Here is a 71,106-nt window from a genome sequence, read left to right as displayed (position 1 = left end):
TAGAGACAATGCCAATGAGGTTTGTAGAAGGATTATACTAGGACTACGTAAGGATGCTCCTTTAGAGGAGATCATAAGACGCTGTGCCACAATGGGCACAAATACCTTTTATAGCCAGGCTATGATGCAGACTTCCCAAGATCCCAACATGGGGAGACAGGATCCCTTTTGGCAAGGGGCTTCCAGAGAGACTCGTCAATGCTTTCAATGCAGTAAAGTAGGCCATTTGAAAGCTCAATATTGGCATAGAGACAGAGTGAGAAGACAGGCTGGGAGAACAAGACCCAAAACCCCATGTCCAAAATGCAACAGAGGACTCCATTGGGCCTCAGAGTGTAGACTGATTCAGGGAAACGGGATGAGGGGCCCAGCTCCAGGGCCCCAGGCAAAAAGCACTTGGGGCATGATGGAAGCCGATGCCACACCCAGAGAGTGCCTCCAAGTCCAATACTCAGACATGTTTAATCAGCCAGGAAGCCATCTGAGGGGAGAAAGGGATTACACAATCAGTCAGCCAGGAAGCAACATGATGGGAGAAAGGGACTACAATTAGGGAGGATAGAGTTGTATGCAGCTGGGACAACTGAGATACCCCCTGGAGAGGTAAAATCTGTTCCTCTCCAACCTATGGATCCCTTGCCTCCAGGGACAGTAGGCTTGACCATTTCCCCTCCTGAGAGTACTTACAAGACAGTGTTAATTCATACACTGATGTGGGAAACTGGGGAATGTGTAGATAATATCCCAGTCACTAACACAGGGAGACAATGTGTGACTTATCAACCAGGGGAAGTAGTAGCATCGGGTTTATTCATACAGACCCCTAATAAGCAACCTGGTGACAGTCACCCATGTTCGGACTCCAAACAGAAAAAACCAGGAATATACTGGACAGCAGCTGTGACAGCTGACCGACCTATGCTCACCATCTATATAAATGGCATAGCATTAGAAGGACTGGTGGACACAGGTGCAGATCGCACAGTCATTAGAGGTGCCAACTGGCCCAGTCACTGGCCAAAGAAAAAGGCAGACACCTACATGTCTGGGGTAGGAGGATCAATAATAGCAGCTGAAATTAGTGCTACCCCTTTAAGATGGATATTTGAAGGTGAAACAGGAGTTTTTACTCCTTTTATAGTTGAAAAAATCCCCATCAATCTATGGGGAAGGGACATTTTACAACAATTAGGGTTAAAAATGAGTACTTCGTTTTTTTTGGCAGGGCTGCTGTTGAAGGCCTGCCAACACTTTCACCTGTTCCTAACCAATGGAAAACTGATACACCAGTGTGGATAGAACAGTGGCCCTTAGGTAGCGATAAAATTCAGGCCTTACTAGACACAGTACAGGAACAACTTGACCAAGGACACTTACAACCTTCTCTAAGTCCTTGGAATTCCCCAGTATTTGTTGTAAAAAAGAAATCTGGAAAATGGAGGATGTTGACTGATTTAAGAAAGGTAAATGAACAGATGGAAACTATGGGAACTCTTCAACCTGGACTTCCATCTCCTACTCAATTGCCTAGAGAATGGGCTCTGTGGGTTATAGACATTAAGGATTGTTTCTATTCTATCCCTCTAGATAAGGAGGATATGAAAAGATTTGCCTTTTCAGTGCCCAGCGTTAGCTGAGCCTTATAAAAGATATGAATGGACAGTTTTGCCACAGGGAATGAAAAACAGCCCTACTATGTGTCAAATGTATGTTGCTGCTGCTCTTACTCCAATAAGAAAAGCATTTCCAAAAGTAATGTTATTACATTACATGGATGATATATTGGGATGTGCACCTGAGGAACAAATGTTAGAAGCATGTCTACAAAAAAGCATAGGAACACTAAGGAATTATAAATTGCACATAGCTTCAGAAAAGATTCAAAGACATGCTCCTTTTCAATATTTAGGATATGAAGTATATCCTAAGGTGCTTACAGTATAAAAACTCTCCTTAAGAACAGAGAAGCTAAACACCTTAAATGAGTTCCAGAAATTGATAGGAGATATCCAATGGATGTGTCCCGTGCTAGGCTTGACTACATGCCAATTGCAACCATTATATGACATTTGAAGGGGAGACAGCGCTTTAAATTCAACATGCCAGCTTACAAAAGAAGCTCAAGAGGCTTTGAGACAAGTTGAACTGGCTTTATCCAATGTGGTTGAAAGAGTCACTCAAAAACCCTTGGAAATATCAGTTTTTGCTACACAAGAGGCACCCACAGCAGTCCTTCATCAAGGAGACAGTGTGATAGAGTGGGTGAACCTCCCAGCACAACCAGAACAAAGCCTTATTCTTTACCCAGTGCTTGTGCTAGGATTTTATTAAAGGCCATTAAACGAGCAGTACAATTATCTGGGATAAGACCTGACAAGATATATACCTTTTATACTAATGCACAAAGTTAATGTGTGCTGTGAAACCATCCCAGAGTGGCAAAATTTATTAACCATGGCTCCAAATTTTACACACAGGTCTCCATTAAAGATAACCAGACTGTTACATAATTGGCGATGGATTCTTGAAGAAAAGGTTTCTAAAGTTCCTCTTAAAGGACCAACAATCTTTACAGATACATGCAAACATAATATTTGTGCTGTATATTCTCGTGACTTAACTATAAAGAGAGTAATCAGAACTCCTTTTCAGTCCACTCAGCAGGATGAATTATATGCAATCATTCTAGCTCTTGCTAGACATAAGTATAATATCTGATTCGGCCTATTCAGTAGGTGTGGTACAAAGAATTGCCACAGCCCAAATAAAATTTGTAGCCTCCAATATATATCAGCTCTTTAAGGAACTTCAAGAGCGAGTGACAAAGCATCCAGGTAAGAGTTATATTTTGCATGTCCACTCCCATAGTGGACTTCCAGGTCCTATTTTTGATGGAAATTCAAAGGCAGATAGCCTTCTAACCATGCTGGCCAGTACTCCTTTATTTCAAGAAGCACAAGAATCTCATTCTAAATATCATCAGGCTGCCCGAGCTTTACATTTACAATTTGGAATAACAAGAGAAGAAGTTAGGAGCATAGTAAAAGCCTGTTCAGCTTGCCTTCCTTTCCATGCTCCTACATTCCCTCCAGGGAAGAACCCTAGTGGTTTGAGACCTAATGAAATTTGGCAAATGGTTGTGAGCCATTATAAATCTCTTGGTCGTCTATCTTTTATCCATATTATGGTAGACATCTTTTTAGGATTTACAATGCCAGCAGCAAAAGAGACAGCCCTAGTGGTCACTGAATTCCTTATACAAGCATTTACAATTATGGGTGTGCCACAAGCAATAAAAACAGACAATGGACCTGCATATATTCTAAACATTTTACACACTTTTGTACACAGTATAAGATTTTACATACCATGGCAACCTCAAGGGCAGGAAATAATAGAGAGAAGAAACAGAGATATTAAGACATTCCTCCAAAAACAAAAGAAAAGGGGAATCATGGGTAACCCTAGAGATCTTCTAAATTTAGTTCTCTATACCATTAATTTTTAATTTTTGACAAAGATGCACTGGCTCCGGCAGACAGGTTTTATAACCCACAGGAAGGGCAGTGTCCAGTGCAAGCAGCTCCACTGTCTTTAAGATAATCACCAGGTGATGTGGAGAGATCCAGAAAGTGGTGAATGGAAGGGACCAGATAGGTTAACTGCTTGGGGGAGAGGGTTTGCTTGTATCTCCACAGATGGAGAAGGAATCAGATGGATGCCAATGAGCTATCTTTGCCTTGTCCATTGGAGAGAGATGGAGCAGACCCTTGAAACGAAGGAGAAGACCCAAGAAACATTGGTTGGTTCCATTGCTGACTGTGCCCACCACTGAAAGAACCTGGCAGTTATGGCGTTTGACTCATGGACATCAAAAACTGCTGGACTTGAAAATCCTCAGGAATCATTGGATTCTCTGAGACATCATAAGACTATTGTAGGACTTGAAAGTCCTCAGGAATCATTGGATTCTCTGAGGCATCATAAGACTGTTGCAGGACTTCAAAACCTGTAGGGATCATTGGATTCCCTAACATATAAAAAGACTGATGTGGGATTTCAAAAACTTGTGGGGATCATTGGATTCCCTAACATGTGAAGCAATGGGACAATAGATTGGTTTTGGACTATCTCTTGGTTGCTGAAGAAGGCGTGTATGTGTGACTGATGTTTACATACCCTCCTTCTAGGACTTCTTGAAATCTCTTACAATAACATGTTGATTTATATTGTTTGTTATATCACTACTTGCATGTACAATTCCTGTTTGTTACACCATATCGAGTCTGCACTGACTGTGGGGAGAGTCATCACTAATAGCCTGTGTTATTGCTATGTGCTTGTGTAATAACTCCCATGCTGATGGGTTTGTGCATACTTGTCTCTAATAAGGCCCTTCAACCCAGAAACCCACTAGCAAATCCCCACTTCCCTTTGGTGCTTTTCATCTCCCTTCCTGAGAAGTCGGGGGGTGTGGGGTGTGATCACCTCCTTTTTGGGGTTCTCACCTCCCTGAAAAGTCAGGGATGGTGCGACCTCCTGTGGTCTAAAACAAAAGAAAGCAGGAGATGTAAAGGGCTAGAACTGAGCAATGCACTTGGATAATGGAGCGCGTGAGACTAATTGCCAATTGGACAGTTCCCTATTAACTTGTTTGAAGGTTGACCCTCCCCAGCTGTTCTGTGCTGACTTGATTGGTGGGACAAAGAGGGTTAGGGTTAGGGTTAGGGTTAGTGTGTGGGAGGAGTAGGAGGAGGAAGAGAAAGTGAGATGCAGAAGCTGACTCAGTTTCTCCTGGTGTTTGAGGGAGGAAGGTGTGTGTGAGGTAGCTAGGCCTAACCCCCTGAACTTGACTGTAAAAGATCAAGAATAAAGACGTTTAGTGATCCTGACTCCAGCTGATTTCTGGGAGGACAGAGTTCCAGCAGTTGATCATCACACATTGCTATTACTGTGCACAATTTTCTCTTGGTTCTTCTCATTTCACTCAGCTTCAGCTCATGTATGTCTTCCCAGGGTTTTCTAAAATCTACCAACTCACCATTTATAATAAAACAATAATATTCCATTATATTCATATACAACAACTTGTTCTTCCATTCCTCAACTGATAGGCATTTCCTCAATTTTCACTTCCTTGCTACCATAAAAAAAGAGTTGCTACAAATATTTTTGTACATGTGCATCCTTTTCTTTTTCTTTTTAATGATCTGTTTGGGAATCAGACCCAGTAGAGACATTGCTGGTTCAAAGAGTATGCAGGATTTTATAGCCCTTTGAACAGAGTTAGTTCACAACTCGACCTTGAGCTCATTAGTGTCCCAATTGTCCCATGTCCCTTCCAATATTTATCATGTTTTTTTCTGTCATCTTACCCAATCTGATGGCACTTCAGACTTGATCTAAATTGCATTTCTTTAATCAATAATGATTTAGAGGTTTTTTTTTTTCATATGAGTATAGATAGCTTTAATTATTTCATCTGAAAACCTACTTATGTCCTGTTTCAACTTATTATTATTAGTATTAATTGAGGAATGACTTGAATTCTTATCAATTTGACTTAGTTCTCGATTTTTAAAATGAGGCTTTTATCAGAAACACTGGTTGTAAAAATTGTTTCCCCATTTTCTGTTTCCCTTTTAATTTTAGTTATCAAAAAAAATTAGTTTGATATAATCAAAATTATCCATGTTATATTTCCTAATGTTCTCTATCTCTTCTTTAGTCATAACTTTCTCCCTTCTCCAAAGATCTGATAGGTGAACAATTCTTTGTCTTCCTAATTTACTTTGAATAACATCTTTTATGTCTAAATCAGGAATCTATTTTGACCTTTTCTTGTATGGGATATGATTTTCAGGTCCATGCCCTAGTTTCTGCAATACCATTTTAGACTTTTCCCATCTGTTTTCGCCAAATAGTGAGCTATTAACCAAGAAGCTGGAGTTTGAAAGATTTATCAAAGAGAAGATTCCTATAAATAGTGACTTACTTATTTCACTGATCCACTACTCTTAATACCAAATGGTACCTTGCTGAACATTTTTTTTTTCATTAATTTCTTTGATATTCTTGATCTTTTGTTCTTCCAATGGATTACTTTATTATTTTTCCTAGTTCTATAAAATAATTCTTGGCAGTTTGATTCATATGGAACTGAATAAACAGACCAGATAGAATGATCACTTTTACTATATTAGTTCAGCCTATCTTGAACAATTTGTATTTTTCCAATTACTTATATCTGACTTTGTGTGGAAAGTGTTTTATAACTTTTCTCTAAATTATAATTGTTCTCTGTGAGCAGATTTCTTGGGGAGCTTCTGAAGGCAGCTTTTGTTTCAGTTCAGTTCAATAATCCCAAATGCAGCCAGGAGTTAGAGTCCAGATCCTTTATTGTGTCCCTCAAAGTCCTGAATCTTTTCCTGGGTCTGGTTAGCTTTAATAGAGGCCTATCTCTCTCCTTGGTTCCAAGAACTCTTTCAGAATCTCTCCAGCCAGCTTCAGCCTCTTGTCCTCCCAATGTCTCCAGCCAGCACAAAGGTGGAAGATGGAATGAATCTTGACTCTGAAGTCCTTTCCTGAAGTTCTACCTGAAGTTCTCCTTGGCCCTGAGAGCTTCCTGCTTATATGTTGCCCACTGAGTACACACTAATCATTTCATCACTAGGAAACCATTATTTGCTGTAGGATTAAATCAATGCTGAACTAGATTTAACCATTGTCTCCTCAATTCCACTCAGTACCTTGTTTCAAGTTCTGGCCCATAACATGTCCTTGTAGGGTCAAATCAATCATACTGAACCATGCTCAATTACATAATTATTGTCTCTATTCATTCCAGTGACTTAGCACCTTGTAAGAATCCTAACAAATCTGTGTGCATATAGTTTCTGGCTTTGTCTTGGCAGATAGATTCCCAAATATTTTATATTGTTTATAGTTATCTTAAGTGAAATTTGTCTTTTTATCTCTTGCTGCTTGGGTTTGTTGGTTATATATAGAAATGTCAATGATTTTATGGAGTTATTTTATACCCTGCAACTTTGCTAAAATTGTTAATAATGTCAAGTAGTTTTTTAGTTGATTCTCCAGAATTCTCTAAAGATACCATCATATTCTGCAAAGAGTGATAGGTTTGTTTTCTGGTTGCTTATTCTCATTTCTTCCATTTTTTTTCTTCTTCTTGCTAAAGCTAATATTTCTAGTATAATATTGAATAATAGTAATGATAATGGGCATTCTTGTTCTGATCTTACTGGGAAGGCTTCTTGTTGGAGCACATTACATATAATACTTGCTGGTGGCTTTAGATAGATGATCCTTAATGTATTTAATTTTAAAATTTTCTTTATTTTTTTTTTACTGTTTTGTAACTATATTTGATACTTTTTTATTTTTACAAAAATTTTATGCATAGGGAATTTTCCAGCATTGACAATTGCAAAACTTTTTGTTTCAACTTTTCCCCTCCTTCCCCCACCCCTTCCCCCAGCAAAATGAAGTAATCAAAGCCACAAAAACAATATGCACAATGATGGCAACAATGTGAATGAAAAGAAGTGAACCAAAGAATCAAAAGCAAATGTAGCAAAATGAAATAGTCCCAGCCACAAAAACAATATACACAATGATGGCAACAATGTCAATGAAAAAAAAAGTGACAACAAAGAATCAAAAGCAAATGTGGTAAAATGATGGAGGTCCAGTGGGACCTGAATGAAGAGATATGGGAAGACATTCCTAGTCCACCCCTTCCTGGAGGTGTCCCTCCTTGCACATGTTCTCAGACAGTCTTAAGGTATTGATGAGTTGGGCTGGATATTTTTCACCTTTGTTAAAAAATTACCATTTGTCATATGAAATGGCTCTCAGGGAAGAGAAGGGGAATAGGGCGGTATATGTAAGATACTATGGTGATGTAAGAAACAAAAAACATCCACAAAAATTATTAAAAGGAAAAAGAAAAAGCAGCATAAAAAATGAAAAGTGTGGAGACTGGATGAGTTACTTCACATCCCACTTATCCTGTGACCTCCTAGATTTGTTTCTGTGACATTTCCTTGAATCCACATCAGATGAGCTGATATCCTTATCTCTTGTTCAATTACAAAAAAGCAGTCATTGTGTTTCCCCCACAAAAAAAATAAATGTAAAAGAATAAGATAGAAATTTATCCTCAGCTGGATTCTTTGTGAACCCTATCATAGAAGATGAGAACAAAGAAACAATCAAAATAAGAGTAATATTAACAGCAGCCTCAAACTTCAACTCCAAATCATTTTCCATATCAAGGTGGAGGAATGTGGGGAGAACTGAGAATGACAAAAGTGTTGAAGGTGACAGACAGGATGAGGAATTTATGTGGCCGAAGACAGCTTTGGTAACTGTGAAGCCAGAAATGCCAGTTCCTGGGTTCTGGAAATACCACCGATTGGATTACCAACCAGAACTAATGGGATACAACTGTTCCTCGGAATCTCGGAAAGTGAAGGGGTTCCCCAGACTCACCATACAAGCTGTCGTGATCATCAGTTTATCAGAGAGGACAAAAGAGCAGTGGATCTCTTTATGTTATGGTACCACAAGATGGCAAAGTCCTTTGGAACAAAACAAAAAGACAGACCATTGTCTGCAAAGTTTCCATGTAGATGGTCCTAATGTCCAAAGACATTAAAAATGCTTTCTTTGTTGAACCACTTCACATTTCTGCCAAGACTACATTAGTACCCCATTGTCCCATATCATCTCCCATATTTGTCATTTTTATTTTCTGTAATATTAGCCAATCAGATAGGTGGGAAGGGTTCCTCAGATTTGTTCTACAATACATTTCTCTATAGAATAGTTAGACCTTTTTTTTCACGTGACCAAGTCCATCACATATAATGCTTGCTGATGGTTTTAGAGAGAGACTCCTTAACATTTTAAAGGAAAGCTCCATTTATTTCTATGCTCTCTAGTGTTTTCAATAAAACTGAGTGCTATATTTTCTATAAAGGTTTTGCTGCATCGATTGAGATAATCATATGATTCCTGTTAGTTTGTGATTGAGTTGATTATATTGACAGTTTTCCTAATATTGACAAAATTCTGTTCTCTTGGTCTTATAGATCCCAACTGGTCTTGGTGTATTACTGTGGTGATAAATTCTTGTAATCTCTTTACTAATCCTTTACTTAAAATATTTACATCAGTATTCTTGGGGAAAATTGGTCTGTAATTTTCTTTTCTCTATTTTAGCTCGTCCTGGTTTAGGGATCAGGATCATAGTTGTGTCATAAAAGGAACTGGGTAGACTCCCATATTTTTCAAATAGTTTATTTAGAATTAATTGTTCTTTAATGTTTGGTGGAATTCCCTTGTAATACACCAAGCCCTAGAACATTTTCCTTAGGGAGCTCACTGATGACTTGTTCCATTTCTTGTCCTAAAATGGGGTGACTGAAGTATTTTGCTTCCTCTTCTGGTAATGTGGACAGCTGGTATTTTGGTCATTTCCATTCCATCCATTTCTATTACATTGTCACATATACTGGCAGAGTTGAGCAAAAGAGCTGCTAATTGTTGCTTTCCTCTTCTTTGGCTTCTTGAACTTTCAGACTTCCTGCTAGCCATCCCCGGGGAGAAATCCCTTTGGAGAAATGATCCATCATCTTCATTAGGACCCCAGCCCCCACCGCTCAGCAGCGCCCCCAAAAGGCAGACAGCCGGGTCGAGCAGTGGAGGGCCTACTTCTAGGTCACTCTTCACAGGTCTCCCCTAGGAGAGGAGCTCTCAGGGAGGACAGTGAGCCATCCTCAGCAGCTGTCAGCCAAGTGCCCCCCACAGCGCAGAGGAGACAATCTGGTTGGAGCAAGTAAGGCCCTTGGATGTTCTGGGCCAGAACTTGAAACAAGAAGTGGGACTGAGGAGACAGTGGTTAAACCCAGGTCAGCATTGATTTAATCCTACAACAAAGAATGGTTCCCAGGGGTGTCATGATTGTGGTGTGCTCAGTGTGGGGCACAGAAGGAGGAGCTCTCAGGCCTAGAAGAGACGAGAGCACCAGAAGCTCTTGGGGTGGGGAAAGATTCATCCCATCGTCCTCCTTGGTGGTGGCTGAGGCTGGAGCACAAACCTGTGGAGTCGGGGAGACTCAGAGGCAGAGAAGGAGGCGGGAGCTCAGGCTCTGGGACGGAGGAGAGAGAGAGGCCCCCAGGAAAGCTAACGGAGCCAGGAAAGGAGCTGAGACTTAGAGACAAGAAAGGATTTGGACGTTAACCCCCGGCTGCACTTGTGATTACTGAGCTGAAAGGAAGGCTGCTCCCAGTGACCCAAAGGAAACCTGAACAGAGAACTTTACATGTTAGAGAGAACACTACACTTGAAGGATCATGGGGGCCAAGATCACAACCCTGCTCACTCTCTGTCCTCAGACACTAAGGGACAACGGGCCAGGGCTTTGAACCCCAAGCGTGTTCCCAGTCTAAGGTCAAAAAGTAGCATGGTGTGAATAGAGCCCCTGCAGGCGCTTCACTCACAGCGTTGGAAAATCAAGAAAGGGGGGACTGGTCCCAACGAACGCAGCTCTGGGGAAGAGTTCTGACCCGGAAGTGACAGGAGTTTGTCACTATAAGTGGTGATGGGAAAGAGGGACACTCAGAGAGACAGAGACACACAGAGACACACAGAGACAGAGACAGACAGAGACAGAGGGAGGCAATAAGCTGCTGCTCCCTCAGGCTGCAGGGAGCATTCCAAGTGACCTGCAGCTGAAACCTTTCAGGAAAACGGGAGCCCCTTGAGAACCTGGCTGTCTGCGCTGCTCATTGGCCACCCTGGCCCTTAGCCTGGAGCCCCCACACTAAGCACGGCCTGTGTGTCCATCATTGTGCTACTCTGGCAGTGGGGGAGGGATAAAGGTGTCCTTAGGGGGTCTGTCCCACCGGACTCTCCCTGGTTGCCCTTGTGTCCCAAGTCTCCTTGCAGTCCTGTCACCACGACTGGGGGAACTGGGGACACGAACTCTCTGCCCGTGCCGAGGACATCCTGTCTTTGGAGAAAGTCCGGGAGAACCTGAGCAAAGAGGCTGAAAGGGCTGGAGCCAGAGAACAGGGGCCCATCCCTAGAGCTGGGCAGAGGCTCCAGGACAGATGTGGGGCCACAGGTCACAGGGACGGGTGAACACTGGCTCAGAGAGGGACAAGGGCCCGACTTGGCTCTGGCCAAACACGCTCAGAGGCAGCAGGACGGCTCCATTTTCTCCATTCATGAAAAGTGCTGGGTCAGGGGCAGCTGGTGGGTGTAGTGTGGCGCAGTGGGTAGAGCACCAGCCCCGAAGTTAGGAGGACCTGAGCTCAAATCTGGCTTCAGACACTTAACACGGCTGTGTGACCCCAATTACCTCAGCAAAAACCTCTCCCGGAGTATTACCCACCGACTGGAGCACTTGTGATAGAAGAGTGACGGAACACGCACACAAGGTTATCCTCCCATAGTCGCTGCCTAATCTCCCCCTTGTGGGACTGATGAGCATTCCCCAGAGTCTCTAGGTGGGGCCCCTGAGCTTTGCTTTGGGAGGGTGGGGGCAGGTGGTGTGTGGGAGTGAGACTTGAGGGACGTAGCCACTAGGGGGAGCTGTGGGACCGGCTTTGGGCAGACAAAGGAGGCAGGAGAAGCCTGAGGATCTCAGGGGGTTTGAGCCCCAGTGTCTGTGTCTGTGACTGCCTGAGCCCGGATCCCTCCTGGGTGACATCTCAGCTGGGCGGGGCAAGGGCTTCCATGGCTCCTCCCCTCCCCCCTAGGGACACGCCTTCCCCAGGGGACCTGTGACCCCACACTTAGGACTCAGGGTGTGGTTTTTAAAGCCCAGATTTGCATCCAGCCCCGCCCCCTCCCCAGCCCAGCCCAGGCTCCCAGGGGGAGGATAAGAGGGGCCTGGCAGAGCCGGACCCCGCCGGTTCTCTCTGGGCAGCAGAGCTCTCGGGTCCCCCGCACCATGGCCTGGCCTCTCGTCTGCCTCCTGCTGCTCAGCTTCTGCTCAGGTCAGGGCTGGCCCTGCTCCTCCTGCTCCCCCCTCCCTGTCCCGGGGGCTCCTGGGAGGGTCTCCAAGCCCCTCCCCCCTCTCCCCTGTGCTGAGACATTCATGTCTGTCTGTGTTTCCAGGTTCCTTCTCCCAGCTGACTCAGCCTCCCTCCCTGTCTGTGTCCCTGGGAGCCTCGGCCAGACTCTCCTGCACCCTCAGCAGTGCATACACAGGGAACACTATTGCATGGCACCAGCAGAGCCCGGGAAAGGCCCCTCGGTTCCTCATGTATGTCAGCAGCAGTGGAAGTGTGAGCAAGGGCGAGGGGGTCCCCGCCCGCTTCTCGGGCTCCGCCTCTGGGGCCGATCGCTACTTGTCCATCAGCAGCGTCCAGCCTGAGGATGAAGCCGATTATTACTGTCAGACATATAGTAGTGGCTATAGTTACCACAGCGCTACATTCAGTGGGGAAGTGGGACAAAAACCCCCCTGGCCGCCCCTCCCCCGCCCCACAGCTGCCCCGACCTCTGGCCCAGCCCCAGCTGCTGAAGGGCCCGGCTTGTGCTTCCTGTTTCTCTGTGTCAGGCTCAGAGCCCAATGTCCAGCACTCGCCCAAGAGCACGCTGGGAGTGAGTCCCAGAAATGGGGCCTTTGTCTCCCCGTGAGCAGCACTTTCCTCTTCCCAAGCGACTTCCCAGGACACGGACTCCAGGGCAGGGCTTTGGCTGAGCCTCAGGCTGTGGCTGGTGGAGGGGGTGAGGGGCCCTCGGTGCCACCCGTGCCAGGCTGCTCTCACAAGGAGAACCCTTGTTTGTCTAAGTCTGGGAGGATGAACCTCAGGCCCCAGGTAGTCTAAGGCCAGGGAAGTCTGCATAATCAACAGCAAGTCACAGGAACGGCCCCCTGCGGGACAGGGTTCTACTATAAACTGATAATCCAGTCCCACTGTGAATGATGGCCGGACAGAACCACAGTCTAAGGTGAGCTTTCGGCCCCTTGCCGGAGCTCGTGGCCACAAGCACCTTCAAGGTCGAAGCCTTGGAAATGGAAATGAGAACAAAGTCGGGGTCCCTGGCAAGAGCTGCTCACCTCTGGTAATCAGAGCCACCGCTCCAATGGGCCTTGCTTTTTTTTTTTGCTTTGGAAAAGTTTCCATAAAAAATGTTAACATGTAATGAGTTCATTACTAAATTTGAAGGAACTTAAATGAATTACTTTTAAACAAATAATTTTAAATGAATTGATTAAAATGTTATGTTTTAATTTCTAACATGGTAAATATCTTTTTAATTAAAGCTTTTTATGCATAGATAATTTTCAACATCGACCCTTGTAAAATCTTGTGTTCCAAACATTTTTCCCCTTCCCTCCCCCCTCCTCCCTTCCATAGATGGCAAGTAATCCAATATAGAGGATGGCAAATATCAATAGATGTGACTCAATAAACAAAAGCTCTTAGAGGTCCTCAATAACTTATAAGAGAGTAAAGAGATCCTAACAATAAAAAATTTAGAGAATCACTGAATTAAGATGAGAAAAGAATGTGGAGAAAGCTACATCAGAACACGACTGTGGTACTAAAAGCAGAAGGCATTAATACAAATTGGATAACTGAAAACGAATCAATTAGAACATGACAGTAAGTTACATAATACTAGAAGCAAATCATTTGGGGGGAGAAAGAGTTCATTAATTTTACGCAACTATATTATTGTCCAAGTTATTCAAGAACACCTCAAGAAGAAATTACATTTAAGTTTGGCCTTATGTTTATTGATTCCATTTGGTAATAAATTATACACACACACATAATTCAGCAATTTTATATGTATTTAAATATATTATAATTACTATCAAAGAGGATAATAATATTGAGTGAAATGGAGATTGACCCCTATTATTGAGACTATAACCTTATTAATGAGGAATAAATTATTCAATGGACTTCCTAGATTGGTATAGTGTCCAGAAGGATAAAAACCAAATATAAAACAATGATTCAAGTATAGAGGTTAATTGAGCTACTCCATAAATCCAATCAGAACCCAAAAGACCTTGATACATGTAGGAATCATATTCCTTCCTTTCCAAGCAATTACAGAGATAAGAATAAGATAAATGGCAGGATTGGGGAGTAGGGAGGGGACATTGTCCAGTAGGATGTGACTGATAATTTCTATGAGAACAAGATCAGTCAAGTGGTTTAGCAGATAAACTATTAAGCATTTAAAGAGTAAGTGGAAAGAACCAGAGATCCAGCCTGAGTAGAGAAATTTTTTCAAGTATTGTAGAAAAAGAGAGAGAGAAAAGTTTCAAATGCTAAGTGGAAAGAGCAAATAACAAGTGAAAAGATGATTAAGGTTGTTTTGGGGGAGACCATGTTTGTGAGCAGCTGCAAATGATCTCCTAGAGAGGAAAAAAATCATAATCATAACAGCTGACATTTATGCAGCTTATACATTCATGGCCTTTTAAAATTTGGAAAATGCTTTGACATATATTGTAGCTCATTTGACAATCACAACCACAATGTAAAATAAGTATCAGAAGCATTTTTATCTCAATTTCTGAAATGAGGAAACTGAAGTTGAGAGTTAAAAAAAATAGCATCTTGGTAGATGTTGGGAATATAATTTTACCTAAGATCTCCCAGATATCAAGTTCAGCACTCTATAGATTAAAGAAACATGATGGCACAAAAAGGGGATGGGGGTGAGGGGGAAGGCTTGGAACAAGAGAACAAGAAGATAAACTAATGAGATCATCACTGAAAAAAATGGAGCAAAGTTATCTGCTATAATTCTACACTTAAAAAAGAAGAAGCCGGCAACATGAGCAGACTGCAGAATAAGTGTTTTGGGAAATAAGATAATTATTGAATCTGGTCTCCATTAAGCTTGTAGTCTAAAATTTTCAGAAAAGTGTGTGACCAAACTCTTTTTTCCTTTCACTGTATTCACAAAGACTGTCTCCAGTGTGAATTCTCTGGTGGTAAGTAAGATGTGACCTTTGGCGGAAGGACTTGCCACATTCATGACATTCGTATGGCTTCTCTCCAGTGTGAATTCGCTGATGTTTAGTGAGTTGGGTCTTTTGGCAAAAGGCCTTCCCACATGCACTACATTCATAAGGTTTGTTTCCAGTATGAGTTCTCTGATGTCGGGTAAGTTGCGTTTTCCGGCTAAAGGCCTTCCCACATTCATTACATTTGTAAGGCTTCTCCCCCGTGTGAATTCTCTGATGTCCAATAAGTTGTATGCTCTGGGGAAAGGTCTTCCCACAGTCTTTACATTCATATGGTTTCTCTCCAGTGTGAATCCTGTGATGGTAAGTAAGGGAAGAGCTGTGTTTGAAGGCCTTCCCACACTCGTGACATTCATAGGGTTTCTCTCCTGTATGAACTCTGTGATGGGAATTAAGAGATGAGCTATGTCTAAATGTCTTCCCACAGTAATTACATTCGTAAGGTTTTTCTCCTGTGTGAATTCTCTGATGGCCAAGAAGCTGTATGCTCTGGGGAAAGGCCTTCCCACATTCGTGACACTCGTAAGGCTTTTCTCCAGTGTGAGTTCTCTGATGTAGGGTGAGGTAAGTGCCTCGGATGAAGGACTTCCCACACTCAGTACATTCAAAAGGCTTCTCTCCAGTGTGAATTCTCTGATGTTCAGTAAGATATGCACTTCGGCTGAAGGTCTTCCCACACTGATTGCATTCATAAGGTTTCTCCCCGGAATGACGCCTCTTGTGTCGAGCAAGATGTGTGCTCTTAGCAAAAGTCCTCCCACAGTCATGACATTCATAAGCTTTCTCTCCAGGATTAATCTTCTGATGTTTAATGACTTCACGCTTATCAGACTTAGTCAGTTTCTTTTGAGCATGATTTTTTTGCTTTGAAGTAATGGATGAACTGCAGCATGTGATATTTCCACATTCATTACAGTCACAAGTTTTTTCTCCCGTATGAATGCTATGATATTCTGTAAAATCAGAATTACAACTGAAGGCCTTCTCACATTCATCATAACTAGAATATGTCTTCTTTGAGCAGTTTCCATTGCATTTACTTAAGGCTGAATTTAGCCTGAAGCTCTTCTTGTGTCCATCACATGGATGGAGACTGTTCGCTATTGGTTCTCCCTGTTGAGAAGAGACTGGCCCCAGACTGAAGTCTCTGCCCCATTCATCACATTCATGGCCCCTCACTGAATTCAAAGAGTTCCTTTGGGCGACTTTTACTTGTTGAGCACATTTCCCCACATGGCTCTGCTGACTTTCTAATCTGGCATCACATTCAAAGGATTCTCCTGTCTTGGAGACCCTGGTGCAATCCCTTGGGAGTCTTTCCTGGGATGAGAGATCTGTGGAATGGCCCGGCTTTGGGGTTTTAGTCCTAGTCTTCTGGTCTGAAAGAAAGAAAACATGTCAAGATCCCCTGTACCCATTGCCACAGGAACGCATGAAGCCTTTGTTTAGCTTTGCTATGGATCAAGTAATGTGCTAAGTACAGAGTTCCCTTCTACACCCTGCAGAAAGCAGTCAAACTTCAAAAAGGCAGGATAACTGAGAATGCCCTTGATTTCAGAAGTGGAACTGCTCTTCACTTTCCCTGAAGCTCTGATTCTGGTCCTCACTCATCAGAGCCGCCTTCCAGAGGTTCAGGAATACAAAGGAGAAGCATGGGTCTGTCAGCCTTTCCCATACTGTCCCCAAGCCTAAAGCTGCCCTCCCCCAAGCCCACTAGAAGGGACCAGGCTCCTGAGCCCAATTCAGTGTGTGACAGGAATGGGTACACATTACTTCATAGGGCAGAGATTAAGAGTGAATGATTTCTCAATGATATAATGCAAGGGAACAGAGAAAGGGGGCAAGGCTTTGAAGATGGAATGAAGCTGAAAAGAAGGCACAAAGAATAAGGAAAATCTATATCAGAAGGAGGGAAGATAGAAAGGGAACAAAGGAATGGGGAAAGGGATAAGGCTGGGGGCAACGTCACACAATGGACCTGGCTGCTCTAATACCCCAACACTCCCAGCCAAAGCGCTCCTCCTCACTGGCACAAAATCATGCCCATTTTCATCACAGTCCCTGCCTTTCCTTCCATTCAGTCCCACAAGGGCGTTTCAATGGCTAATTTCCTTCTATAGCACCATCTCCGTTCCTTGCAGATTTCATTAAATGCTGCCTTCTCTTACGGGATGGAACACTGGGCTCGGAGTCAGGAAGGCCTGAGTATAAATCCAGTCTTAGACACTCACTAACAGTGAAACCCTGAGCAAGTCACTTAACTATCTGCCTCAGTTTCCTTATCTACGGAATGAGCTGGAAAAGGAAACAGAAGACGACTTCAGTATCTTTGCCAAGAAAATCCCAAATAGGTTCACTAAGAGTAAGACCTTACTGAAATGACTGAATAACAAAATCTTTCACTTGTCTAAGGAGTTGATCATAATTCTGGCCAAAAGCAGGTAGGGATCATCATTGGTGACTGTGGCTTTCTATGACTCGGTATGTCTCATGTTTTTATCTGGATTGCAAAACCCTAAGTCCCTCTCAAGAGCCTTTGGGAATCCTCCATAATTAGGAGGCAAAGAAAACAGATATGTCATAAAAATCAGTGGTTGACAGTTTTCTTGGAAGACAGGATTCACTTGGGAACTGCAATATCTTAGTTCTAAAATATAGCAAGAGAAGGCAGAGAATGAAGAAAAGTACCAGAAAGATTCAGAAGAAAAGTGTTTAAGCCTCTTAAAGAATGAGCACCATCTGGCATGCCTCCCAGAGTTCCCCGTAGCCACCAGGACATAAGATGACTGGGCTGAGGAGTGCTGAGTTGGATCGATTTTCTGCCACTTTTATTATTATTTTTTTTCCTGAGGCTGGGGTTAAGGGACTTGCCCAGGGTCACACAGCTAGGAAGTGTTAAGTGTCTGAGACCAGATTTGAACTTGGGTCCTCCTGAATTCAGGGCTCTATCCACTGCGCCACCTAGCTGCCTGCCCCTTCTGCCACTTTTTATACCCTACTTGTTCGATCATCAGTCTATTCTTTATTTTTTAATCCCACTAACCCTAATAATTTTTTATTCATTCCTTTTATCTTTGCCTCACTACAAATTTCCCAATGTATACTGACCCCACGAGAGAGATGACTGAGAACCTGTACTCAATAGTATTAGTCAGTTCCTCATGATTCTGTGAGATGTAATGATTACCAGCCATTATTTTGCTACACTCACCTAGTTACACGCATTTAGTCATATCATAACAGGGAGGTGGTGAAAGCAAAGTACTGACCCAAACTCTGTGTAAGTTACAGAGCTGTACGGGTTCTAACAGAGGGAGAGTGTAGCGTTCACTCCGTTTTCCAGCTGCGGAGCTTGCTTGTGCAGCCACGAGCTGCTGCCCCGGACCTCTCCATCCTGTTTAGCTCGATCTCCATGTCCAAACCAAGCTCAGGGGCCAGGGTACCGGATGTCTGCCCAACAGGTTCTGGGACCACATATGGAGCTCGGAGCCCCTCCTCTTGCCCAGCCCGAGGAGGAGACCGTCCAGTTGGGGACCATCTGGCCAGCGGAGATGCCCGGCCCTGCTCCATACGTTGACCACTGGATGCTGTGCTCTGTTGTGGCCTCCTCAGGATGTCCGGGTAAGAAGTCTGGCCTTATAAAGGGAAGGCACAGGCCGGAGGGGCGTCTCGGGGGCCCACTTCAGTAGAGGGGGCCAGGACCCTTAGTCAGGGCTCAGAGCTCTCCTCAGTTTCCTTTTTAGTCCTTTGGAGTGATTTTTGGAGCCAAGCCTTTAAAAAAAAAAAAAAAAAAAAGCACAAAAATGGGGGGAAAGCAGTTCAACGAGACAAATCACCATAACAACTGAATGTGCCCTAACACACGCTGTGGTGTCCCCAATGTCTGCACACCGCAGGGGGCCGCGCTAACTCACTCCGGGAAGTCACTGGGCTTTCCCTTGGCACTGCTGCAGCCAAGGTGAAGACTGTTTCCTGCTCCCGCCTACGTCACTTTTCCTGAATTCACTAGAAGTCTTCCCAAGATTTTTTGAATTGCTTATAGCTTCTTAGAGCCAAGTAATATTCTGTTATCTTCATGGACCAGAATGTCTTTAGTCATTCTTCAAACGCCGGGCATCTCTTTTCCTTAGCAAGCTTTGCTACCAGGAAGTAGAAATATTTTGGTCTGGGGACAGAATTTTCTGCTTTGCCTGTTAATGTACATGCTCAGGAATGGGATCTCTGAACAAAGGAACTGTTCGTCTCGGACACCGTTGTAGGGTACTCTCCACACGGGCTGGGTCAGTTCCCAGCTACACCAATACCTCTCAGCGTCTCCTGCCCCTCCAACGGGGGCTTCTGCTCTGGATCATCCCACGAGATCTCCTCGGAATCCTAGAATTTCAGTGTTAGATGAGACCTCACCACCCAAGCAGTTTTACTCAAAACCACAAAGGAGACCCCTTAGAACACATCCAGTTATAGTCATCCAGCTCCTTGGAGAGCTCCAAAGAGACCGACCATCTCCCCGGGAGGCCCCACCACCAGGACGTTCGGGTTTTTCCTGATCCCTCTGACTGAAGCACGCCAATACCATCTGTGGAGTTTTCTTGGAGAAGAAGCTGGAGCTCGGGGAATTTCCTTTCCTGCTGACGTGGCCCGTTCAGTCAGGACTCTTCCCGAGCCCGTTTGGGGGGCTTCTTGGCAAGGACCCCAGCACGGCTCCTCCTCTGGCTCCTTTACAAAGTGCCGAGGCAGACGGGGCTGAGACGGGCCCAGGCCCAGGGTCGGTTGGTATCTGAGGCTCCATCTGGACTCTGCAAAGCGAGTCTTTCAGATACTAGCCCCAGAGCTCTGACTGCCCGGCTGCCCTTCTTCAGCAGATTAAGGCATGTGAAAATTAAGGGGACAGAGTGACCCAGCCTGTGAGCGGGTGTGGCCGAGTCTGAGCCACTCTCTACCCGATCCGGAAGGTCTGAAAACAGCGGTGGCCAAGGGCTCCCAGCGGCTGACGGAGCAGCTCCCTTCTCCCAGGTGTCCTTCCCAGCTCAAACTGAAGCACAAAGTCTTTCTCATTTCTTTCCCTCGGACCCTTACGGCCATGAACACTGGCTCCTGGGCCATATTCTGCCTTTGTTGAGAAGACTAGTTCCCAGTCACTCCCCTCTGTCTAAGCCAATCCAACCCAGAGTCTGTGCTGGGGATTCTGCCTCATCCCTCCCAGGGCACCCTCCCATTCCCGGGGACATCACCTTCCTTTCCTTCAGCCCCTTATAGAGGTGCTCATGTCCTAACTCTAATTCTCTGGAATGCTGCTCCCTTCACAGCCTCAGCCCTGTAGTTCCCTCCCTGAGGATGACAAGCTCACTTTGCAGGCAGAAAACCCAGGGTTTGAAGGCAGAGGGATCAGAACCAAACCTTTGAGGCTTCTAGCTGTGTGACCAAGAAGCCACGTAAGCACTCAGGCCAGCTCCTCATCGGCGAACTGGAGATGATGAGAGGACTCGCCTCCCATGCTGTCGTGAAGGCGGAGCGAGATAATGGCTTGGCTAGCCCAAAGCACGGCTTCTAAGCCATCGAGCTACTTCTCTCTGCCTCAGTTCAACCCTAAATAGTTTTCATCCTCGCTACCTCTGCCCAGACCCTCCCTCCTTCTCCTCCGGCTTCAGAATCCCATCTCTCATGCTCTCAAATGGATCTCCACCAAAGACCATGGAGCCTTGGGCTCCTGGACCCAAGAAGGAGCTCAGTCATTAGCCTTGGCCAAGTCTCTTCCATTTCTGGATCTCCACCAAAGACCATGGAGCCTCGGGCTCCTGGACCCAAGAAGGAGCTCAGCCACGGCCAGAGCCTCCTCAGTCTCCACTCCACCCTGACTCCCTCAACTTCCAAGTCTTCCCTGTGGCCAACTCTGTTTTTGATTAGTTATACCCCAGCTAAGACAGTCAGCCTGGCATACAAAAGAGGCTTAATAAAGCCTTCCTGAATGGAATACCATGGGAAAGAGGGCATTTTGCTATTGGCTCAAGTTCTGATCTCACCAATGACCACACTGGATGTGTGACCTTGGTCACTTAACTTTCTGGGCCTCAGATTGCTCACCTACAAAATGGAAAAACAAGAGGACCAATCTCAGAGATGTTTTGACCGCCAAGTGACATCAAGCCTGTGATGAACCTTACAAGGACTGAAGTGCTCACAAATGCTGGTTATTAGTAGTGCTGCAAACGAAAGAGAGCTGGCAAAACCAAAACTTACTTATCGGCATAAAATAGGAACACAGGAAAACATGGTCTCGACTAGAAATCAATGTTCAAGATCTTTAAAGACTTGACAGGGATGTATAAAATGAACAAGCATTTTTCCAAAAAAGAGATGTTCAAATTCTAGTCATCCCAGAAACACCGCCTTGAACCCATTACATTTGCAAAGGTAAAGGCCAGGAAGGGAAGGCGGGGGAAGCTGTCGGCAACAGGACAATCCAGGCTGAGACGGGTAAGTTCCACCCCAGGACCAGGCTTCTAGGACTGTATCCGGGGGCACATGGACAGCAACCGAAGGCCTCCCCAGCAAAATCACTCCCAAAGGTCAGGGACAACGCTTGGGTCCAACTACTGGCCTCTGTGTTGTATTATTTCAGTCAGGTCCGACTCTTCACAACCCCAATTTGGGGGTTTCTTGGCAAAAATACTGGAGTCATACTGGATTTCCTTTTCCAGATTATTTTACACATTGAGGAAACTGCGCAAACAGGGCTCAGTGTCTTGAACAAATCACGCTTGCCTGCCGGTGTCCCTCACTCACCTGCATACCTGCATCTTGGGCCTCTTCCCTCGGGCGTCCAAGGTGCCTCCCCCTGCTCCAACTGGGAGATCACGTCTGGTTTGGACACGGCAAGTCCTGCTCATTGGAAACAGGAAAGCACAGGAGTCAGAGCTGGCACAATACCAGCTGACCCCACTTTATTCTGGAAACTTTAATCCTCCACCCAGAGGGCTCTACTCCCCCCTCTCTGGGAGCTGATCTTCCCTGCGTTCCTAACAGGGAAGTGGGGAAGAGGACACAGAGTGGGTTTGAGGTCCTGGGGCCCAATCCCCTCCAAGAGCATGGAGGCTTTTCTTGCCCTCATTTCTCTGTAGCACAGCACACAATCACTGTCCAACCCTGATAGCACTTCCCAGCAGAGCCGAAGGCAGAAAGCAGAGACCCTCCAGGGGCAGAGTCTGGCTCCCAGGCTCCTTACCCAGGCAGACCAGGTTCCTGTAGTTCTCCAGCATCACCTCCCGGTAAAGCTCCTTCTGAGAAGGGCCCAGACGCCCCCATTCCTCCCAGGAGAAGTCCACGGCCACGTCACGGAACGTTACCGATTCCTGAAACAGCACAGACACAGGCTTACCCAGACTGTCCCTCCCATTCCCTGGGAGGAGAGGGGTGCAGTGGGCACAAATCGTCAGGAGCGGACCCACACTTCCTGGATATCCCAGTTCATGTTCACTTTTGAATCACAGAACCAAACAACAATCCTCAATGTGCTCCAAAGGGCTGTGAGCTCAGTGGCCAAGCCGGGGATTCCTCTTAGCCAGGCAGATCACCAGCCACCAGCCTGTGTCCTCCCACAAGTCAGCCCAAATCCGTGCAGGACACCCAGCATGGACAGAGTTTTTAAACTTCTCCTGACCTTGGATCCATAGCAACAGGGCTTGAGGATGATCCTAGCGGTCTTAAGGGCCCCACTCAATCCCACTCCAGTTCTTTGACCACATTGCACTCTAATTTATTCTCACTTCCCATCCCTTCCCCTCCCTGTTCCCCCCCACCCCCCTCAATCTTGCCTAACCTTGGGCTCTAGTTTCTCTCCAGGGCTTTTCTTGACATCCCAGCCTCTGCTCCATAATCTGAGCTTTTTCATTAAGGGCTAATCCTGATGTCAGCTGCCTAACCCAGCAGCACCTCTGGTCCAATCCCTCAGTGCCCCAAGCACAAAAGAGTTATTAGAGAGAAAATCTAAGAATTTCTCCAAATTCTACCTATTTTCCATGATCAAATGGAAAAATCAATTGAAAGTCCCTAACAAATCATCATAAATATCAGTTAAGATCATAAACATCAGCAGAAAGACTGAAAGTCTAAACCCATTAACTGGCAGGAAACTGCTACATTGCCTCATATTGGGCAGGTCATCTCAGACTGAAAGGAACCATTTAGAAATCTCCATTGGTTGCTCTGTCCAGAACTGCACAAGTCTCTAGGGAGTGTGGGGGGAGCTCCAGGGGAACTGGGAGATGCTGGTGCCATACTTCTGGAGAAGCTCACTCCCACTGGAGATCCAATTTCTTTCTGGGAACTTGGCCAGTTTTTCCTGTTTCCTGGCTATGGGACTAGGAAAAGTCCCTGCCCCATTTATGGCCTTAGGTTCCTCTCCTGTAAAATGGGGGAGCTGGACTTTATGATCTTTACCCTTCTCTCTCTCTCCAAATCTAGAATAGCTTCTAAACCTCCATGTCTATACTCTAAGGCTCAGGCTAGTGTGGCCACTGCCCATGAGGAAAACTCACCTCCAGAGCCCCAGCTATCGAGATCACAGGAACCATTTTTCTTCTTCCTCTTAAGTTCTTCCTACTTTGGGGAAGGGGCAGAGCTGTGGAGATAAAGAGAAATATAAGACTCAATAAGTCTATCAGCACTTATTAAAGTCCCATTCTGTGCAGAGTACTGGGAATGCAAAACCCCAAATGGAATGGGCTCTCAAGGAACTTACACAATCCAAACACACATAGAAATTACATATAGACAAAATAAATAAATGCAAAGTAATTTCAGGGAGGAAATCACAACAGCAGAGGAGATTAGGAAAGGCCTCAAGAAACTTTGCAGGGCATTGGGGACTCTAAGAAATGGAGATGAAGATATATTTAGGAGAGGTTTTGTCATGTGTGAGCAAAGTGTGTAGGAAAAGGAAAAATGTATCACATGCTCAGCAATGTAATAAAGAGCCAGGTGGGGAGAAATGACGGACAAGTATCTGGAGCTTCTGGAACTGGGACATGACCTAGTCAAACCTGGCCCCTAGGTGTCTGATGTTGGCAGTTGGGTAGGGTCTGGTTAGGAGAGAAGGTAGTGGACGTGACTGTATCAGGTCAGTGTGATGTGATGAGGTCTCAACTGGAGGCCAGAAACAAAAGAGCTGGTGGAGGCAGAAGCACTCGACAAGATTATGTGGGGAGTGAGCAAAGGAAAACGGCTTGAGCTGAAATGGAAGCATTTAGGGATAAAACAAGAGGGAATTGTAGATTTTCAGGACTTTCTTTCAACCAAATCTGAACTCAATAGGAAATTTGAATTATTACAGTCCACATCAAAGGCCAATTTCAAGGAACTTTACATGGACAAATTGTTTTTTACATGGAAATGTATACCATATTTTTAAGAGAGATGACATCCACTGGGTAGCTCAAAAGAAAGACTAGGGCAGAATTAAGTATGATCTAACTCTAAAAAAGCAAAGTCACCTAAGAAAAGATGTAAATAATAATTAAGTTAAACACATGAGGTGCAGAGGAAGAATAAACAGAGGTATTAGAGGGAGAAGGAGGCCTCATAGTTCTGAAAACCTACTCACATAGAGAATGGTTTAAAAACACAACGCTACCTATACACCATGAAGAGCACAGAACTTCCAAAATCTATAAACAGATGGGGGGAGGGATGAGTAGATGGGGAAGCAAAGGGAGGGATCCATGAATGAAGGGAAGTTAAGTAATAGCAAGATAAGTTAAGGAACAAAATAAAGCAGAAAAGTTAGCAGAAATAGAAAAGAAGATAGCAGAGATAGAAAACACAACAACAAAGATCTGTTAATGGGCCAGAACTCTGAACTTGAAACAAAGGATTCTTAAAAGGTACAAAGTCAGACAATAGTTATCTTATTTAGCATGGTTCAGTATGATTGATTTAATCCTACAAGGAGAAGTTATGGGCCAGAACTTCAAACAAGGCACTAAGTGGAATTGAGGAGACAGTGGTTAAATCTAGTTTAGCTTTGATTTAATCCTACAACAAAGAATGGTTCCCAGTGATGTCATGATTGGGGTGTGCTCAGTGTGGGGCATATAAGGAGGAGCTCTCAGGCCCACAAGAGACCAGAAGCTCTCGGGGCTGAGACGGATTCATCCCATCATCCACCTTTGTGGTGGCTGAGGCTGAAGCACAAACCATTGGAGTCGGGGAGAATCAGAGGGCAGAGAAGGAGATGGGAGCTCAAGCTCTCGGGACCAAGGAGAGAAAGAGGCCCCCAAGAAAGCTAACGGGGCCCAGGAAAGAAGACAAGACTTGGAAAGAGACAATAAAAGATTTGGACTTTTAACCCCTAGATGCACTTGTGGTGATTACTGCTCTCAGAGACCCCAAGGAAACCAAAACAGAACATTACAAGGATCAGGACTAGAATTTATTAGAAAAAAAGTATGGCTAGCAATCATAAGTCTTAGACAAAGTCAAGATAACTTACCTATCAGATTCTTTGGAGAAGGGAGGAATTTATGGCCAAAGAACTAGAGAACATTATGAAATGCAAAATGGATAAATTTGAATAAGTTAAAAAGGGTTTGCAAAAACAAAACAGCTGAGATTAGAAGGGAAGCAGAAAGCTGAGAAAAATTTCTTATACCAGTATTTCTGTTAAAGACTTCATTTCTAAAATATATCGAGAACTGAGTCAAATGTATAATATATAAGGCATTCCTCAATTGGTAAATGGTCAAAGATTAGTTTTCAGATGATGAAATTAAAATCATCTACAGTCATATAAAAAATGCTCTAAATCACTATTGATTAGAGAAATACAAATGAAAACAATTCTAAGATACCATCTCACACCTCTCAGATTGTCTAAGATGACAGGAAAGATGTTGGAGGGGATGTGGGAAAACTGGGACACTAATGCATTGTTGGTAGATGATACAACCATTCTGAAGAGCAATTTGAAACTATGCCCAAAGGGCTACAAAACTGCATACCCTTTGACCCCACAATGCTATTACTAATTCTGTATTTCAAGGAAATCATAAAGGAGAATATCCTTTATCCAAAAATGTTTCTAGCAGCTCTTTTTGTGGTAGCAAAGAATTGGAAAATGAGTGGATGCCCATCACTTAGGGAATGGCTAAATAAATTATGGCATTTGAAAATTAAACATTATTGTTCTACAAAAAATGATGAACAAGACAATTTTAGAAAGGGATGGAAAGACTTACATGAACCGAAGTCGAGCAAAACAAGCTCAACTAGGACAATATTGTACACACATCAGCAAAAAGGTGCAATGATTAACTATGATAGATTTGTTTCTTTTCAGTTGAGTGACCCAAGGCAATCCCAATAAACTTGAGTGGAAAATGTTATTCACATCCACAGACAAAACTATGGAGACTGAATGTAAATTAACACATACGATATTCACTTCTTCCCCCCTATTTTTTTTCTTGAGATTTTTCCCTCCCAAAATGGTTCACAATTGTTTAAAAAAAAAGTGCACATATAACAACAACAAAAAAGTTTTTACATGTAACTAGGAAAAATAAAAATTTATCCAAAGAGTGAATGATATATCATTATACTGAACAAGCATGTTTTTTCAAAAGAGATATCAAACAATATATCTTCTGCTCCTTCACAAAGTTGGGAAGTTCATGGCATATATTTTAAGACTTTTTTTAAAGGTACTAATCAGTTATGCGGGGGGGGGGGGTTGCTCCTCTTTTTTAAATTTTTTGATGTTTCTTCAAAAACATTTGTTTTATGTGATAGTTCTTAGGGAGGGATACTGAGAGAAATTTTGGTGATTAAAAAAACCACACAGATGTTTTCTTTAAAAGAAAAAAAGAAAGCAGTCAGAAAAATCCAGCCTACCCAGGAGTGGAGTTGATTGTTCAAATCCTGTCAGTGATAGCTGAAAGACCACGAAAAACAAGGCAGGCACCCCAAACGTCCCTGTTTACAAGAAATCGATAAACAACTAACGACTTCAATCCCAGGGGAGGGGGGCGGCAATCTTTAATTGAAGAGAAGTTGGCTGAACACCTGGAGAGAAGAAGGGCCTGCAGGGGCTCAAGCGGTTCCCAGCACACTACAGGCTAACTATTCGTCCCCTGGACTTTGGGGCAGTGGAGGGAGGGGAGAGAACCGCTCCAGTGTGCATTGACATGTCCAGGCGGCAGGGGGCGCCCAGGGGAAGGGCCGGGACCTGTCCATGGTCCTGCTCTTTCCACATCGCCCTTAGTTATCCGGATGCTCTTCTCCAGGGCGCACTTTCCGGCTGGGCTAGGGGGCGGTGCTCAGGCCCGAGCCCATCAAGGTCCCTTAGGAGGCCGGGTCAGACCGGGGGCCTGAGGCTCCCGCAGGCCCAAGAACTAGAGGGGAGCCTGGTGCGACCTGGGGTGGGGGTGGGAGGGTGCAGACAGGCCAAGGCCCGTACCCTAGAAAGGTCCCGACTGGCATGCTGGCCGGGACTGGGAGTTCTGGGGAAGACCAGGGCCCCACCCCCACCCCCGTCCGGTCTAGGTAGTATCCAGGTCTGGGCTTGCCGCGGGAGCGGACGGGAGGGAGGAAGACGCCGCCGGAAGCGCCGGAACACCAAGGGTCTGCCTCATGGAGACGAGTCAGGAGAGAGGAAATGGGCTTGGGTTCGAGCAGAGAGGCAGGCCTCGGAGACCCCGGCAGGAAAGGCCCATAGCGAGGCCGGGGGGTGCGCCCCTTTGGCTTGGGTAGAAGCAGACTCCGCAAGGGCGGGTCAAGGGGGGGCAGTGGCCAAGGGAAAAGCAAGGACCCCGCCCCCACCAGAAGCCAGAGGACCAACACCAGGGGCTCCCAGTCATCTCCACACTTATCTCCAGGGGCTCCGGGCTAAATTTAACGTCACTTCCGGTCAGGAAAGCCTTACCCCCAGAGAGGCAACAGAGGGAGGGGCTCGGGTCAGGAGCAATAGAAGTAGCAAGGCCCTCCCAACCCCACGTCGATGATTGGCTGCCAGGACACGCCCCGCCCCGAACTGGACCAATGGCGGGCGGGCGACGGCGTGACGGCTGGTCCCCCGCCTCTCTTACCTACCCAAAGCCTCGGAATCCAAGCTTTGGATGTGCTCAGGCCCTCCCGGGCGCAGACGACATCTCCCACTCACCCAGGCCAAGAGCGCGGGGCTCCGGGAGCGGCGACGGCTGAGGATGCGCTGGCGCCGAGACACCGAACCTGACAAGTCAGATAGCAGAACGCAAGGAAGTCACGTCAGGCGATTCAGAGGAAGTGACTGTGGAAAGGGAGGAAGAAAGATAGCCTAGGCAGGTGTTTGCGCATGCGTGTAGAGCCGCGGAGTACACGTGACTGCCCCCTGCTGCTGGGGCGGCCCACAAGGCCAAGCTCCCCATGCCCCTGCCTCCAGGGCCTTCCACGCCCGACCTGAAGGGGGCGGACCCGAGGCTGGAGGGGCGGGGAAGGAGCCCCTGGGCCCACCAGCTTCATTGCCAAGGGCTCTGGGAGGAGGCATTTCTTCACTGGAGGAGGTCGGGGCCTGTTTAATTTGGCCTCGAGGCGGGAGAGTGTCCAAGCTCTCTGAAGCCCCCGCCAAACCCCAGAGAGGGGAAAGGCGCTGGCACCCGCTTTTCCCTCCCAGGAGCCCCCGCTCTCTGGGACGGACAGGCCCCAAGTCCCCCTGCGGACCTGTGCTGAACCAACCCTGGTGCTGGCGGGTGTCCTGGAACAGGGAGGAGGCCTGGCTGGGAGCGGGCCTGCCTCAGTTTGAAAATTAAAATTGTGTAGCGGGCAGCACTCCAGTGGGACTGGGTTAACCCTCCCCTCCCCCTGCCCCCCTCCTTCCATCCCCTCCCCCTCCTCCCCCTCCCCTTCCTCCCCTCCCCCCTTTTGTTTTTGCTGCACGGTGGGTGCTGTTGGCACTCCCAACCGCTGCCCGACCCGTGGGGTTATAAGGAAGGTTATAGGTGGTAAATCCCAAATTCCTGTAACAAAGAGCAAAGCCTTTGTCGGTTTTAAGGCGTGACGGAGGGCCTGCAGGAGAGAGCCAGTGACACTGGTTGCCCTCAGGAGCCTGGAAAAGGTATCTCCTGTAACGGGAATAAGCCGCTTGACCCAACGGGTGGCGTCCATTTGCCGGAGGGATTAGGATCCGTGGAGGGGGAACTGACGGAGGGGGGCGGAAGGGAGCCATATAACACGCCGCCCCCCCTCTGCTAAGACGGGATCTAGCAGCTAGGTGACCCTTCTCATGAGCGGCCTGAGCTGGAGGAGGACGACATTTTTCTACTGATGAAGAATATAGCAGAGCCTCTGCTGCTTGGCTGCCTGAAAAAACAGGACCAAGACCATCAGTATGAGACCGAACGTGACAGACACGGGAGAGGTTCGGGCGACGAGTGTTGAGCTGTTTGAGGCAAAAAAGATATATTAGCGTTTTTGTCTTCAGTGGAGGCGGAAGGCGAAAGAAGAGCTTTTACAGCATCGCGCTGCATGCCCGAGGAAGAATTCTCGGGCTTCAATTACAGCACACACTTCATTCTGAGGAGTAGACTCGTGGGAGGTGTGGAGAACCCACTGTTGGTCGGTATTGGGGCATACTCTTGCAGCCTTCCCCATTTGGTGGCGCCAGCGAACACTGTTGGGCCCACGACTGGTTCTGTAGATATGATCTTAGGAGGGACCACAGGGGGCTGGTCATTTGATAGAGACTATCACAAGTAGCTTTAAAGCTTACAAGAGACACCATGGAGGCCCCACAGCAAATTATCCTGTGCAATAGCTAAAATGTGTTGTTCTGGTATGGGGGCATGCACAATTGGGTAGGCCCCATTAAGCCAGTGTCCTTTGTATGCAGGACCAAAGAAATTCAGCCAGCAAAGCTGTCCAAGCTCCTGTGACCTTTGTGGCTCTTCAAGGGTACAACCACTCTATAGGGTCTTCTCCTTGATGGAGCATGGCAAACAAGGGGGCATCTTTTTGATTTTTTCAATTGGAAGAGTGGGGTCTATATGTGTGAGCCGTTTAGACCATAATTGAATGTAAGACTGGAATCCACTGATGGGGAACAATAGTGAAGAGTCACCTGGTAATATGTCATATAAGCGCTTCATTAGTGAAGGTGGAATAGGAACTACTCACCTCATCTATTATGTCAGCCCAATCACCTTTTGAAAATCGTTCAGTTTTCACTTTGGTCATATCCAATTGGGGAGGATGTAGAGAAACGTACACTCTACCACAAAACCCAAATAAGAAAAAGGTGGTTTGAATTTTATCAGAAGCAGGGTATAAGCCATTGAGCAGCAGTGCAGTGAGGATTGGTTTGTGCACATGTTGTAACTAAGTTTCATTGCTAGCATTTACTGCTAACAATAGATCATCCATATAGTGGACAATCAAATCATTGGGAAATTCCTGCCTAACCAGTTGTATTACTCTGTTAACATACCAGTGACACAAAGTTGGACTGTTTTGCATGCCCTGGAGACTGACTGGAGACTGACGGGATGAATTATCGTGCTCACTGAAACTGTACAACCCATGGGGGGAGTTTTAACTGATGCTGTAAGAAAGCCACAAGGAAGTTTTCAAACCAATCTGATCCTTTCCTCCTGCAGCCTTACACTTGGGCTCTCCAGGTTCTGTAGAAATCTTTGTGGAGTGCTGGGAGTGAGATATTCCTACCTTGGCAATAAAGGATACAATCGTGCCGGCTGGGGAGAAAGGGAAAAGGCGGAGGTGGAGGCAAGGTTTGTAACTCTGGCCGCTTCTTCCCTGTCAAGGATCCTACAATCTGGCATTATGTACTCGGTGTGAAGCAGGTGGGGCTGCTCTGATGCAGCCTCTTGTTAGTCTGTTCCCTAGCACTCTTTGTTGCTAGGTTCCCTAGCAACTAGAAACTAAAAAACTTAATTCAGTGCTATATCAAACTGCCAAGGGATTTCTTTATATAACTAGAAAAAATAATGAAATATAAGTATAAAACAAAGCGAGTCAGGAATCTAAAAAGAAAAAAAGGAATCCTGCAGTGCCAGATTTCACACTGTAGCACAAGTCGGTAATCAAGCAATTTGCCACAGGTTAAAAAGATTTATCAACCAATAAAACCAAAGCTATACAACATATGGAATCAAATATATCTAATACCCTAGTATTCACTAACCACAATTGTATTTACCCATATATCCTGAATTATATATGCAATACCATAATTTAGTATCTTAAGACTGGAAGCAGTTTCCTTTTTGTCTTTGTAGCTTTGCTTAGTACATGATAGGCACTTAGGTTAGCATTGATTAATGGTGAGTGTTTTGAGATAGCTATCTCCTAACCAATTCTGCCCAAATGGAACAAGAAATTTAACCAAGATGTGAATTGAAACTATAAATTTAGTTAAGATTTTCAGAAATGATAAAAAAGTATAATTAAATTGAAATCAAATTAAGTCAAGTTTAAAGTCACATCACACTTTTGCTAGCTTTGTGACCTTGCAGTTTATAGAGATTTGAATGTCATAGCAAATATTTTTCGGCAGTCTTTTGAAAATTAAATCAGAAACTAATTGAATAATACTGAAGATACATAATTATCAATTGAATATCAAATCTGGTTTTATTCATACATACACACAACACACCCTCTTTCAGAGAAGGACATAAGGATTTGCATGGCAAACTTTGGTCTTTCAATATATACAGTATTCAGAATGTTTTCAATATGATCCTTTGAAAATTTCTAAAATGAAAAAAATAAACTTTCTTCAGAAATCTTAGGAATATGGCCATGTAAATACCACACAAAGAATTGATACCTTAGTGCATGGACATTAGGGGAATAGGTGCTAAATTTGAGTTCTGCACACATCAATATAAGATCCTTTTTTAAGATTTTTAAGATAAGATATTTTTAATGAAAATTGCATTGATTTTTTTCATGTTTTATTTTCCTCAGTTACATGAATACAATTCTTTTACATTTTTAAAAAACTCTTCCTACACATCCCTCCATTAAGAAGGCACATGTGAACTTATGCAAAACATTTCCATAAAAGTCATATTGCAAAAGAAAGCTGTACTCAGACCATCAGTTTTCTGGGTATGCATAGCATTTTTCGTCATAAATCCTTCGTAGTAGTGTTGTTTCATTATATTACTAGGAATAGCAAAGTCATTCACAGCAGAGTATCCCACAACTTTGCTGTTACTATGTCCACATAGTACTGGAGGACTTTCCAGGTTTTTCTGAGAGCATCCTGCTCATTTCTTATACAGCAATAATATTCATAATTCCATACAATTTTTTCAATGATTCCCCCAATTGATGGGCCATCACTTCAATTTCCAATTCTTTCCTCTGAGACAAGAGCTGCTATGAAATTATTTTTAATCTTTTGGAGTCATACCTAATAGTTGTACTTTCAGGTCAAAGGATATTTATGATTTTATAGTCCAATTGGGCATAGTAGTTCATCTCTTTTTATCATTTGTCAGTTGGAGAATAGCTTTTTATAATTTGAGTCAGTTGCCTATACATTTGAGAGTATATATATGTATTCCTAAGATTTCTGAACTAAGTTTTTTTCATTTTAGTAATTTTCAAAGGATCATATTGAAAGCATGTATATATTGAAAGATCAAAGTTTGCCATGCAGATCCTTATGTCCTTCTCTGAAACAGAGTGTGTGTGTGTATATGAAACCAGATTTGATATTGTATTCAATTGATAATTATGTATCTTCAGTATTATTCAAATATATTAGAGAAAAACTGCTTCAAAATTTTCATAGTTACTATTGCTATTTCCCTGTTTATTCTATTGAAACTGTCCCTCAAAAGTATGCTTGTGACCACTTCTCCCAACATGCCCTCTTTCACCCTCCCCCTTCTTTTATTCTCTTTCCCTCCTTTCCTGCAAGCTAAGATATATTTCTATATCCATAATTAGTGTGTATATTATTTCCTCTTTAATGAGAGTAAGGTTCACTTATTCACCCTTCCCTTCTCTTGCCCTCCATTGGAAAAGCTTTTTCTTTCCTCTTTTATGGCAGATAAATTTTTATCATTCCATCTCTTTCCTTTTCTCCAAGTACATTCCTTTCTCATGCTTTGATTTTTAGGTAGTATCCCTTCATATTCAATTCACACCTTTCACATATATATCTATGTTCCTACTGCCATAATAATGAGAAAGGTTTTATAAGTTACAAGTATCATTTTCCCATGTAGTAATAAAATAAACCTAGCATAGGACCCTTGGCAAGTCACTTAATCCCACCTTGTTAAGTCTTTTATGATTTCCCTTTTCCTAATTACCGCCTTATGCTTCTTCTGAGTTCTATATTTGAAAATCAGATTTTCTATCCTCTTTTCATCACAAAAGCTTGAAAGTTCTCTATTTCATTGAATATCCACTTTTTGCCCTGAAGGATTATATTCAGTTTTGCCGGGTAAGTAATTCTTAGTTCCAGTGCTTTCTGGAATATATTCCAAGCCCTCTTATCCTTTAACATAGAAGCTGCTAAATCGTATGTTATCTTGACTGTGGCTCCACTATTTTGCTTCTGGATGCTTGCGAATTTTCTCCTTGACTTGGGAGCTCCAGAATTTGGCTATATTATTCCTGGAGTTTTCATCGTTCAGGAGGTGATCAGTAGGCTCTGGTTCTAGAATATCAGGTCAGTTTTTCTTGATACTTTTTAAAAAGATGATGTTCAGACTTTTTTTGATTATGGCTTCAGGTAAAACCAAACAAATATGCAGGTACTATGTTATGAAGTTTACAAATGTTATGTCAGTTTAGCTTTACAACAACCCTGGAGATAGGTGCTATTATGAACCCCATTTTACAGTTGAATTGAAGAATATCAGATCAGTTTTCCTTGATAAGTTTTTAAAAGATGTTCAGCTTTTTTTTTTTTTTTTTGATCATGGTTTTCAGGCAAAACCAAATAAATATGCAGGTACTATGTTATGAAGTTTACAAATGTTATGTCAGTTTAGCTTTACAACAACCCTGGAGATAGGTGCTATTACGAACCCCATTTTGCAGTTGAAGAAACTGAAGCAGAAGAATATCAGATCAGTTTTCCTTGATAAGTTTTTAAAAGATGATGTTCAGACTTTTATATATATATATTTTTTGATTATGGCTTCAGGTAAAACCAAACAAATGCAGGTACTATGTTATGAAGTTTACAAATGTTATGTCAGTTTAGCTTTACAACAACCCTGGAGATAGGTGCTATTATATACCCCGTTTTACAGCTGAAGAAACTGAAGCAGAGGATATTTGATTTGCTACTATGTTTCTGAGGACATATTCAAACTTGAGTTTTCTTGACTCCCAAGTTCAGCACTCTTTTCACTGTGCTAGTTGAAGCAAATGAACTTCACCATAGTTTGAGATTGAAAGGACAGTATCTATCCTGTGGTAGAGAGAAAGTCCCACTTTCCAAAGCATTTTGTAATTCTCAAAGTAGGGTTGGAGGAAATTTAAGTCATGTGGTTGAAGTCCCTCATTTCCTAATGAGAGGAAGAATAATGCCTGAATGTGGCTCCAGATGCTCAGATGCCTAACCCAGGGCTCTTGCATCACACTAGAGAAGTAGTTTATCTCCCACGTCTATGTGCTCTTCATTCTTAATCAGAATTTCAGTTGTCCATCACTTGCTAACATTATGAAACCACCAACTTCTTGTAAACCTTGCTATTTGTAGAGTCTGGTAGAAGAATCACTCTTCCCACCCACTCCTACCCTTTTTTCTCCTCGACTTTTTATGAACACACTGAAATACAGTCTTGTCCCCTGCTCCCCTTGTGAAATAATTTGTTCTCACATTCTACTGGTCTTGAAACAACCAGGTTCCTACCACGTCAGCTCCATAATGAAGTTCCCCTTCCTGAAATCCAGCCATTGTTCCCTTCAGCATTAGGGCTCTTCATGATGAAACGTGCTCACCACATGTAGAATAACCCCTACATTTTCAGACACAGCCAATAAAGGGATCTATTTTGCTTGACTCTGCATAATTGTTACAGGAGTTTTGCTTATTTTCCCCCTCTCAATGACAAACAGGATATATTAAGGAAAAGGAGGTTAGGATCATTTGCCCTGTTTTTCATTTTCTTATTATTTTTTTTTCTTTTTGCTGAGGCAGTTGGGGGTTAAGTGACTTGCCTAGGGTCACACAGCTAGGAAGTGTTAAGTGTCTGAGGTAGATTTGAACTCGGATCCTCCTGACTTCAGGGCTGGTGCTTCATCCACTCCACCATCTAACTGCCCCTTGCCCTTTTGTTTTTAAAGAGAACCAATGACATTACAGGTAATGTCTAGACTTGAGCATGAATTGGATCTAAGTGAGGCAGAGTGAAGCAAAGTCATCTATCCCATTCTCTCTTCCAGTCATCAGTCAGTGACAGGACTAAAGCCTGGTGGAGGCCGAATGCAGTGGATGACCTTAGTGTCTCTGAGGTCTGACCAAAGTGTCAGTACTCCACAGCAACCGCTTCAAACCAGCTTCATGGCCACTTGTTCATTCGGCATGGGGAACTCTTTCCATGCGCGGGCCAGGCGCCACCTTAACTCGCTGATGGGTGGGAGGTCTCTTGGTCACCCTGTACAGAATGTGACTTTCCAGCTCCAGAAAGCCCAGGTCCTCCACCAGCCAGTGCCATGCCCCCTCCATCCGAGGATCCAGCGGTTACATAAATGCGGAAGTTCTTTGGGGGTCAGTTCCCTTCCCTGGGCAGGACACTCTCTAGGATGGTTGAGGTTGATATGGACATCGCCAGAGCTGGCTTAGTGTTTGGGGGGCTTCATAGGAAAGTGGGGGGGGGGAGAGAGTTGTCAGGCTGACCACCAAACTGGACGGCTGCGGAGCCGTGGTGCAGATCTCACGGATGCAGACCTGTGGAAATAGTCTATGGCGCCAGCCGGGAGACGGGATGACTCCCATTTGAATTGTCTCAGGAAGATTCTGAAGATCTGGCGGGATGACCTTGGCAGGATGACCCTGGCGGGATGGCTCCGGACCTTAAACTGCCCAGTTCCGACTACCGCAAAGGGCGCAGCTCCGGGGGGCGGCCGCATTGTTCCAGTACCTAACATACGTTTGACAAAAAAGCTCACGCAGGATAGGTGCTCTTGAATGGTCAGGAAAAGCGATCCAAGGACCCACTCCCAAACTCTCTTAAGAACTTACACCCGATTATGTGGCAGGGGAGACCCCGGCCCAGTGGCCCAGCGCTGCGAGCCCTCAGCGGAGAAGGGCCGGGCTCCGTGAGCGAAGCAGCACTGAAGTAGCCCACGGGCAACGTGAACTGGAAATCAGAGAAGCCCTCCAACGCTCACACCGACTGTTTGCGGCGGACTGTTGGGCACCGGTGGCCGAGCGCTCGGCGCTCGCAGCGATCTGATCGCGCAGTGGGACGCGCGCGATAACTGACCCTCGCCTAGTGACGTCAAAATGGGCCTCCCGTCCAGTGCAGGACAACCACCGACCTAGTGGCGCGAGGCCGTGGCCAACTGCCGAGACTGCGGCTCCTCCGAGTCCCGGGAGGGTGTCGGGAGACCCGGGGGAGAGTCCTGGGGGGTCCGCGCCGTCCCAGAGGCACCGTCCTCCCCCCCGCCGCTCACCTCGGCGGTTAGGGACAAGGGCGCGGAAGGAATCACCGTTAAAAGCGGAGTGGCTTCCAAAGTTTGTCTCGGGGCGGCTTTGTGAGGCTTATAACGGCCAAGACGTTGGAGGCAGCCACGCGCGCGCTTAAAGTGGAAAGCCACCTTATCTAAGAGTAAAAATTCGCTTACAGTCCTCCGACATCATCTGCCATGGAAACGAGATTATCTATATCTATATCTATATCTATATCTATATCTATATCTATATCTATATCTATATATCTATATCTATATGCTAAATTTCCCATACACACACACACACACACACACACACACACACACACACACACACACATTGGAGGAAATGCTAAGTTTCCCTTACGGGTTAAGTCAATTCCCCACTAATTTCATAGAAATCCTCCTATCCACTCTTCCCCCAGACCCCTTCAGTGAGTGGACCCCAGGTTAAGCAAGCCTACCTCCTACTAACCTTGGAGAAAGTGATATCCTTGGCACCTGGGGCTTACAGACTTCCCAATGAGTCTGGACCAACATGTGCTTAGTTATACCTGCTGACACACACGAGGGACAGGCAGAGGCCAAAGAGGTTCAGAATTAGGTCTAGTCTTGGCTGATAAAATTTGAGGAACAGGCATAGAGGAAAGCAAACTATGATTTTTTACACATTTTATAGATGAGGGGGGGAAGAATTAAAGGAAGAATAAAGAGTTTAGTAAAGATGGAACAAAATTTTACCCAAGTAACAAAAGCTATTAAAATTAGAATAGTCTAAGTAGAAATTTTTTTTAAATCAGTAAAATTAGAGAGAAAGAGACAGACAGACAGAGAGAGAGAGAGAGAGAGAGAGAGAGAGAGAGAGAGAGAGAGAGAGAGAGAGAGAGAGAGAGAGAGAAAGAGAGAATAAAATCAAGAGACAAAAAAAATTCCCAGAAGAATATCTCTTACCAAAATCAATTGACCAAAAATCACATCATGGGGAGAAAATCTAAGAGTAATCAACAACCTGAAAACTACAACTAAAAAAGGGAAAAAAAAAAAAGGAAAAAAAAAAGCCTAAATAGAGTACTTGAAGAAATCATGAATTACAAAGTGCCCATACTTAACTAGGACCAGCGGCCAAAACGGACTCCTTTTTTTTCAAGAAACCTCAAAAGAAAAACTCCCAGTAATGTCAAAGCCAAACCCAGGACTTCCAAGTAAAAGAAAAAATACAGGATGGGTTAGAATGATATTTCTGAAAGCCAAAGATTAAGGTTTACATAAAAAATACCTATCAAAACTGAGTATGATCCTATGGGTGGGAGTCGGGGAAGAACGGATCTTTTAACATAATAGTGGACTTCCAAGCATTGCTGATGCGAAGAATAAACACAAGAGAAACCTAGAAAGGTTATTGGTATTGTTTACTTATTTCAGTTGTGTCCGATTTTTTGTAATGTCGTTTGATGTATTTGTGGAAAAGATACTGGAGTGGTTTGCTATTCCCTTCTCCAGTTCATTTTACAGATGATGAGACAGACAAACAGGGTTAAGTGATTTGCCCAGGATCACACATTAAGTTTCTAAGGCCAGATCTGAATTCAGGAAGATGATTTTTCCTTACTCTGAGCCCAGCACTCTATTTACTGTACCAAGCAGTTGCAGAACGGTTAGTACTCTGGAGCAATCGTTAGGGACAAAATCATGAATAAATGTTTAAATTTTAATGAGAGGAGATGCAACAAGTGCCCCCTAGGATTCCTAACATTTCCAAGGGTCAAAGAAGGAATTAAATTAGGTGATCTGGTTCTATTTTGATACAAAGTGAAAAAAAAAAAGTGGAGGGAAGGCTTACACTAGGAAGTAAAGAGGGTAGGTAAATAAGAAAAAGATCATACAACCATGGAAGAAGAGGTGGGAAAATAAATGAGATAAAATCAGATTTTCACCTGAAATGATCAAAGAAAGGTTGAACACATGTAGACATATGGTGTAAAAACATTAAGCAATAGGGAAACAATCAGGAATAAGAAAAGAGGGGAGAGGATTTAAGAACAAATTGTTGGGGAAATTCTGAGAGTGCTAGGTATAATGAAGCAATTTATTAATAAAGCTAGCAAATAACAATATAGTAGGACATCGACTTAAAATGGACAAGGGTAGCTGGCAGGAGGTGGAGCCTGTAATTGGCATCTGGACCAAAGAAAGGGGAGTGGTAATGGAATAGAAAGAGATTGGTTAGTATTTTCTCTCAGTATTTTCTTTGCAAATGAGTGAGGGACAAGGGAAGAATAAGGAAAGAAGAAAATAGCAGAGGAAAGAAGAGAAATAGTTAACTATAGTAGCCATGAACAGGACTAAGATGTGCATATTAAATGGAAGAAGGTTGCAGAATGGATTAAAAAGTAGAATAATATGTTTGGTTGGTTTATAAGAATCACATTTGAGATAGAATCACACAAAATTAAGAGTTTGAAACAGAGTTTATATGCTCCAGTTGAACATAAAAAAAGAGAGGTAATAATGATGATCTCAGATAATAGGAAAAACAGACATAATTAAAAATGATAAACTGGAAAACTATTATGATTTAAGGGTCCATTAACAGTATAATTAGATGAATATGAATCAACATGCAAAGTAAAAATGTTATTTTACAGAAGGAAACCTTTGGGGACCTCAATGGACCTCTTTTGCCCCCTCCCAATATATTGATAAAATCTAGAACTGGGTGTTTTTTGGAGAGTGAGAAGGGGAAAAAATTTAATAAAATGGCTATCTAATCTGACTTAAAAAGAGAGGAAAACCAAATTGCCAGTATTAAAAAAGAAAAAAAATCACCAGTAAAAATGAAATAAAGAAAATCACAAGGGATTATTTTGCCCAATTATATGTGCATAACTTATATGAAATGGATGGATAATTACAGTAATGTAAACTATCCAGATTAATAGTTTGAGAAATAGAAAAGTTAAACTCAATTTCAGAAAGACATTTAGCTAAGCTATAAATGACCGGCTATTCCCCTAAAGAAAAAAAAAGGCCCATGGCCAGATGATTTTATAAGTAAATTCTGTCAAGCATTTGAATAGCAATTTAAATATATAAAATTTGCCAAATTGGGAAAGGATCTTGCTAAATACAATTATGCTAAATCCAAACACCAATATGAGCCTGCTAGAAAAACAAGAAAATGACATGCTTATCTCCTTAATACTGATGCAATATATATTAATATTATTTGCTATTTTTCATGTTTCATGTTATGTTTCATGTTCAGAGGTGATACAAATATATTTAAAAGTGTATACACTCTGATCAGGTTTATGGAATTTATATATCAACTGGATGTTCTCTCTAAAATGTAATGTTCTCTGTTGGGGTTTTCTTGGGTCTCTGGGAGCAGCTCCTGCAAAGTCCTATCTCCTTCATTTGGGGCTCGGCTAGTTTTCTGGGGGCCTTCTAGAGTCTTGATTTCAGTGGAGAAGCCAAGGAGAGCCTGTCATCAAATGTGGTGTGAGATGGGATGAATCTGTCTTGAGTCCAAGGGCTTGTGCTTCAGCCTCCAGCCACCACAAAGGTGGACAATGGGATGAATCTGTCTCAGCCTCTGAGAGCTTCTAGTGTGCTTGTCTTTTTTGGTCCTGAGAACTTCTAATTTATATATATGCTCCACACTGAGTATACACCAATCATTATATCACTAGGAAACCATTAGTTGTTGGATTAAATCAATGCTGAACTGGATTTACCACTTTCTCCTCAATTCTACTTAGTGCCTTGTTTCAAGTTCTGGCCCATAACATGTCCTTGTAGGGTTAAATCAATCATACTGAGCCATGCTAAATGAGATAACTATTGTCTCTACCAATTCCATTGACTTAGTACCTTATAAGAATCCTTTGTTTCAAGTTCAGAGTTCTGGCCCATAACAATCAACCAAGATTGATTCAACATAAGGAAAATTATAAATGGTGATCAACTACATTGATTTATAATTTCAATAAAAATAGTGTGTGTGTATATGTATGTGTATGTGTGTTTATCGAGATGCTGAAAAAATTTGCAAAACAAAAAACCATTTATTTGTAAAAATCAATAAAAATAGAATACATGAGTCTTTTCTTAATATAATAAATATTACTTATGTAAAACTGTGGGCCAACATAATATTGAATGGAGAAATGCTTGGAGTTTTTTTAGTAAGAACAATAACAAAGAACTCTTATTATCATGATCATTATTTAACATAGTGATAGAGATGCTAGTTATACAAATAAAACTAAAAAAAGAAAAAATTAAGGGAATAACAGAAGCAAAGAGAAAGTAAAACAGTTGGAAATATCTTGTCAGATAATGTAATCATGTGTCTGAAGAATTCTAGAAATTCAAATTAAAAATAGATATAAATACATATAAATTATGCTTTCTGTACGCTACTAACAAAATTCTTTTTTTTTTTTTTTTTTTTTTTTTTTTTTCCTGAGGCTGGGATTAAGTGACTTGCCCAGGGTCATGCAGCCAGGAAGTGTTAAGTGTCTGAGACCAAATTTGAACTCGGGTCCTCCTGAAATCAGGGATGGTGCTCTATCCACCGCGCCACCTAGCTGCCCATACTAACAAAATTCAGCAAAAAGATATAGGAAAAAAATTCATTGAGAATATTTACCAGATGATGTAATCATATATCTAGAGAATTCTAAAAATTCAAATAAAAAATAAAACAATAATTTTGGCAAAATAATAGGATATAAAATAAATCCACTTAAATCATCATGTTTTCTGTATGCTACTAAACAAGGCTCAGCAGGAAGAAATAGAAAAAAGAAAATTCCATTCAAAATAACTTCAGGACATGTAAAATATTCATGAATCTATCAGGACACACATGGGAATCTTATCAATAAAACTTTAAAAGTACTATAAAAATAAGTGATCAAAGAAATAAGAAGGAAATTAATAAATGTTGGAGGGCTGTGGTACAACAGGTACTCTCATGCACTACTGGTGAAATAGTGAATTGGGCTCCTAGTTACAAAACTGTACAAGCTCCTGATAAAACTGGTGGCACCCTTTGGCCGCAGTGCTGGATCTGGAGTCAGGATGGCCTGAATTCTTTTGACCTCAGACACTTTGTAGTTATGTAACTCTGGGCAATCAAATCCATATGTATATATGTGTGAATACAAGTCATTCCTCAATTGATAGATGCTACAAAGATATAAACAATTTTCAGATGAAGGAATTAAAGAAAATGGCTATAAATGTATAATCGTCATGAAAAAATGCTCTAAGTCATGATTGAGAAATGATAGAGAAATGCAAATCAAGACAACCCTGAGGTACCATTCTTAGATTGGCTAAGATGGCAAGAAAAGATGATGATAAATGTTGGAGAAGATATGCAAAAACTGGGATATTAATGCATTTTTGGTGGTTATGAACTGACCCAACCATTCTGGGTAACAATTTGGAACTATGCCCAAAAGATTATCAAACTGTGCATATCCTTTGGTCTAATAGTGTCACTACTAACCCAAAGAGATCATGAAAAAGGGAAAAGGATTCAAGTATGCAAAAATGTTTATAGCATCCCTTTTTGTGGTGGCAAGGAACTGAAAACTGAGTGGATGCCCATCAGTTGGTGAAATGGCTGAGTAAGTTATGGTACTTGAATATAATGCAATATTATTGTTCTATAAGAAATGATGAGCAGGCTGATTTCAGAAAAGCCTGGGACGATTTGCATGAGCTGATGCTCGGTAAAGTAGAACCAAGAGAACATTGTCCACAGCAACAACAAGTTTATGTGATGATCTATTGTGATGGACATGGCTCTTTCCAACAATGAGGTGATTCAAGGCTATTCCAATAGATTTGTGATGGAGAAAGCCATCCTCATCTAGAGAGAACTATGGAGATTAAATATGGATCAAAGCAAGGTATTTTTCACATTTTGTTGTTTTATTTGTTTGCTTGTTATTTTAATTTTCTTTGTCATTTTTTATCTAGTTTTTCCTTTATAGCACAACAAATATAGAACTATGTTTAGGAGAAGTGTACATGTTTAACCTATATTGGATTACTTGCTTCTAGGGATGAGAAAAGGGAAGGAGGAGAAAGAGAAATTGGAACCCAGGTTTTGTAAGGGAATGTTGAAAACTAACTTTCCACATATTTGAAAAAAAACAACTATCATGATAATTTTCCATGGACAGCTGGATGAAGGGTACACTGCCGAGGGAGAGGCAACTGAGGTAGCGAGACAAGCAGAATGCTACCAGAAGAGTCCAGGAGAGCAGACTTCAGTCTGCCAGTGGGAAGAAGGGGACAAAAGTAAGATGTTGGAGAGGGATAATAAGGACGCAGCAAGCCTCAGTGAATGGAAGAGTGCTTTCTAAATTGACCAAAAATTGGTCAGTTTGGAACGGGGGTGGATTTAAGAGGAAGGTAATGAGTTTTCTCTGGAATGTTTTTGACTTTGGAAATGCATGAAGAACACCCAGTTCAAAAGTCCTAGTTCTGATCTTCTACTGGTCACCTCAACTTATTTCGCCACCTGCCTTTGCTTCTACTGCCATAAACCACCAAATGAAACTGGGAAAAGTCTCACAACTGCTAATGGGCCACATTTCAAGTGTGTGTTCTCCACCCACAGCTGGTCCTCACTAAAGTCGGCCAATTAATATTTGTTAAGAAGCTTGTGTGCTAAGCACTAGAGCTACAAAATGATATATATATATATATATATATATAAATTTTTTTACAATTTTTCAGATGCACATTTATTTTAATAGTATTTATTTTTCCAAAATACTTGTATAGTTTTTAACATTTGCCTTTGCAAAACTTTCCTTTTCCCCCCACCTCTTTCTGCCTCTTCCCTTTTACTAAACAATAAGCGGTCTGATACAGGTTAAGTGGACAATTCTTCTGAACACACATGCCACATTCGTCACGCTGAACAAGAAGAATCATTTCGAAAAGGGAAGAGAGCCACAGATAACACAAGGCGGAGATGCTCTGGTGTGACCCGCCTTCTCCCGGTGGCTCTATCTCTGGATGCCGAAGGCTCTCCGTCATCCATCTGTCGGATTGCCTGGGATCGCGGAGTTGTGGGAGAGCGCGTCCATCAGAGCTGACTGTGGAACCACCTTGATGTGGCGGTGCACAGTGATGTGGCTCCGCTCACTTCCCTCAGCCTCAGTTCCTGCCAGTCTCTCGGGCCTCTCTGAATGCTCCTGCCCGTCGTTTGTCACCGAACAATCACATCCCCGCACATTCACGTACCGTCACAGGTTCCCCCTTCCCCCACCCCCGGGCCTCCGCTGTTTCCGGTCGGTCCCTTCCCTAAGATCTCTCTGGGATAGGGGCCCAGTAGACGCCGCTGCTCCCAGGGGGCCCAAGGGCTCTCACAGGGAGGACGAGCAGAGACAAGGCCCGGGCCGGGCGTTCGGGCCCAGCCGCAGGCCCTGCCCGGCCGCCTGTCCTGGGCCCCGTCTCGGAAGCCCGTTGCCGCCTCTCGGCCGTGTCCGGCTGTCTGGGGCTCCTCACTGCAGCCGCCTGCCTGGCAGCGCCCCCTCCTCCGCCATGTGGGGGCAGCCGTATCCGCGGAGTCCGGACCCCTCCCCCAGCCCCATTAGCCAGAGCGCTGCCCGGAAGGGCCGAGCGTGTCACGGGACGGTCACGAGGCAGAAGACAAAGCGCAGTGACGGCGACCGGGTCACGGGACTGACCATGCGGAGGAGTTCCCCCCAAAGGGGCCGGGGCCGCGCGGGACGTGGCGCCGCACTCGGGGGCCTGAGCGAGAGCCGCCCGCCCTCCCCCTTATTTAGCGGTGGACTTCTCTCCTTCCCCAATTTTCAGTTAAGGGGGACCACAGTAGACAGCCGTAAGTCACCCTGACACCGCTAGGGGGCGCGCTTGGGAGCTGCAGCCCACAAGGATGGCGGAGACTCCCAGACATCGCGAGAGTGCCCGCGGCCACGCCCACGCCGGGTGCCGGGAGCGTCGAGCCCGACGGCGCTGGGGACCAGGACCGGTACAGCGCCGCCGCCTCCCCCCGTGGGTGACTCGATGGCTCACCGGCTCTGAGGGACTACAGGGTTAGTCCGAACCGACCTACGCGAGGGGGGGAGGGGCGTAGCGTCCCCCGCAGGTGGGCGTGCATGGCTCCGAGGGCGGAGGGGAGCTGGTGTCCAAAGCGGGGAGGGGGGAGGGGGGTATGGGAGGCCGAGAACCCCGCCCCCAGGAAGTGGAGGCCCCGCCCCGGGCGGCACTGAGCCGAGCGGGGCACGAGCCCAGCTCGTTTCCGAGGCGGCTCCGAACTCGGGCTCCAGCCGCTGCCCCCCCCTGCCTCTAGCCCGCGCGATGCCCGGCACACGCTGACGGGGGAAGGGAGGCGCGAGGACGTCCCCGAAGCCCCCAGCAAACAGACCAGCTCCGAGCAGGGGGCGGGGGCGGGCCCTGAGGCCGGTGCTGAAGCCGCCTCCCCCCTCCTGGGCTCTGTCTCCTCTAGAGAACAGTTTATCCCCCGGTGACCAGCAGGAAGCCAGGAGAGAGCCGGCCTTCGGGTGGGGGGGGGCGGGGGAAACGCTTATTGCCGCTTCCGTTAAAACAGCCCTTCCCTCGCCTCCATGGAGGAGCTGTTCTCCCTCTCCCAGCGGGCCCCGGGGCTCTTCACCAGAACGGCCGAAAGGAAGGCTTCCTTCCCCTGGAGTGGCCCGAGGAGCTCCGGGCCCAGAGAAGCGGCCGCAAGGTAGGGCGGAGATTGTCCCCGAGCACGTTCCTTCGCCAGGTTTAAACTGGGATTAAATGTAGGAGACTGGCGCTTTTGCCTTGCCCGGCTTCCCGGGGGCGGAGCTGTCGGGCAAAAAGGGACAGGGAGGCCCCTCCCAGGAGTGGACTGGCTTCCTGACCTGGAGGAGCGGCGGGACTCGAGCTCCCCACGTGTTCCTGTTAACTCCCGGGGAGTTTGTTCGCCAGCTACGGGGGGCCGCGGTCCTGCCCCTCAAGGGGCAGTGGAAATCATTCCTGGCGGCAGCTTGTCTTACCGGGAGCCGTGGCCTCTGATTCCACTGGAGAGACTCGGTTTTTTTACATTCCCCGGGCCCCCAACCCTTCTGATTACAAGAGGGAAGAGGACGGCAGTTACCCATAACTCCCTGTTTGAAGATAGGCCATGACAAGGATGAGCTTAGGGGAGCGCAGTAAGGTGAGAAGCTTTTTGGGCCCAGACAACCCCCGACAGTCACCCCACAGTAAGAATAAATATCGAAGGAATACATTTTGAAAGATCAATAGACACCGGAGCAGATAGGTCAGCCATTGGTGGACCCCGGGGCCACAGATATGGCCTTTAAAGCAAACAGATGTCTCTTCAGGGGGTAGGGACAAAGTCACAACAAAGTGCCTGGTGGCTTTAATGACAAGTAGAAGGATTTTGGCCTTATGTCCTTGATAATCTGCCTATAAATCTTTGGGGCCAAGATATACTTCAAAAGATGGGGGTATCCATACAAATTAGACATCTTCCCCCCCCCCCCCTGAGGCTGGGGTTAAGTGACTTGCCCAGGGTCACACAGCTAGGAAGTGTTAAGTGTCTGAGACCAGATTTGAACTCAAGTCCTCCTGAATTCAGGGCTGGTGCTCTATCCACTGCGCCCCCTAGCTGTCCCCGACATTGAGGTTTTTAATAAGGATCACTGTTAAGGAAGGCAAGAGTGAAGTACCCCCTGAATAACTTGGAAGGAGGGATTTTCCATATGGTGGAACGGTGGCCCCTTTCTCTAGAAAAGTTGACCGCTCTGATAGAAATAATGAACCGTGTGAGGCTGGCCATATTGATTCATCTAATAGTCCGTGGAATTGGAATTCACCTATTTTTGCTATAAAAAAGAAATCAGAAAAGGAGAGAATGTTGACCAACCTTAGACGCATAAATGATAGAACGCAAGACATGGGCAGCTTTCAACCAGGATTGCCCTTTCTCAATATGAGACTAAAAGGATGGTCTTTATGAATAATAGACTTGAAGGGTAGTTTCTATACTATCTATACTATACAACCAGAGGACAGGCCGTATTTTGCATTTTCATTACCTTCTATAAATTTAAAAGCTCCACATAGAGATATCAATGGAAAGTTTTCCCCCAAGGGATGAAAAATAGCCCCACTATTTGTCAGCAATTTTGTAGCAGCCACCATCCACACAATTAGAGACTGCTTTCCACAGGCTTGTATTATACGTTACATGGATGATATCCTGTGCTCTCATCCTGAAGCTGGAATATCAGAAACGATTTTAAATATGATGAATAAGGAGCTAGAAGAGCAAGGCTTACTTGTAGCACCAGAAAAAAATATAGCTTTCCCCAACCTCATATTTAGAACAGACAGTATATCAGACAGATACAAAACCACAAAAGGTCACTATAAGAAGGGATCAATTAAAGTCCTTGAATGACTTTCAAAAACTATTGAGAGATGTCAGTTGGCTTTGACCTCATTTGAGAATAGGAACTCATGAGCTAGGAAAGCTTTTAAGAAGATCCTAATCTTGGGGCAGCTAGCTGATAGTGGACAGAGCACCAGCCCTGAAGTCTGGAGGACCTGAGTTCAAATCTGGTCTCGGGCACTTAACACTTCCTGGCTGTGTGACCCTGGGCAAGTCACTCAGCAAAAAAAAAAAAAAAAAAAAAAAAGATCCTAATCTTAATTCTCCAAATCAATTAGCCTCAGAGGCAGATATACAACTTGAGAGGGTGGAATCTGCAATTGAAAATGTAAAACTCAAAGAATAGAAAAGGGTCCCTATTGAGATAATCATTTTGCCAACTCCATTGATTCCTTTTGGAGCCTTACATCAGCAAGCGGGAATCCTAGAGGGAGTATTCCTGCCATTCCAAACAAAAAGATCTGCAACTCCCTTATAGACAACTTGTAGTGCAACTTATATCTAAGGCACTATATGGCAGGTGGACATCACTCATTAGCCATCTTTTGGGCGTCTTCACTATATACATATGATTGTGGATGCATTCTCTGGGTTTACTATGGCTACCCTTCAAGCTTTGGAAGGTACTTCTGTACAAAGACACTCGCAGAACAAAAGAACAGGTTGTCAGACAGGCAACCAGATATCACAGTCATGTGGAAAGATCCAAATACGGGTCATTGGGCTGGTCCAGTAAAATTACTACCATGGGGATGAGGTTATGTTTGTGTTCTTCCAGAAAATGCAGAACCAGCCTGAGACCCCAGAGAAACATCTGAACATGTCAGCACTGGCCGTGAGGATGAGGACCCTAAGTATCCAGGGAAACCCTTCGAAAAAGGACTGAGGGAAGAGGAAGCAAGACTGATGGAGAAGAGGTGATAGGACATTGGCTTGTCTCTTCGAGATGATGTCTATCACAGGTGCCTCCAGGAGGGAAGAAAGACTGTACTGAATTACATGCCTTACTCCCCCGTGGGTTAAACCTGTCACTTGGTATGATAACTTGGCCCTGATAACTGTGAAAGATACTGATGGTTTGGGAAGAACAGCATGTAATTCACATATTGTGAGTATAAGACTGTATCTATGTAGCTTTTAACTACTCGAGCCCCCCTATGTTTTTCTAGTATCAATTTGTCTGGTGAAGGGAAACAATACAACATGTGCCATTGTCCTTTTCCAAATTCTGAGAGTCCAATTTTTTGAACATGAGCAATGGTGATCAGTGCAGAAATTGTTCTTAAATATTCACACTCGAAAAAATGTGCCCATGTCACCGACTCCTAGACCTTATTATTCCATTTGTTCCCTCACCGATAATGTTACATGGAGCTTTTTTGCACCTCGGGAAAATTGTAATACTCATCTTAATATTAATATAACTCTCACTGTAGGGGATGGGGGGGGCCTAGGTTGTGTAGTCTGACACTTGAAAGAGCTAATTAACTGTGGGAACAGTTAATTTTGGGTTAAATATTGTAAAATATTACATGGGAAATAAGTCACTTGTGCAAAATACAACATGAAGTAACAGATTCTTATATTAACGATATTGACTTCCAAGATATTGCTAATATTCTGTTAAATTGGATAAATCAACTCAATCCTTTTAATAATGTATTAAGCTTGCTGTTAGTTTTGTTTCCTTCTTTCCTCCCTATTTTCTAAGATTGCTTGCCATACTTTAAGTGAGCTTCAAACATCCATTATCTCAAGTTAGCACAGAAAAAAGGAGGAGCTGCTGAGGGCCAGTTCTGAGGAGTCAGAGGACTCGGGCCAGCCCAGGCTTTCCCTGCTGCTTGTCCTGGAGCCAGACTGCTGTGTAAACTCAGGAATGTGGGCTCCCCACTTTTTCTTCTGTCTCTTGAGACCAGTCTTGTAAGGGTCGAAGGAGAAGTCATGGACAGTGCAAACAGGAAGTAAACAGGCATTGTTGCCTGAGACCCCTGGAAGTGGTTTCTGTAATAAACAGAGACCTCCTCATATGCTGGAATTCTGGTTACATTGAGATCGCATTGTTAACAGGAGGTATCTCCTCTGATCGGCTGTGCGTGTGACCTCATAGACCCTATTTAAGCTTTAGGGATGAGGAAGCAGGTCCTCTTTGACCCGGAGTTCACTAGGAGTCAGCAGGAGGTCAACTAGGGGCAGGATGTGAATATGTGAATAAAGGATCTTGAGCTTGCACATGGCTGTTCTCAAGCCCTCTATCGTGCATTTAAATCATTGTTCTATGAAACAATGGCCAGAGATCTCTGAAGACCTCCAACAGAGGTAAGCTTGGTAAAATTGGTTTAAGCTCTGCAAAAGACAGTGACCACAGAGTTCTCTGAGGGCCTGGGAATGAGCAGAGACTGGTAATAGTGAAGGCAGAGTGGGCATTAACAAGGGTATTCACAGGAGTAGTGAATGCCTTGTGGGCATTCATACAGTATTATCTTTGTATATAGCAAAGAAGCCAGGAGACAGCTGTGGTTCATGTTTCCCATGGGAAAAATGCTTAATATTGCTTTAGCTAAAAAACCCTTACCTTCAGATTAATAAACAGAGCTTGTTCTTCCATCTCCCACCTGGCCTGTGTGCACAGTTCTTTCTCCCTTCACATTCAGTCAGCATCTGACCATGGCTGGCAGACACAGGTGTTCCCAACAGCCTCCAGAAGCCACACCTCCCAGATGAAGGAAAGAATTGATAATAATCATAACCATAAATGGAATGAAATTTCCCATTAAAAAAAGAGTACATTAAAAAAATCAGTCCTACAATGTGATATTTACAATAAACACAACTGAAGCAGAAAGACACATAGAATAAAAGTAAGGGGCTGAAGAATCTGGTATGCTGCAGCTGAAATTTAAAAAAAAGTAGCAATCCTGATCTGACAAAAGCAAAAATCTAATTAAAAAGAGACAAGAAAGAGAACTATATCTTGCTAAAAGGTATGACAGACAATGAAGTACTACCAATACTGAATATCTATGTGCCGAGTGGTATGACATCCAGATAACAGGTTCATGATCCAACGAGATAGCAAGTATTACAAAAAGGAAAATAGTTTTGAAAAATGAAAAAGCTTTTGCACAAACAAAATCAATACAGGATCAGAGAAGAAACAAAGTTGGGAAACAATATTTACAGCAAGTTACTCTGATAAAGGCCTCATTTATAAAATATAGAGAACTAGACCAGATTTCTAAGAATACAATCCATTTCCCAACTGATAAATGGTGGAGGAGTACAGACAGACAGTTTTCAGGTGAAGAAATCAAAGCAAATCAACAGGCATATGAAGAAGTGTTGTAAATCATTTTTGATTAGAGAAATCCAAAGTAAAACAACTCTGAGGTACCATCTCACACCCAGCAAATATAATAAAAAAAAAAAAAAAGAAAAATGACATATTAAAGAAGATGTGGGAAAATTGGAATACTAATGCTTTCTTGGTGGAGTTGTGAACTAATCCAACTGAATTCTGGAGAGCAATTTGGAATTTTGTCCAAAGGGCAAACTGTATGCCCTTTGATCCAGCAATATCACTACCTACTAGTATATGTATACACAAAAATTAGCCCCTTTTCATGGTTGCAAAATATTGAAAACTGAAGGGATGCCCATCTGGGGAATGGCTGAAAAAGCTGTGGTATATAAACACAATGGAATACTATTACACAATAAGAACTAATGGAATAGCCAGATTTCAGAAAAACCTGTTAAGACTTATGTGAATTGATGCAAAGTGAAATGAACAGAATCAGGAAAACATTGTACACAAAATCAGCAACATTGTGTGATCAGCTATGAATGACTGGTCTCTCCTTAGCAATACAATGATCCAAGACAAGTACAAAGGATTCAGGAAGGAAAATGCTGTTTACATCCAAATAAAGAACTGATTGATGCACTATGAATGCAGATTGAAGCATACTTTTTTCACTTTATTTTTTTCTTTTTTCACCACTGTGATTAATATGGAAATAGATTTTACATGATAGCACGTGCGTAACCTATTTCAAATTATCAAGCATTTTAGGGAGAGGGGAAAAGGAGGGAAGGAGGGAGAAAAATTTAAAACTCAAAACATGAGTTGCGAAATGATCCAACCATTTGGAGACAATTTGGAACTATTCCAAATGGGTATAAAACTCTGCATGCCCTTTGATCCAGCAGTGTCTCTGCTGGATCTGTATCCCAAAGAGAGCATAAGAAAGGGAAAAGGATGCACATGTGCAAAAATGTTTGTAGCAGCTCTCTTTGTGGTGGCAAGGAATTAGAAAATGAGTGGATGCCCATCAGGCAAATTATGCTATGTGTATGTAATGAATATTAATGTTCCATGAGAAATGATGAGCAGGCTGATTTCAAAAAATCCTGGAAAGACTTAAATGAATTGATGCTCATGAAGTGAGCAGAACCAGGAGAACACTGTACCCAGTAACAAAATTAGACTTATCTCTTCTCAGAAATGTAGTAATCCAAGACAATTCCAGTTGATTTGGGATAAAAAATGCTATCCACATCCAGGGAGAGATCGAAGCATAGTATTTTTATCCCTTTGGTGGTTTGTTTGTTTCCTTTTCCTTTCTCATAAATTTTTTTTTCTTTTTGGTCTGATTTTTTCCTGCACAACAGAACAAATACAGAAATATGTTTAAGTATATCGTATATGTATAACTTATATCAGATTGCTGTCTTGGGAGGGGGAATTAGAATGGAAAGGAGAAAAAAAACTGAAACACAAAATCTTACCAAAATGAATGCTGAAAACTATCTTTACACATATTTGGAAAAATAAAATACTATTGACTAAAAATTGCCTAAATAAATAAATAAATAAAAATAAAGCAAGCAAACAAACCAAAAAAAAGGCTTTGATTTTTTTTTTTTTTTTTTTTTTGCCTTTCTGAGGCTCTCATACAGGGGACCAATGGAAAGAGCAGAACAACATCACCAAGCAGATAAAAACAAATGAGAAGCTCTGGCAATGAGAGCTGGATGCTCTGAGAAAGAAGCATCTGTTTGTGCATCAAGAAAAGATCAAATTGGGCCAGAGAAAGAAGAGCAGAGAAGATTAACTCCCTGCTCAGGAGCACTAGAGAGCCTTGTTAGCCAGCCCATCACAGAACAGTCATGCCTTGTATGTCCTCCTGGCCATGTGCCCAAGGCACACGTAAAATCTCCAAGGATTTGTTAAAACGGTTCCTTACCACTTCAGGTGCCATGAGTCATACTGCTAGAAGGAACCTAAAAAGCACTAAGAGATTCCCAAGTCTTGGACAAGAAAACAAAAGACCACAGAGAGCATTTTCCTCACCACTATATACTGAAGGCCAGGGATGCAAAGAAGAAAAGTGATTTGGAGGGGCAAAGAGCTTGCTAGAAAAGTGCTCTCTGAAAACAGATCAGATTTCTGGATCGTGGTTAAGAGCCAAAGAATGATGGCCTAGTCAGGGACATGGTACACCAGACATTGACAAGATAACTTAGATTGGTGCTTTCTGTGAGATTCCTTCTTTGCTTGGTCTCTTGTGCCTTCCTTCAGTGTGTATCTGGAGCTATTTTCATTTTCCTTTTGCTCCTCTAATGATTAAGAGTGAATGGTACAATCACATAGTGTGACGTTTAGTTTTGAGCTACCTTTTGCCTGTTTCCTTTGCTGAGCATGAAACAAAAACTAGAGTTCCTGAGAAACTTTATTCCCAAGATATGACTGGAGTTACTGTAGTAGCAGATGGAAGAGGAAAGACCTAATCAGAGAAGAGAACAGAGACCCACTGCTCAGCTCAGCCCCTGGGAAAACCGTTAGACTAGGGCTTCTTCTGAAATGAAGGGACTTCCCCGTTTGGAGCAATCTGTAAGGCAGTCTGGCCTTTTTGAGAATCATCTCCTCATCAGGTGTACAGCTGTTGTCATCCTGCTTTTTTTAGTTCAACACAAACACAGCTTCTTGGAGCTCCCACCTTGCCCAAGATTTCCTGAATTGCCTCTGAACCTGAAAGTCTAATTTTGTACTTCTCCAATATTTTAAGGAAATGACTTTTGAGATCTAGACCTCATCCACTTCCTCTGATATGGCTCAGAAATGCTTTGACTATTCAGGTTTGATGGCAAAGGGATTGCTTTTTCACCAGCCCTTCAAAACATGTTTACCTGCTGAGGGAATCTTGAGTGTTTTATATTTCCATATCTCTTGGGCTCCTGTGAATCCTTTGCCTCTTAGACACTTTCTAAGAAGTGATGATGAAATAAAGGTGCTTCCATACCTGGAGAAAAAACAAAAAACAAGGCTGCATTTGGTTGAAGTCTTCCAGATCTAGTCAAGAGCATTTTAAACTAAAAGAGATGGGGACTAAAGCAATCTATGTAAACTCTACTACATGTGACCATTGATATAATGGAGTAAAGAAGAACTGCAATAGAGGCACCCAGAAGTTCATGTACAACTTTTAAGAAAGGAGGAAGTAGCAAAACCTTTACGAAATGTCTGTACCCAGACAACCAAAGTTTATGCAACAACAACAAAATGAACTAGAAATCCAAATTCAAGAAGGCAAATTCAACTTCAGAGAGGCCAGTAAGACTTGATGGGGTGAGAAATGTGATCCTTAGGAAAATATAAGACTCAGAATATAAAAATATATAAAATATAAAATATAAGAAGCATGCTCAGTTAAAGGGGCATAGGGGAGGGGGCAGTCAAAAGGGAATAGATAGGGAAGGGGGCAAAGGGGAATATATAGAGAAAGGGCAGTTTAAGCCATTCACAGAAGGGATCCCATACTGTAACATGTCTAAGGACTCTGCTCCAAAGAGAAGCTCACCACTAGTTGCAGTAACCGAAAGGAGTATCCGAAAACTCTTATCCTTAGGAAAAGTTTTCCCAGCACCACATCTAAATGTTTTTTTTTTTTTTTTTTTTTTTTTGCTCCATACATTATTTACCTGCACCTAAGGCCCAAAAACTTATTTGCCTAATTCCTCTTCTGAAGGACCCAATGACCCAGTCCCAAGTATAGAAGCACAAGCTCCCATAGTGCTTCCCACTTTCCAAGCACACCATGCACAGAAAACAAGTTTATGGAATAACACTGAGGAGCCAGAGAATATCTACAAGAAAGCTTCCAGAATGGTGAAGGGTCTTGAATTTATGTCACATGGTGACTGGTTGATGAGCTAGAAGGCTTGGCCAAAGGCACAATGGATAGAGCACTACACCTGGAGTCAGAAAGACCTGAAGTGGAGTCCTGCTTCAGACATTTACCAGCCATGTGATTATCAGCAAGTCACCTAATCTGCCTGCCTCAGTTTATCTGGAAATGTGGATGCTAAAAACAGGGACTTCACAGTGTTATGGAAGGGATCAAATAATCAATGGAAAGGGTCTTGTAAATCTTTAAGCACTATGTAAAATGCTTGTTATTAAGAATCAAAGGGGGAAGGAGGAAGGGAGATGTTAGTGATCATCAAGTACCTAAAGGGCTGTGACATGGAAAAGCTATTACTGTTCTATTTGCCCTGAAGGAAAGAATCAAGGCAAAAGGTTGAAACTTTAAAAAATCAAATTTTGGCTTGCCATAAAGAAAAACGTTCCTAAAAATTAAAGTCAGTATTTTTAATATGGATTGGCCTAGATGGTTGCTGCCATTCTTTTCAAATCTGAGATTATGTGACAATGGTCAGAATTGCTGGTGATAAATTGATAAAAACTTTGAAATGTCCATATGTCTAATGGACAAATATAAACATATAACAGTTTGCAGTCTACTCAAAGGATGCACAGGAGAGTAGATCTAGGATGTGCATGTGGAGGAGGGCACCAGCAACAAGGGAAAAATCTGGAAAACCAGCAACCAGGAAAGCCTCTGGAAGGAGACACAAGGCAAAGCCTTGGAGAGAGCCAGAAGTGAAGAGGTAAATATGTGGGGTACAAGGGAGAAGCCTGTGAGAGGACATTTCAAGAAAGGACTGTTGCATATGGGCAATGGCAAGTTGGGCTAGAAATGTGTATATAAATGTGAAAGGATGTGGAGAAATGGGAGGAGCAATACAGGAGAGGTTTCCTTCTCCTGGGAGAGCTTCTAGCAGAAGCTGGATGCCCACTTGCTAAGTATGTTATAGGAAAGATTCCTTTTATGTATTGGTTAAACTAAAGGGCCTTTGAGGGCCCCTCCAATTCTCATTCTATGGCTATAACGGACAAATGTCCCAATTCTTTAAAAAAGAAAAAGTCTGCAATCATAGACCTGAGCAATCAGTTTGAATTCCTGTTGACAGGACCATCAATTTAAAGCTCATGTTATAGATGAGGAAACAGACCTATTAGTTATGACTTGCCATAGGTCACAGGTGGAAAAGTTATAATTAACACTCAGGCCCTGTGACTTTGGGGTTAGAACTCTCTCTACTTTACCATAATGCCCCTCCCAGCAAAATTCTGAAAAGTTTTGCTTAAAGAGTAGTTAGTAAATACCTAGCAAAGGAAGCAGTGAATACAAAAAGTTATCCCAGTTTCAAGCACTGGTCTTGCCAGGCTAACCTCATTTTCTTTTTGAATAGACAGTTTGACAGACTGGGGGAAATTGTAGGTACAGTTCATCTGGATTTTAGTAAAGCTTGTTATCATGGTGGAAATGACGATGACGGGGAGATGTGGTGGGCCACATGATCATACAAACAGGTGGATTTGGAGCAGACTGAATGGCCAGGTCAAGAATCGTCATTAATTTCAACAACAGCTTCAGTTTTCTGGTGAAGCACCCTGACATTTGGGCCCAATCCTGTGTGTGTTGTTTAACTGCTTTAGCAGCACCTTGGGTAAAGCACAAACACATGATGATCAAACACACAACTGACAAACTGGAAGGGAGAGCCAACACACTGGGCCTCAAAAGGCCTTGGTGGGGAAGGGACATTGTTTTGAAAAGGGCCTTGAGATCTTGCTACACTGTAAGCTTGGTGTGAATTAATAATGTGGCAACAGATCTGGCAGCTAAAAATGCTAGACTCTCCTAGGTGAAGAAGCACTACTCCAAGGCACGAAGATGTATTAGTCCTGCTGTACTCCGTCCTGATCAAACCACAGCTAGAACAGTCTACAGTGTTCAGTTCTGGATATAATTTCTTTGAAAGGACATTACTAAGCCCAGAAGCCTTCAGAGAAGGCCCACGAACACAGCACATAATTGTGTCAAAGAACTGTGAATGTTTAGGAAAGAATTGGGTCTTAGGGAATGAAGCAATATGACAGCATGGCTTCAAGTACTCAAAAGGGCTGTCACACAGGAGAGAAAATCAGCTTGATCCCTTGGTTCCAAGAACAATGGGTGAACAAAGAAACCGGTGCAAGTTTGATGAAGAAAAACTTTTCTAAAATTGGATTTCTTCAGAAGTAGAATGGGCTGCCTTGGAAATAATAGGTTATGGCCCACTGGAAGTTTTGAAGAAGATACTGAGTAAGCCTGTGTCAAGATTGCCACAGTGTGATGCTAATTTGGGTCTAAATTGGACCAGATGGTTTTGAAGTCCTTTCTAATTCAGAGATTTCAGAATTCCACAAGGAATTTTATCTAGGCATTCAAATGTCATCATAATATATCACATAGTAAATTCATAGCACTGTTTATGGAGAGACTTTAATAACTCATACTCCCTGCCTTCATAATACTTAGAGTCCAGCAGGTAGATGACAAATAGACAGTTAAACTAGAATGTAAAATAGTGTACATATTAGAAAACTGATTTTTTTTTAAGCACCAATAATTTTTAAAAAATTAGACATTGATTCATTGGGGAATATGATGAAAGTATTCTAATTTTTTTAAAATTATGGTGGCAGCAACATTTAATACAGTGCCACACACATAGTAGACAATAAATGCTAATTGACTTGACTAACAATTCATTTGGAAAAACAATGAATGATAGCATTAATGTTTGGCTTTAAATGTCTTGTATGAAACTAGCAAAAGACAAAATAAGGGTTTTTCAGGTACAGGGTACATTGTCAAAGGAAAGGCAGGAAGGTACATATCATATTGATAAAATATCAAATAGTGCAGATTGGATTATTCAGAGGGCAGTGTCATGAAGATTGGGGAGACAGAAACTGGCATTTGATTCAGAAGGAACTTAAATATTCAACAAATGAGTTTGAAAATTACTCTAGATAATATTGAAAGATTATTTTGAACAAATTAGTCAGGATTAGGTTCTAAGGAAGGTTAGTCTGTTTATGGTTGAGAGGGGCAGGAAATTAAAGGGATAAGAGAGAAGAAGGAATAAAAGGAAAGCCATTGCTCCAGTGGTCCAAAGAGATGATCATGAAGGCTTGTATTTCAAAGAAGACAAAGAGGTAATGCAATAGACCTTATTAAAAGAGTGAAAGATACAGAAGGATTAAGAGTGAAAGATACAGAAGGGTTAAAGAAAAACCAGCAAGGCTTAGAAGAGGAGAAATGGTGTGAAACAAGGAGGTAATCTGAACCTAAATTGTGAAATCAGATTACAGTAGCCTAAAGTCAGGGCCATTGGGAAGTGATCCATGAAACATTGGAAGTAAATCAGATTCCTAAGGGGATTGCAAATAGCCAGAGAATAAGCCCAAGGGAAGACAGAGAAACTGTTGATGGAAGTCATCTGACAGAATTTGGTGATTGAAGAGAAGGGAAATGGGAATAGCCAGGCAAGGTCTGAAGGATATTCAGATGTGTCCCTAAATTTAGGAGGATAAAAATAGTAACTTAATTAGGAAGGGGCTGCAAATTCTTTAGAAAGATTAAACCAATCACCGGAATGCACTGAAAAGGTTAATAAGAAACCTGTAGCAATAGATCTAGTTTTTTCCAGAAATTTAGCAGAAAGGGAGAGAAAAGAAATAAAGTGGCAGCTGGACATATAAAAGCTTATTCTGATTGGGAACACATGCAAATGGTTTAAGTAGCTGTGAAGGTTCTAGTAGAGAAGGATGAAATGTTACTAATAACTGCTGGCATTTATATAGCACACTAAAGTCTACAAATTACTTTTTACATGTATATTATACCTTAATTATAGGCATATTATACCTAAATTGATCCTCATAGGTACCCCAATTTTCTAATGAAGAAACTTTCTCACAGTCACATAAGCTAGACATCCATCAGTGGAATCTGAACTCAGGTCTCATACTTTCCAGATTTAAGAAATATGAATAAGTTTCTGAAATAGGGAAGAAAGGTGGTATCAAGAATGCTGGAGCATCAAGGATGCAGAAAGAGGAATCAGCTTTAGGGAAAAATGCGATATCTTTCCCCCGGTTACTAGGCAGTCCACCAACCAGTCAATACATTAAGCGCCTATTATGTGCTAGGCAGTGTACTAAGTATTGGGGATATAAAAAGACTAGAAAAGAGAAAGCAATAATGACACAGAAGTTTTCTAAAGAATAAAACTGAAGGAGTAAGCTCCTACCGGATAAACACCCTCTGAGAAAATTAGGAAATTCATCTGCAGTGAGTCTTGGCATTGGGTGTGAGAGTTGTCTGGACACTAGAGAAGAAAAGGTTTAAAAGAACTGTTGGAATTGAAAGAAGCATTTGCTTCATCTATAGTTTTTTTTTTTTTTAATATGCATTCTGGAATATTCAGCAAAGTGTATGACTAAAATCCTTTTGATTTTCATTATATTCGTAAACTTTTATTCCAGCATGAAGTCTCTGATGGCAAGTGAGATGTGATCTTTGGCGAAAGGCCTTTCCACATTCGTGACATTCATATGGCTTCTCTCCAGTATGAATTCGTTGATGTTTGGTAAGCTGTGTCTTCTGACAAAAGGCCTTCCCACACTGTTTACATTCATAAGGTTTATCTCCAGTGTGAATTCTCCGATGTCGAGTAAGCTGTGTTCTCCGGCTAAAGGCCTTCCCACATTCATTACAGTCATAAGGTTTCTCTCCAGTATGAATTCTTTGATGTCGAGTCAGTTTTGAACTCTCTCGAAAAGCCTTTCCACATTCGTTACATTCATATGATTTCTCTCCAGTATGAATTCTGTGATGGTAAGTAAGGGAAGAGCTGTGTTTGAAGGTTTTCCCACACTCATTACATTCATATGGTTTCTCTCCAGTATGAATTCTGTGATGTGAAATAAGAGATGAATTATGTCTAAAGGTCTTCCCACATTCATTACATTCATAAGGTTTCTCTCCAGTATGAATTCTCTGATGTCCAAGAAGTTGTATGCTTTGGCCAAAGGCCTTCCCACATTCGTTACATTCATAAGGTTTCTCTCCAGTGTGGATCCTGAGATGGAAAGTAAGGGATGAGCAGTGTCTGAAGGTCTTCCCACATTCATTACATTTATAGGGTTTCTCTCCAGTATGAATCCTGTGATGAGAAGTAAGAGATGAACTGTATCTAAATGTCTTCCCACATTCATTACACTCATATGCTTTCTCTCCAAGAGGCATGATTACATGATGCTCATTAAGTTGTGGGCTCTGGGAGAAGGTCTCCCCACAGTTACCAGATTTATTTTGTTTCTCTCCAAAATGAATGCTGTGATATGAAGCAATAGATAAGTTAGGGTATGTGGCTTTCCCACATTTGTCATATTCACAAAGTTTCTCTTCAATACAATTTCTTTGACATTCAGTAAAGTTGGAATTATGGTTAAAGGAATTTTCACATTCATTATATTTGGAAAACATCTTCTTTGAACTAATTTCACTGCTTCTACTTAAGTCTGAATTGAGTGAAGAGCTCTTTTTGTCTGAATCATACTTGTAGAGGCTTTTTCCTATTTGTTCTTCCTGATACAGAGAATGGACTGACCGGAGACTGAACCTTCTGCCACATACATTACATTCATTGTCCCTGACAGTATTCAAAGAGTTTTTCTGAATGACTTTTACTTGCTGAAAATGTATCTCTTCACTATCCTGTTTCCTCTTTAACCTGGCATTACGTTCATAAGTTTCATTAGAGTCACAGGTGTCTTCTCTTGAGAGTCTTTCCAGAGATGACAGATCGATAGAAATGCCCATTTTGGGAGTTACATGCCTAATGTCCCAGTCTGAAAGAAATAAAATATGTCAATATCCTCTGTACCCAGATGCCTAAGTTTTCTCATCTGGATCTCCTCCAAAAACAATCATGATAAAGTGCCAAAAGACAGACCAAATACGTCTATTACTATGTTTATATGGTTATTTACAATTTTTAAAGGCTTTTTTAATGGTCTCAAAATAGTCTTATAAGAAAGTCAATTATCTCATTTTCTAAAAGAAGTTATTTTTCTAATAATCTAAATAACTCAGTGACTTACTGAACATGCCAATGTCTTTCAACTAGTTAAGAGCAGAGGGAGGAATCAAACTTGGGTCTCCTAATTTCCCTTCCAGAATTCTTTTCATCATGTCATGCTGCTCATCCACTATGAGGTAAATTTATAGTGTATACAGAAATGTTTATCAGAACTGTTGACCATCATTAGGGATAATATGAAGAGGATTCCTCCACTGAGCAAGAGGTTGGACTGGCTACATTCTGAGGAGTCCTTATTTATGACAGCCACTATGAAAGGAAGAACAAGGAATATTATTAATAACACTATGGTTTTTCTACATCCTTCTGGACCTCCCTCTGATTTTAGGCTTAAGAATGGCTCTCTCCCCTGTTCTATAGGAGATACCGGTGTCATGTGTCTATGTATCAGGGAAACAGCTCATGAAAAACTAAGTGGTCTAGTGGATGGAGCACTAGAACTACCTAAAAGGAAGCTCTTAATATAAATCTCAACCCATATACTTTATTATGTGACACTGGGCACATCATATAACCTCTTTGGGCCTCAGTTTGCCCATCTGTAAATTGAAGGGATAGGGAATGGAAACCTATGATCCTGTGACACATAGAGACAAAAATTTAAGACAGTCAAGTGATGTAAAAAGGCCCCTACTTAGGATTAAATGATTTCTCAATGCTTTAGTGAAAAAATGAGCACTGGCATGACAAGGTCTTACCATGGTGTGAAAGGAGAAAGGACACCTCCAAAAGTATATGGCTTTGACAGTTTTCGGACAGAGCCATGCAGACTCACATGAAAGTGGGAAAGAGAAAGTTGGACACAGAAAAGGAATCCAAAATGGAGAGAAGAGAGAAACTGTCATGAAAAGACGAGCTAGAATCACAATTCCCAAAATGCACATTGAAAAGCATGGGATCTTTTAAACTTTCAAGGGAAACATAGTAGATGTTTGTTAGCAAATTGCCTGCAAAGGGCTAGAGGTCATCAAATATTAATTCCTTTTGTGACACCTATCTTTTTGAAGCTAATTTTCAGTGGCTGCTGTGATAAAAAAGGAAGGATTGCGTGAAAATAAATGTGGAACGGGAAATGAGGGTGATAGAGTTCAATCTAATCCCTAAATTTGAGATGTATAATGCCCAATAGGTGTACACATCTCATTAATAAGTAATTGTAATTAGTTAAGAATAAAATAAAATTATTTTTCTTTCAGTTTGTGCCCATATTCTTTTCAAACAGCAACTGAATTGTTAGAACATTAATGCTTAATCAGTTCTTTGGGGACTAACTATTTAGCAAATGGGACCAGGTTTTGGAGACCTTTACTTGGATGGGAGACCATTTAGGAATACCAGGTGCTGTTTGTATTTCTAGACAGCATTTTTTGTTTGTTTACTTTTTCTCCTGTTCTTTATTTTTAAAAATCTATTGATTGCTTTATGAATCATGTTGGGAGAGAAAGATAAGAAAAGGGAAAAACTATGGGAGAGAACAAAAACAACAGAAAAAAGAAGTGAAACATAGCATGTGTTGATTTATATTCAATCTCCATAGTTCTTTTCCTGGATGTAGATGGCATTTTCTGTCCCAAACTTATTGGGATTGCTTTGGATCTAGATAACATTCTACGATTTACAAACCCTCATTCCCTCAAATGCCCTTTGGGGTGTTACTATTCAGAATTTCAGTTAAGTCTGACTCTGTGACCCCATTTGGAGTTTTCCAGGCAAAGACACTAGAATGTTTGCTATCTCCTTCTCTGGCTCATTTTGCACAGGAGGAACTGAGGCAAATGGGATTAAGGGATTTGCTCAGTCACATAGCTAGGAAGCCAGATCTGAACTCAGGAAGATGAGGTTCTATCCCCGGAACCACATGAAAGCATTTGGACCTCACTCATGATTTCACTGGGCTTCAGTCTAAGCTTATCACTCCGGATACTAAGGCCACTATGAACCAAGAAAGTTCAGGAAGCTCTGGGATAGGAAAGGGCCGAGAATACAGGGAAATATCAGGAGTTCTTTCCTTAATAAATCATGATTTGAAATTTATTGACCACTGGATTATTGATTCTCACCATTGCCGTTTTAGATTTTTTAGCCAAGACCAAAAGGCTTTATAAGCACTACTTTATAATAGAGTTTGAGATCTAGAAGTGGTTTTCCTCCTTCATTCCTCCCTTCATTCTTTTACTTTCCTTTATAATCCAGGCGTTTGAAAGACCCGCTGAACCGTCACTGCCCAAGCTGCTCTGCCTGGCTGCGCTCACTCACCTGCACACCTGCACGTGGGGCCTTCGCCCTCTCGCATCCAAGGTGCTTCTCCTTGTTCCAGCTGGGCGATCACGTGGGGTTTGGACGTGGCAAGGCCTGCTCATTGCAAACAGGAAAGCGCAGGAGTCAGAAAGTCAACTTGGAATACCAGCCGAGCTCCTTTTGTTCTAGGGGCAGCCGAGAATTCTACAAAGGTTCTCTAGGGGGAGAAGTGGACAGAGTGGGCGGAGGGGATCTGGACTTGGAAAGAAAATGTCTCCAGTGGGAGGACGGAGACTGCGCCTACTGGGGAAAACCTGGGGCCTGGGAGGAGGGAGCAGGAGAGCGGCATCTTCAGTCAACACTAGCAAGGAGCCGGCCTCCAGGAGGTCAAAACCAGCACCGTTCTACCTGGGGAAGGTAGCACAAGCACCCGGCTTCCTTCTCTCAGGGGGTTAGGAAAGGAGGGGCGCCAAACACGTGACTGAGGGAGGACCCAAGGCCTTCCGGGCCAAATTCTGGGCCCCGGGCCCTCACCCAGGCAGAGCAGGTTCCCGTAGTTCTCCAGCATCACCTCCCGGTACAGCTCCTTCTGCGAGGGGCCCAGGTGCCCCCACTCCTCCCGGGAGAAGTCCACCGCCACGTCCCGGAACGTCACCGATCCCTGCAACAGCACAGACGCAGGCTTACCCAGGAGCCCTCGCTCTCGCTGCCCTCTGAAACGGGCGGGGGTGGCAGACAGCATGGGAGCGGACCCCTCGCCTCCGGGTGCCCCGTCTTCGGCTCATTTCTGAATCTCGGAACCAAACAGTAGTCCTCTGGGCTCCGCAGGATGTGGGAGCGATCTGAGGGCGCGTGCGGTTAGTCCCCACCCGTCCCGGGCTGCCAGACTCCCATCTGTATCCACCATACGCCAGCCGAGCAATAACCAGCAAGCACTTATTAAGCACCTCCTGTATGTCAGGCTCTGGGCTAAGTCCTAGGAATACAAAAAGGCCCCCAAAGCTCCGGGCGCGGAGAGGAGGAGCCTATAATCTAAAGGGAGGAGCAGGGAGCGAACGAACACACACAAAGTAAACTACGGAGGCAGAACGGCGCCCCCGGGCGGTGAGGAGGCGGGGCCGGCAGACAGGGAGGGGCCGACGGGTGGGAGGCGGGGCCGGGCCCACCAGCCCACACACTCCCGACATCCCGCCCGGCCGTCCCGGCCCCCTCCCCACGGGCCGGCACCTTCCCGCCGGGTCTCCGGTTAGCACAGCGCCTCCAGCGCCGCGGCCCCTAGGCTGAGCATGTGCCGGGCCAAGCTTTATACGGTTCCCTGCGGGAAGGGCCACCCTCCCCTCCCCCGACGGACACTGGCTGTCCCTCACCTGGGGGTCCCCCATCTCCCTGCGGCTCCTCCAAACTCCGGCTTCAGGGCGGGTGAATCTGGGCGGACAAAGGGCAGGCCCGGACACTTCGCGCCCGCAGGCCGGCTCTTCAGGACGGCATCTCTCCGAAAGCGGGACCGGCCCGGCGGAGCGGCAGGCCGAGGGCCGAGCCTGGGGGGCAGCCCCGAGGAGGACTTTGGGGGTAGCTTCCCAGTCTGGCTGCTCTGCCCGCCCCAGACCTGATCTGCACCGATGATTGGCTCCCAGAACGCGCCCCCCCCCCGGCCCCGACCAATGGGCGAGACTCAGGGGGGACGGCGCACGCGCAGATGTCTTCCCAGCCGGCGCTCCAACTCCAGCTCCCAGCGGTCCCAAGTCTGGGCTCATTTACACCCGAGAAGGCTCCCAGGAGTCCAGGCTTCCGCCCCGGCTACGAATGAGAAAGGAGGGGAAGAATCCCGAGCGCCTAGCTAAGCAGGGGCAGGATGGGGCCGTCAGCGCGTAGGGGGGAGAGGTCTGGCTCGTTACGGAGCGGAGGCGGAAGGGGGTAGTCTGGAACAACCTTCTGCGCATGCCCATGAACCCCTGGCCGGCCGGCATAGCCGAGAGGGGCGGGGCCTGAGGGCACGAACCCGCAGTCTTCCCGCGTTGTTCTTTAAAGTCCTCTTCCATCCCCACCCGCTGACGTCCGGGGCCCCATCACTTTCCCGCCCCTCCCCCCAGCACTTCTGCCTGTGTCTGGCTTCTTAGAAGAAGGCTCGCTTCTCGGAGAGCTCCGGGCTTAGTCCGGGACACTGATTCAGTCCAGCTCTTCCCCGGGACATAACTCCGAGGCATTCATGTCCGCCAACTCTTTTACAGAGGGGGAAACTGAGGCAAGCAGGGGGAGGCACTTCCCGGGGTCACCAGCCAGGAGGTGACCCGGTACCGGGCGTGTCCAGTCTCCTACTCGTTTAGTGGCGTCAGTTCTCGGACCTGCGGTCCGTCTGAGCAGAGCCCGAGGCGCAGCAGCCACGGGACCCTCCGGCCATCCGAGCCAGCCTCAATTTCTATATCCAAGTTGTCAAATCTACTTCTCTACTTGTATAACCACCATGCTAGTTCAGGCTCTTATCTTATTGCCTGGATTATTAAAGGAGCCTCCTAGTTTGATCTCTCTCCCTCCAGTTTTCTCTCTCCAACCCAATTTTCATACAGTTTCTAAATTGATAGTTTGGATATAGGATAACTTTGATCTGATCTTGTAACTTCTCAATCTCTTAAAAACATTCAAGATCTTCCTGTTTTCTTTGATATAAAATATAAAATCTCTAGCCTGACACTTAATTTCAACTTTCATCTCCCTTCAGAGTTTAATTTCATTTCCCCCCAAGAAGACTAGCCTGTTAGAAAATCCCTGTGAACTTCTAGCTTCCATTTGTTTCTTTTACAAGTAGTCCCCCAAATATGGAATGTACTTTATTATTTCTGCCTCTTAGAATCCTTAGTTTCCTTTAGCTGTGTAAAGCACATTTTACATATTACATGCAGGAGGCCTTGCCTGATTATCTTTCTTTCTTGAAATGATTTCGACTAATTTGATATCTGCTTGTGGACATGATGTAAATAAAATATAAATTTTTTGACAGCTTAAACTTTTTTGTGTGTTATTAACATGATTACTTACACATAAATGTTTATTGAATCAACTTGATTTGAAATGAACCAAGATGGTTCATAATTTATTAGCTCCTTTGGAGTTAATGCCACAGGAAGGTCATTTGAAGGATGTTATTTTGATAGATATTGTTGTTGTTTGTCCTTCTTGCTCAAAGAGTACTGGAATAGCGCGCATTTAGGGTTAGGGTTACCCGACTCTAACCCTGCGCCTCCCGACTCTAACCCTAACCCTAACCCAAATCAAATCAAATTAGCATGTTTCTGAAAGGACTCATTTGAAACAGGTGTACATCAATCCATCAATATGGGGGGTATTACACATAATCACATAAATTACATAAGCACGTAGTAATATAACACAGGCTAGTAGTGATGTAACAAATAACATGAATCAACATGAGGAATTATACATATCCATAAGTCCTAGAAATGTCCAAAAGAAATCTATTGTTCATTAGTTCATGTGCCAGGAATCCAATAATTCTTGCAAGTTTTGAAGTCCTGCAATAGTCTCATCAACCATTTTTCATCTCAAGGAATCCAATGATTCCTGCTGGTTTTCAAGTCCTGCAACAGTCTCATCTTGTGTTAGGAAATCCAATGATTCCTGTAAATTTTGTTAGATCTCCTTTGTTTTCAGATTTTTTTCTCTTTTTTCTGTTTCTCTCTGATGGACAAGGCAAATACAGCTCATTGGCACCCATCTTATTCCTTCTCCATCTGTAGAAATACAAGCAAACCCTCTTCCCCAAGCAGTTAACCTATCTGGTCCCTTCCATTCACCACTTTTTGGATCTCTCCACATCACCTGGTGATTACATTGGAGCTGCTCATTATATTGGAGCTGCTCTCAATGGACACTGCCCTTCTGTTAGGTTAAAAAGCCTGTATTCTCCCCAATTGTAATCCTTTTCTGCCATGTGATTGCTTTTTGGCTGGTTGATCACATCAGAGCCCTGACCTGCTAAAGATTCTCTTGTATAAACTCAGCTGCCATCATTCCCCATCTGTCTTTTGTATGATATCTTGAAGCTGGGTCCCTATCTCTCATTTCCCTGGGTCAATCTACATTCTGAGGCCTAGTGGAAGCCCTTGTGGCATTTTGGACATAGGGTGTTAGGTCTTCTCTCACCCTGTCTTCTCACTTTAACTCTTTGTCTACACTGAGCTCTCAGATGTCCTATTTTTTCACACCAAAAACATTGACAAGTTTCTTTAGAAGTCCCTTGCCTAGAGGGATCCTGTCTTCCCATGTTCATCATAATCTGGGTATAATAAGCACTTGTGCCCACTATGGCACAGTGTCTTATGATCTCCTCTAAAGGAGCATTTTTGTGGAGTCCCCATATAATTCTTCTGCAAACCTCATTGGCATTTTCCTTAATCAGTTGTCTTATCATTATTTCTGTAGCTGAATTTTCTCCAATGGTTCTTGTGACAGCTATTTGAAAATGTCCCACAAAATCTTCAAAGGGTTCATTGGAACTTTGCTCTATTTTTGTGAAAGCTTCCCCTGGATCTTTCCCTGGGAGGGAAAATTTTTATAGCAGCAGTAGCAATTAGTTTGTAAGCTTATGGGGTAATTACTCTGTTCTGAATTCTCTCCATACTGACCTTCACCTGCTAGTTGGTCAAAAGTGATTTGTATGTTAACTCCAGTTTGCTTATTTCATTGGGCTTGAATCCTATGTAATTCACGATACTCTGAAAGCCACAACAAATTTTGTCCAGGTTCTAAACATGTCCTTGCTATGGATTTCCAATCATGGGGGGTTAAAATTTCATAAGCCAAACTCTCTAGTAACATCTTAACATAAGACAATGTAGCCCCATAAAGAGTGCAACCTTTTTTCAAATCCTTGATTTTTTCCAAATCAAAAGGAGTATATCTTCTCCTTTTTTGACCTGAAGAGTCAAGCTCTTCAATCACAGGATATGCATTTATTTTCAAATCAGATCTATCCTGTTCTTCTCTCTGAGCCTTAACCAATGCCTTTTGTAATCTTGTAATAAACGTGCTTCATAGGTGGTGCTGATTGTGTCACTGCCTCTCCCTCTCCTCCTTCTCCCTCCACCCATGAAAGGTCAATTGATGGAAATAGATCAGGAGATGGGAAATGCTCCTGCTGTGAAGTGCCACCCTCAGACTTGTACTTACCTCCATTCTTATCTGATTCTTCATCCTTTTCACCTAGTTTATTTGGAACCTCCCCCTCCTGCTCTTTCTTCTATAGTTATTCTATAACTTAATTTCCCAAAGCCAGTTGTATTAAATTATACATATAAAGTGTATCTTTGGAAGTTGAGTCAGGTCCATTTTCATTATAGAATTGACATAGTTGCTCTCCTACTAATTTCAACTCCTCTAAATCCCATTTTCCCCCCATAGAGAACCAAGGAGATGTGTACTGTACAGTTTCTAAAAGTTCAGTGATCTGCTCCCAAATTATTATCAAACCTTGGCTTTTCATAAGTCTGACAATGCTCTCTACACATTTTCCTTTTATTGCAAAAGACTGTTTTCTAAACATCTGTCCCATTTTAGTTGAAATACTACTTTAGCTCTTTAACAAAGTTTCCTTGTTGTAACCCTAATTTCTGGGTCACAAATGAAGATTCTTGGCCCCACATTGGGCACCAAAATGTAATCTTTTCTAAAATATAAAGTTCCCTGGGAGCAAGTTTCTTGGAGGGCTTTGGGGGGCAGCCTTCCTTTCAGTTCAGTAATTACAAGTGCAGCCAGGGATTAAAATCCAAATCCTTTATTGTCTCTTCAAAGTCTTATCTCCTTCACTTGGGGCTCAGTTTTCTGGAGGCCTTCTGGATCTTGGTTTCAGTGTTCTCCACAGGACAGCCTGCCATCACTTCTCTGATCTTCCCTCGTTCTCCTCGACTTCTTTCTCTGGCTTCTGAATCTCCCAGACTTCCAAAGGTTTGTGCTTCAGCCTCCAGCCACAACAAATGTGGACAATGGAATGAAGCCTCTGAGAGCTTCTAGTGAGCTTGTCCCTTCTGGTCCTGACAGCTCCTCCTTATATGTTCCACACTGAGTATACATCAATGATTATATCACTAGAAAACCATTATTTGTTGTAAGATTAAATCAATACTAAACTAGAATTAACCACTGTCTCCTGTCTCCTTAATTCCACTTACTTAGCACCTTGTTTCAAGTTCTGGCCCATAACAGGTATGGTTGTGTTTTAGTCACTTTTTGAAAAGCATAATTCTAAATTGCTTTCCAGAATAATCAAACCAACTCAACATTCTGTCCCTCAAATATTCGAGTTGAGAATGAAATTTTTATAGGTCAGAACAAGGGTGACTCTTTAGACAAATGAGGAATGAGGAATCCCCTATGACTCTGTTGTCAATAATTTTGCATCAGTTAAGTTATTGAGGACCAATCAGAGGAGTTTATTGTGTCCCTTCATCAAGGGGCAAGGGCTCAAGGCCACCTTCATCAGAGCTCTCTTTCTAACAAAGGTCTGTATTTAATCTCTTCAAGTTGACTAGAGTGACTCATTAAAATGTTGAGGAGCTCCCTTGGGGCAGCTAGGTGGCACAGTGGATAGAGTACCAGCCTTGAATTCAGGAGGACCCGAGTTCAAATGTGGTCTCAAATCCTAGCTGTGTGACCCTGGGCAAATCACATAACCCCAGCCTCGGGGGGGTGGGGGGGGGAATGGTATTTCCCCTTCAGAGACATTTTACAAGGTTGCATGAAAATCAGGACAACATTGGCTAGGTAAATTTATCTTTTTTTTTTTCCCCTTGAGGCTTAAGTGACTTGCCCAGGGTCACACAGCTAGGAAGTGTTAAGTGTCTGAGAACAGATTTGAACTCAGGTCCTCCTGAATTCAAGGCTGGTGCTCTATCCACTGCGCCACCTAGCTGCCCTGGCTAGGTAAATTTATCAAGGACATTTAAGTATGTTCTTAATATCATCTTTTATTTTCTATGAGCCATTTTTTTACTCTGTTCTTTCCAATGCAAAGATCCACGTTTGTTCCTTTGACAGAGACCAAAATGGATCCATGACCTCAGTGATTTGGGAGTTCTTTCCCATAATGCTGGAATATCTAACACTTAGCATAGCTCTTGGTACCAAGTAGTACTCAATAAATACATGCTGCTGATTCACCTTCAGTCTAGTGAACCCCTTATCTTATGCTTTACCTGTTTTGATGGACTTGTTGCAGAAGCAAGCTTTGAGTCAGTAGAGGGGCTGCAAATTCCTCTAGGCAATCTATCTTGCTGTTCTCCATTTTAACTCTTAACTTCTCACCTGTCAGTTCCACATCTTCACACTGATGGACAAGCTCTGTAGACTGTCCATCCAAAGGCATGTTGAAATCTGGACAGTTGACATCTTTACTAGGTATTTTCTGTTTGCTCATGCCAAACTTCTCGGAGGGATTACAGACCTCCTCCAGAAAGGGCTGCAGCTCCTGGTGCCAGCTGCAAACAACACTGCCACTGGCAATCCCAATTGCATTTGGAAGAACTACTCTGATACCTATAGAAAATCTCAAGTCAGGATTGTCCCAAGTCTCTTCCATCATGTTGGTGAATACCTTGGATGAGTAGATATCTCCTGTTTTATCCTTCCTTTGATTTAAAAAATAACCTTGTTATCAGAGGAACTGAATCAAATGCTTTTTGTAATTCCCAAGCACAGTATCATCTTATATTCTTTCTGTCTTCTGGCTAATTGCAGAATAATCCAGATACGCTGATGAATATTGCTTCTAAAACCAGCCTCATCAATAGTGGATTCCATTCACATACACTTGAATTTTTGAATCTTGCCTCAAACACTGATTAGCAATATGGCCCTTTGTGAGCCATTTTCTTCATCTCTAAAATGGACATAATAGTAATAGCACCCACCTCACAAGGTTATGACAATCAAATGTGTTATATGTAATATTTGAAAATCTTTGATGTGCTATGTAATTGTGAACTGTTATATTCATAGTATATGTATGTCTTATATGTTATATATATGACTAAAGGATAAAAGGATGAGAGAGAAAGCAGATGGGGGGTAGGTATGAGTGTGCTCTCAATTACCTTTTAATAGTGATTTAAAAAGTGTGATCTTTTCCATTCCTTTAATATCTTCCAATATGTCTTCTTTTGGTCCATTAATCCTCTAATGACTGGGCAGTGTCCAGGACAAATTCCTAACTGTTCTCTTTGGTTCCATTTCTACCTTTTTCATATGCAAATCTGAGACTATGATGTTAGGATCCAAATGGGAGTGATTCAGCTATCTTTGATGGATAACACTGTGTAATAGGATGATTGTAAGAGTCATTTCCATCTTCTGATTGTAGTCTTCCACGTTCATCCTTAGATATGGTTGGATAACCTCTTGCCACCTTCTC

At 43.3% G+C, this 71,106-nt stretch overlaps 3 protein-coding genes across 9 annotated transcripts; 1 reads left to right on the top strand and 2 right to left on the bottom strand.

Moving 5' to 3' along the window:
* The first annotated feature begins 11,898 nt into the window (after positions 1–11,898).
* On the top strand, positions 11,899–13,145 carry LOC141556457 (uncharacterized). The gene is made up of 2 exons (XM_074290603.1): positions 11,899–12,029; positions 12,151–13,145. Exons 1-2 carry the CDS (start codon positions 11,984–11,986, stop codon positions 12,864–12,866), a joined length of 762 nt encoding a protein of 253 aa, XP_074146704.1. The 5' UTR covers positions 11,899–11,983; the 3' UTR covers positions 12,867–13,145.
* A 173-nt stretch (positions 13,146–13,318) lies between these two features.
* Positions 13,319–64,144, bottom strand: LOC141556434 (uncharacterized). Of its 7 annotated transcripts, none has more exons than XM_074290553.1 (7): positions 64,055–64,144; positions 53,298–53,410; positions 49,681–51,768; positions 23,569–23,651; positions 22,257–22,383; positions 21,818–21,913; positions 13,319–16,413 (listed from the first exon to the last, which is right to left on the bottom strand). In XM_074290553.1, the coding sequence occupies exons 4-7, from the start codon at positions 23,602–23,604 to the stop codon at positions 14,924–14,926; spliced, it is 1,749 nt and encodes a 582-aa protein (XP_074146654.1). In that variant the 5' UTR covers positions 23,605–23,651; positions 49,681–51,768; positions 53,298–53,410; positions 64,055–64,144; the 3' UTR covers positions 13,319–14,923. The 7 variants fall into 7 exon arrangements, with proteins under 7 accessions (XP_074146654.1, XP_074146644.1, XP_074146636.1 ...); XM_074290543.1 differs by lacking the exon at positions 64,055–64,144 and adding an exon at positions 62,706–62,800; XM_074290535.1 differs by lacking the exon at positions 64,055–64,144 and adding an exon at positions 58,596–58,730.
* LOC141556430 (uncharacterized) lies at positions 58,728–64,610 on the bottom strand. The gene is made up of 4 exons (XM_074290519.1): positions 64,055–64,610; positions 63,222–63,348; positions 62,706–62,801; positions 58,728–60,198 (listed from the first exon to the last, which is right to left on the bottom strand). Exons 1-4 carry the CDS (start codon positions 64,439–64,441, stop codon positions 58,769–58,771), a joined length of 2,040 nt encoding a protein of 679 aa, XP_074146620.1. The 5' UTR covers positions 64,442–64,610; the 3' UTR covers positions 58,728–58,768.
* Between the last annotated feature and the right edge of the window lie 6,496 nt (positions 64,611–71,106).

This window comes from Sminthopsis crassicaudata, chromosome 1 (genome assembly GCF_048593235.1).
Source record: "Sminthopsis crassicaudata isolate SCR6 chromosome 1, ASM4859323v1, whole genome shotgun sequence".
NCBI classification, from domain to species: Eukaryota; Metazoa; Chordata; class Mammalia; order Dasyuromorphia; family Dasyuridae; genus Sminthopsis; species Sminthopsis crassicaudata.
This window is presented reverse-complemented; position numbering and strand designations above follow the sequence as displayed.

What these genes read in the sequence shown, in the direction of transcription:
- LOC141556457 (XM_074290603.1), top strand. Translation starts at nt 11,984, where the DNA reads ATGGCCTGGCCTCTCGTCTGCCTCCTGCTGCTCAGCTTCTGCTCAG. An exon ending in GCTGCTCAGCTTCTGCTCAG is followed by an intron (nt 12,030 to 12,150) that starts GTCAGGGCTGGC and finishes CTGTGTTTCCAG; the next exon opens with GTTCCTTCTCCCAGCTGACT.
- LOC141556434 (XM_074290553.1), bottom strand. Translation starts at nt 23,604, where the DNA reads ATGGTTCCTGTGATCTCGATAGCTGGGGCTCTGGAG. An exon ending in CAGGAACCTGGTCTGCCTGG is followed by an intron (nt 21,914 to 22,256) that starts GTAAGGAGCCTG and finishes TCCAATGAGCAG; the next exon opens with GACTTGCCGTGTCCAAACCA. An exon ending in CCCAAGATGCAGGTATGCAG is followed by an intron (nt 16,414 to 21,817) that starts GTGAGTGAGGGA and finishes TCTTTCTTTCAG; the next exon opens with ACCAGAAGACTAGGACTAAA.
- LOC141556430 (XM_074290519.1), bottom strand. Translation starts at nt 64,441, where the DNA reads ATGAGCCCAGACTTGGGACCGCTGGGAGCTGGAGTTGGAGCGCCGGCT. An exon ending in GGGAGATGGGGGACCCCCAG is followed by an intron (nt 63,349 to 64,054) that starts GTGAGGGACAGC and finishes GTGCTGTTGCAG; the next exon opens with GGATCGGTGACGTTCCGGGA. An exon ending in CCCCACGTGCAGGTGTGCAG is followed by an intron (nt 60,199 to 62,705) that starts GTGAGTGAGCGC and finishes TATTTCTTTCAG; the next exon opens with ACTGGGACATTAGGCATGTA.